Source organism: Emydura macquarii, unplaced genomic scaffold (assembly GCF_026122565.2).
Source record: "Emydura macquarii macquarii isolate MOO-44397 ecotype Brisbane River unplaced genomic scaffold, CSIRO-AGI_Emac_v2 contig_75, whole genome shotgun sequence".
NCBI lineage: Eukaryota > Metazoa > Chordata > Testudines > Chelidae > Emydura > Emydura macquarii.
The window spans coordinates 4,791,798-4,863,886 of record NW_027130212.1 but is presented as its reverse complement, the minus strand read 5'-3'; positions in this window follow the sequence as shown (position 1 = coordinate 4,863,886).

Here is a 72,089-nt window from a genome sequence, read left to right as displayed (position 1 = left end):
AGCTCTGGGCATGCAGAGAGCAGCGTCTGCATGACTGATATTTCCTTTGCAAGGAAGTAGGGGTACAGGGTCTATGCCTTCCCTTATGTCCTAGAGAGTAGAGCTGGTGCTGTTTTCTTTTTAAAGGGGGGTAGCAAATTACTCCCCCTGCTTAACACAAGATGGTGGCTCTAAAGGATTTGTAACTCTGTGAAGTGTCTGTGAAGCGTAATGCATCCCCGGGAAATTCCTCAGTACAATAAACTGCATGGAGCTTGGTGGAAAGAGCACAGGTGGAAGGATAAAGGAATCTGGAGTTGATTCCAGGGTGTCAGTTCATGTGCAGCTGCAGCATCTCTGTAAATAGTTCTCTGAATGAAGAGTCTGTTTAGTTTTAGAAACATGAAGTTCTTTCATGTTATTACTCAGTACATGGTATGTGCCACACCTGGGGTAATGCAGTTTATGCACCACCCCTCACTCAGAGCTGTGATTGAAAGCACAATCTAGCCATTGGGAGGATGTAAAGCATGACGCTTATGATGAGGGAAAGAATTCCCTTGAAATACACAGCCTGGCGTGTCTTTTGCCAGTAAAAAACAAAGTCATAAAAAGAACAAATGAAAATGTCAGACCCAGTCATTTATCACTTTATTTACAGAACTAAATAATTGATTGCTAACCAGCAGGCTCCGTGTTCTTCTAAAGTTCTTAAACATTTTTCCTACAAATTATACTTGTCTTCTAAACCTCTTTTTAATATTCCTTTTTTACATAGTCCTGGTGCTTATATTCCCCATGGTTTAGCTATTGTTTTCTGGAATTCTATTTATTCAAGCTTCCAGTGTTTTTAAGAAGGATACTTCTATTTGGATTCTACTAGATACTACAAAAAAAAAACAACAACAACAACAAAAAAAAAACCCTGTAATACTGTTATTTATTATATCACAGTTTCATCTTTTGTTTCTTGTAACATGGCTTTGTTTTAAGACTAAAAGTACTCCACTCTCAAGGATAAACTTGAAATTAAAGCAAAGGTTATGAGAAGCAGAACTGTGTGTTTTCAGTTTTTACTCTTGTGTTGCCTTTTTAAATCACTTGTTACGCATGCCCCCAAATATATTTTAACTATTATAATGACGCTGTGGTTTTTTTGTCTCTTCATGTTCTAGCACAATGTTTTAGTTTTCTGTATATGTAGTATGGCCAGTTTGCAAGGCATTTTTGGAATTATATGGAAATATAAGCCAGATATTGGTACATCATTCCATTATTTTGTACATAGGCTGATGTGTATTACAGTTAGAGCCTACATTTTCAAAGCTAACCAATGATTTTGGTACCTGGATTTTGTGTCTGTCATGGGAGGTTGGCCATCTGAGGCAAGCTGGTCTTAGCCTTGCCTGTAACTTTGCAGCTATCCCTCAGCCTCACAGATGAGCTGGCAATGCAAGGGCTAGTGAGCCCAGCTGAGTGTAATGGGGCTTAATTAGAAAGACTGACCCCAGCTGTGGTGGTGAAGCAGGGCAAGCAGTGCTTCAGTTGCCCTGGGAACTCAGCGGGGGGGGGGAAAGGCCCTGGAGGGAGGGCCAAGTGGAGTGATTCTCTGAGAAGAGCCTGAAGATGTCAGGCTGAGTCACTCACACGGAGAACGGTAGGCTCTGTGTGAGCCCCGAGTTACGAGAAAGAGATCCAAAGGGAGCAGAGTAGGCTTCTTTGAGAGAGGAGGGGTTTGCCCTGAGATGAGACCTAAAAGGAGCAGCAAGATCTCCAGAGGTGAATTTCTGGAGTCCCTGGTGAAAGGAAGTAGGGGAATGCTACTGGGGAAGAAGCTCTGCAGGGGCCAGGAGAAAGGGTCAAGAAGCAGAGGACTTCATTGACGCCTGAGAGGAAGAACTATTAGTTCTGTCACTTGATTTGGACTTTAAGTTCGATCTTCAGTTACCCCAGAAGGGGAGTGAACTGTTACATGATTTGGTTGGAGGGCTGAGACGTATCAGACTCAGAGTGGGGACTGGGAAAAGATGCTGGCTGAGCCTGCCTTTTACACCATCCCTTTGGTGGCCACTTACTTGGATCAGCAATGGACAAAGTCCCTGAAGTGTTGTGTCCAGGCACAAGGGAGTGTCTCAGAGGTGAGGACACACCATTACATTGTCCCACATGCTGTTCTTCAACAGGATGTGTTTTTCAGAGGATGGGTGCTTAGTACTTCTGAAAATCAGGCCTCTTTCAGATGTCTCAGTTTGGGCACTCAGAATCACTAGTCACACTTGAAAACATATATATAATGTGCACACGGAGACAAGAGACCTGAACTACTGAAAATTATTAGTCAGACAACATAGTTGCTTGGATGATGGATTCTGTTCTATTTGGTATTTGTCAATTGGAGGGTTATAAATGTAAACCCCTATTTTTTCAGTATAAAATACCACAGAGAAAACACTTGGGCCAAAATTCTCTAAAGTAGTCCTCCCTGTTAGTGCCTTGAGTTGAGAACCAGAAAAGCTCAGCACCCAAAATCAACATCTGCTTTTTAGAATTTTGGCCTCAATGTTTGCTGAGTCTGTATGTAAAGCCAGATTAAAAATATCTGGTGCTGAGAAGTATGAATTGTCTCTGCCCTTTTTTGGGGTTTCCACGGGTGAGGCAGGTTTAATTCCTGACACCAGTAAGCACTGGATCAATGCACTCCTAGCAGTCTTGGACACTTCTTTTTGACCATTACTGCCTGGTTTTCATCTGCTGACCTTTTATGGCTTCCTCTGCATAAAGGAGGCTGCAGCTGCTTTGTGCTACCACAACTGCATCTCTGGTGTAAATTAGTGAATGGGAGCCCCTAAATCCCACGTTACAATAACCTTTTCTTACTCCAGTTCCTTTGACTCTTTTCAATAGACTTTTATATGTTATATGAAACAGCATCTGATTTTTATTATGCATGAATGATTGGGCAAGTGATCAGCAACAGTCAAAGACATTAAAGGAATCAAGCTTGATAAATGTAACTGATATCAATGACTTGGTTCAAGGGGTCGGGACCGCGTGGTGTACAGAGAGATAGCCCTGTTAATAAACTAACATATTGGCACACATTAGATAGAAACAGGATCCAACAAAGTATGAGAACATTTTCTGGCATGGTGAGAATCTGGATGATCCAAATTGACCAAGTACTACCACTTGGAAAGACTAAATTAATCCATTACTATGAAAGCATAAAAAGTTCCTGAACAGGATAGGAAGCCCACCGTGCAAAGCACTATACAAAAGCACATAGGAAGACTCCATTTCTTTAAAATTTAAATTAGAAATAATTCACATATTTTTAATTGTGAGAGTGATTAACTCTTGGAACAAACTCCCAAGGGGGTTCTTCATCTCTTATCTTCAGATCAGGACTGGAAGCCTTGCTGGAAGATATTCTTTAGTCAAACACAAATTACTGGCCTCATTTCAGGGGTAACTTGGTGAAATTCCATGGCCGGCAATATAAAAAAGGTCAGACTAGATGATCTAATGGTCCCTTGTGACCTTTGATGCTATGAATTTGAGTAAAGTCCTCTGAAGTCAATGGAAAAACTCTCTTTGACTTCAATTGACTTTGATGCAAACCCTAAATAAGTGTAACAATAGGAGGGCGAGTGAATGTAACAGCAATAAGATTTCATGGTTACATAGGCCAAATATGCACCACTTAATGTTTTTTAATATTTTTAAAATCTCCAGTCAAGCCTCCTGTATTCCCTTAACACTTGCCGCCTCTTACTCCCTCACCCCGAAGGGAAAAGGTGACCCTGGGCCTGCAGCCTACTATTTTTATATTCTTCCTTTTTTTTTTTAAATGTTTTTCTAATAGCCTAGCCCTAAGATTCTCTCTATCTAGGATTAATAGGTATATTTTGTTTTTTAAATATAAACCATCACTTTCTCAGGTGATGGGGACCCCACTTTCTACATCCCTCCCCCTTGTGGTACCTGTCCCATTTCATCCTGAGAGGTCACCAGTGGCTTCTCTTGCTCACTGTTCTAATGGCTTTTTTGAAGGCCTGGACAGGAAATGACTTTTCCATCCTGTGGGAATCGTCAGTGTCAAAGTTTTAATATTTTAGTTCGGGATGAAAAATGTTCATGAAGTGACAAACCAAAGAAAATTTTAGTACAAGTCAGTTGAACCACCTTTTTTGATATTTTTGAAATGTTTAATTTCTATTTTGACCTATTTTAATCTTTTTAAACCATAAATTATTTCAAAATAAAAATTCAATTTGAACTGAAAAATGACTTTTCATTTTGAAAATGGGACTTTTTGACAACTTCAAAACTCTTTTTCAACTTCTTCTGAGTTAGAAAATTCATCTAAACTGACTTTCTCACAAACAATTTTGGTTTTGATGAATTGGCATATTTTGGCAAAAAATTCCTGACCATGTCTACTCTGGAGGTGTCAGATGCAAAAAGGCAGAAGGCCCATTGACCATTTATGAAGTGCACATTTTTGTATCCACGTGATCTGAGGATGTGAAGGTGCTACCAGCGCCTGTCCATTACACTATTTAGTTACTTTCCTTCCTCAAACTCCCTTTACCGAACCTCCTGTACCCAATAGTGACTCTTACGCCTCCATAACCCAGTTCACAGATTCTGGAAATGCTGACATCACTAGGACTCCTGAGTCTGTGAAGGTGCTATCCCTTTTGTCTGCATGAACCAAGTATCTCCCAAGTCCTTGCTGTGTTGGAGGAGCGGTCAGATAGTTCCTCTAATGCTGTTGAGGCTGAATGCCCCTGAACTTTGGCTCAGTGGGGACTAAGAGGACTCAGCCTCCTATCTTGTTCCCTGGCGCTGCTTCCTGGCACATGCTGGGACCTTCTCAAAAGATAATTCCATGGAGGGCTCCAGCCCACAAGATGCTGTATTGAGATGGGGATGCTGGAGTCATGTACCCCCTAATGACCTCATTCCATCATAGAAAAGGTAAGAAGTGGGAATTTTAGCTGGCTCCCTGTTGCTTATGGCATTGGCTGATGCTGCTGAATCTGGTTATAGAGCATGCTGGGCTTTCTTAAAAGGACTCTCCACAGCATTTTTACCAGATTCAGAAATGAAAGAGAGATTGTCCTGGCATGGTCACCTAACCAATGACAATGTTGGCCAGAGTGATGATAAAACAGCAGAGCAACCAAGCCAGATCAAGAGATATAAAATGTCTTGCCTGCACCCTGGTTGCACAGGAATGAAAAATGAGGGAATGGAGAGCTACATGCAATATAGATGAATACTGTCCATTTCTGCACCATGCCATGCTGCCCGTTGGCAAATGGAACCAAGGTGGTGCACTCTGCTTGTTTGGATTGCCACTGTAATATATTTGAAATGCTCTTTCTTGTAGATAAACAAATGAAAATAAAGCATTGGCAAATTCAATCCAGTTGATGCTGCCTTAGTTATAATACTGGGAGTTCTCCATTGTAACCACCATATAATGTAGAAATTCTTGAAAATTTATTTATTTCTGTTCCAATATTTTCTCATTTTCATGTTACTGCTCTTTTCCTATTGATGTATGTATATTTAATTTCCTTTTATAGTTTAAAAGTTACTTTTATAAATATTTGCTTCCTTTGATGTTATACACTTGAGAGTTTAATAGCCTCGAATTATTTAATGGTCTCATATCTTTTTAGAACATCTCACCAGATGTAATTGAATCTATTAGATATATTATAGTCTTGAGACTTTGTATGAACATGTAATACAGAGGAATTGGTTTGCATTAATTGTCTGCAAGCTTAGGCACCAGTGAGTTAAACTGATTTCTTTTTCCACCCAGAGAGCTGAATTGTTGATGAATGCCAGAGGAATATAGAGAGAGACAGAACTGTCCCACTTCACAATGGGACTTTACTGGACATAATGGGCCAGATTCCCAAATGCAATCCAGTTCACTTTGTGCTGGTCAGGCAACACAATGGGACTAGATTTTTCAACATAACTGGCCAGCTGAGGATTCCCCCAGTAGGGGAAAACTGTCATCTTCATTATGCCAACCCTCCACTGGGTCTATATACCAGTGGAGTAAGATAGAGCACCCCCATAGATCCTCTGACTCACATGAAGCCAGAACAAAGAGGCCCCTGAAATCAGGTAGCTGCTTGCCATCACAGAAGAGAAGCTGGCCTTGCTATCTTAGTATAGGTGTATAATATAAAGCCTTAAGGCTAAATCCTGAGGTCTTGTATTTGGGGTTAAATTGTGCCATTGAGGCACTGTCCATAGTAAATGGTAATGCAGAGGTGAACTGGCCCACGGCAAGCACCAGCATTCTGCTTTGAGCAGATATGGTGATTCCTGGAGATCTTGGATGTGTACAGGCTACATGCTATTGCCAGAAGACTTTCTGGAACTTTGTCTCCACCCTACAAAGTTCTGTTTACTGATATGTAATTGGGATAGAGACCTGATCTTCTGCTTGCACCTCTATGCCTCCTTTGGGGCACTGTGCTCCCCACTGGACTAGAGGTGGAATGCCTCTTACACTTCCTAGACAGCAGACTGTAATTCTGCCTGGCCCATAAGGGCACTGCACAAGGGGAGAGGAGGGAAAAGTTTCTTAGGCCAGGGAGAAATTGGCTGTCGCATTTTAATTTAGGAAAATTCCCCTGCTACCATGTGGGGAGGAGGCGATCAATGCCAGGAGAGTCACTCTGCCCATGGATCCAAGAGACACGACTGGTATCACAGGGAGCAAACATTCTAAATAAAACATTTCAGTTATATTTCTTAGCACCAGAGAATAAGGAGGATGTACCTATGGATAAACTCGTTTTCTGACATCTAGCAGTGCTTTATTTTTACCTGACATGCAGTGTTTGGATCCAGATCCAAATGTTTCCAAAGTTTGGGGGTGGGGTTGGGATCTGTAGTCCATTTCTATCTCTCTGATTCACACACAAAATGTAGTTTTATTATTCAGACTGTTGGTGGGCAATGGAAAGAATAAATGAGGTCTGTCTGGATATGTCAATTCTAAGGAAGTCCAACTACCACTTTTAAAACTTTTTAATTCTTTAGGAGAAAGCTTAATCAATATTTTGTTGTATCTTCTCACATTAGGCAAAATCCTTCTTACTCTGGTACGAATGCAAAGTAACACGACAGCATACACTGCAGATTTTCACGGGTGTAATTGAGTGTAGGATTTGGCTCAACATATGAAGTTAAGGATAGAGATCTTTTACACTTTCCATTTTGATACATTACAGAGCTTATCTGAAACCAAAGTCCCCAATCTCTCTCTTCCTCCCCCACGACTTGCATGCTATAAACAGTGATCTAAAATCTAAATTTGAATAGGTTTTATAATAATATGCATTATAGAATTTGACTGATTGCTCCCATTCTGTGAATTCCTGTGTGTGACTATCTGACTGGCACATCCAGTGCAAATAAGCTAGTCACATGGTAATAGTTTTTCAGCATTGTGCCAGACTGAAAGAGCTAGAGCTGTGATCACCATATTTCTCACCATTTAATAAGATTTCTAAGCCTGCTAAACATCCATCACAGTCCAGTTTAATTTAACACTGAATACCCCTGTACTGATAGTCAGATTCAGAGACTAGGTAATTAAAATGACATGTTGATTAACTTTCAACAGACCAAAGGTTGCTACATATTGAATGATATAATGGAAGACCTAAAAAAGGAAATCTTTACAACTGGAGATTTGGGGCTAAATGCTCCTTTATGCCAAAGTGTCTGCTAGATAAACTACACTACAAGTAGAAAACAAGATTAGGACAATATTTAGATGTAGAAAATATTAACAGATGATAGTGTAGACTCACTTCTTAGCTTACAGAAAGATGCTTTATAATTTGCTCTGTAAAGTTCTGATTCAGGAAAGCCCAGAAACATGCTTAACTCCTTTGAAGTCAGTGGGACTTTAGCACCTGCTTAAAGTGAGTAGTGCTTACGTGCTTTTCTCAATTGGTGTCTGACGGCTGAACTTCTGAATTCTGTAATTTAAAGTATAAAAAAAGATACTTTATTTCCATATCAATTCTTATCTTTTCATCTACTAAATATTTACATGATGTTGTGAATTTGAAACTAAGAAAACATTTTTCTGATTGGGTGACTGATTCAGACAACAGCTTCCAAAATGCCACCATTATAGATGTCACTTCCATAAAATTTGTGGCCAAATTTTTAACCCTTTTGTGCCTAAAATTTGATGCCTAATGACAGATTTTGGCACTTTTATATAAGTGGCCTGATTTTTCAATCCCATTTAAAACCAGCTTCTTATTTTATAAATATCCTGCTTCTTTTACTGTAGCTTAATAAAATACAATAATTCACTTTATATATTTGAGAATGTAGTATTTGGTCATTTCATGCAAGTCTTTCAAACCTGTTTGTAAATTATAACTAAGGCTACGATTTAGTCATAGAGGTTTACAGATTCTGTGACTTTAAGGAACCTCTGTGATTTCTTTGGCTTCAGCCCCCACTGTGGGGGATGGGGTAGGGCTAAAGCTGTTAGTCTTCATGGCTGTGGCAGGGGCTGGAGCCCCTCCCCACTGCTGCAGGGCTCAGGCTGTCAATCCCCTTTGGCAGTTTTATCCCTCCCCCACTCGTGTTGCTTTTAGTAAAAGTCAGAAACAGGTTGCAGGCTTCCGTGACTTTTTGATTGACTGTGACCTGTCCATGCCTTTTAATAAAAATAACTATGACAAAAATCTTAACCTTAATTATAACTAATATGAGAAACTACACATTTGTCTTGAAGATACTATGTATACAAAACATAATTTTTTGTCTTGATCAGTCACTATAAATGCAGCATAGGTACATGGAGAAACAAGGTCAGATGAAGGAAAAAGTGTGGTTTATGGCAACTATTAAGAGCCTAAATAAAAGTATATTCCAAAACAAAAGTCTAGGTTAAAAGAACGTTATTTAGGTTGCAAAGTCAAGCACTCAATAGTTAGGAAATTTCAGAATTAAGGTTGGCTGTGCAACTTTAATTCTGTCCCCTTGTGTGCATGCCTTATGATATAGTCTTTAATTACATGGTCTCATACCAGTTTTTCCAGAGGACCCCTGCCTCATTCAGTGCACCACAAGAGGAGTGCTCAGGGAATGAGGCAGCTATTCAAATTATTTTTCATCTTCATCATTCAATATGTAGCTACTTTCTCTTACACTTTCCAGTTAGTTGCTGTCCCTGCTGCATTTCCCTTCTGCCCACATAGCTTGTAAGTTATTCATTTTACACATGGTAAAGTAACTGCATTCTGCTGGTGCAATTTACCCATATTTTCTGATCAATTTACACCCAACACATAGTACCATCATTTGTGTCAGTGATGAACTGATCTTGGAGTGTTCAATGGGAGCTGCTTCTGTTTATTTCTGGGTGCATATGCCTAAATTTGGCTTATAATATTGAAAAAAGCTTAAGAAAGAGAGAGGGAGGGAGAGCTGATGTACTAATAGCACAATACTGTGACTTATAAATTTGGTAACAAAACTGACTTTCAAAGCCACTAGATTCCATTGATAGATGAGTAGCCAATCTCTCAGTATATCTGACATGATATACTGGGAAACTCAGGGAACGAGAGAACTTAGCATTTATTTATTGGAATTTCACTGGGAGTTGAGGGCACTGAGCGCTTCTTCGGACTAGGCTTGATACCAGAGCACCAGGATGAACAGAAATAGACTTTTCCTGTTTAACCGTGTAGACATCTTTTTGAACCAGCTTCTGTAAAATTATGTACAGAAGCTGACCCTGTTCCCACTGAAGTCAACAAGAGTTTTTCATTTAACAATAATGGGAGCAGGATTGGGCCAATAAATATGGCACTATACAGCTATACGTTCACACCATATTGAACATTATATTTAAATGGAAGGCTCTAACCTTGGTTGACACTTTCATTCTTAGTGTACACATGTTAACATACCCAATTTCAATTCTCCAGGTTGTCTCCTCCCTGCATAGTTTCATTCATTTCATTACTTCTCTACTCATTCCAGCGTGATGTGGGTTTTTAGTTTGTAAAGTCAGTGTTCTGCTCCTTGCCACTTCTAGTTTTCCATCCCTATTAAAAATGAGATTGTTAAACCTTTGTCTCTTTTGCCTTCTGAGGATGAGGTTGTTGCTGCCACACAAGGGGAAAAAAAACATAAATAGGCAATCCAATTTGTACTTTCTTATTAATATTGTATCTGTGCTATCATTTGTCACTTTCTTTGTTGCCGTAAGTGCTGAGCAGCATCTCGTTAGTGGTCATACTTTCTGGTTTCTGTCCTGTGTTTTAAATCTGTTTCTTATTTCCTGGCTCCTAGTTTTTGCTTTAGGGTTATTTTAATGTATGATATTGTCATTCCGACTCTCGTTTGCGGTGTGAGATGATGCTCTGGGTGCATTTCCAAGAGTCCTCTTAGTTCTCCACATTCATGCAATTCTTTTAAGGACTCCGAAGTTCACATTACTTAGCTTAATATCACTGGTCTGGATATATCTTATTGTTTCCCTAGGCAGGCAACTTTGGGCATCATCAGTAAAAATAAATGTCATCTGATTTATGGATTTCTTTAGGGGGTTGTGTTTTAAAGGTAATTTTAGACATTTTGGCTTTTTGCATGCATAAGTGATTAAACAGCTGTCCAAGCTTTATTGACAATCTTCTGAGGACACCCCCTTCTCTACAGAAAAATATTAGAGTAGAGGATCAGCACCAATATGGCTGGGAAGCTAAAGAATGGAACACCAGTGACTTCAGTGAGCGCAAGATTGAGCCACAGAGTGACAGCACTCTATTGGAGAAAGCAGAAGAGGTGGTGACATTACATTACATTAAATTAATATTTCAAGACCTTAAACCAAAAGTCAGCCTTTTTCTAGCTTCATTTTAATTTGAGATTATAATTGGGTACAAACCATGTTTGATTTTTATGACAGGAAAAAATACTTCAGTATTGTCAGGCCCCTGTGATGGTCATCACACGTGGGAAGAATTGCCTAGTGGTCAGGGGCTTAGGGCTGGCCCTTCGACCTGCAGAGAGGTTTTTGGTATGGGAGCCTGGGTCCTCCCATTCCAGCAGGCTCCAGCCCATGCTCTGTGAGGGTGACAAAAGAGTTTGACACCCAGGATTGCCTTAAGGCTGCCCTCCCAGTGCCACTTCCTACCACCCTGCTATTGTCCACAGTTCATATTCTGCACAGAAAAGCATTGAAGGGGGTCAGCTCACTGCTTGACACTTCTTTGTGGCAAGGAAACTCTCTCCCTCTTGGAACAGAGGCTGCCTCCTCTTCTGCCTTGACCTTCCATCCAGGTTAATTCCAAGTCTCTCCCCTTCATGGGTAGTCCATAAACCAAACACAGGGAATCAATACAAACAAATTGGGTTAGTATGTGAGGCCTGGTCTACACTAGCCATGGATTTCGGCAGCAGTCGATGGGAGATACCTAACCTTGTGTACCAGTAACTTGTGTATCTCCCATCAACTTCCTAATGTCTACTTACTGTGGCGTTTCCACTGCACTGACGGGAAATGCCCTCCCATCGACGCAGTGCTACACTTCTTGCCAGGATTTACAGAGTCAACTTCCAGGTTCAATTGAGCAAGTCTTCACTGTCACTTGATGAAACCCACAAAATCGATCCTGCACGGCCGGCGGTGCTGCCGGCAGTGTAGACATAGCTTGAGAGGAGGAAATGCCTCCCTTTTAGGGTGTATCAGAAGCCAACCCTTCAGGCAGTTGTTGAAGGAGAAATCCTGTCTTCCCTCAACCCTTTCCTCAGGAACTGCACGACAAAAATCCTTTCTCTTCCCTGGCTTGCCCACCAGTGAGCTGTTCTGCCCATTTTAACTCCTCCTCCAGACTGTACATCTCTTGCAGGGGTGGTGGGGCACTGGCTGATCCCAGAACAGTTCCTTTATCCCTTGTTGCTATAAGTGGGGTTTGTATACCTGTTCACATCCCCCAAAAATCATGAGATTGTCTTAATGATCGTAAGATATTTTTATTTTTTTTTTAAATAATGGATGTTGGGCTCTTCGTATTGACCTCCTTGTTTTTGAATCTTTAGGGTGCACATTTTAAAGCTTTTTTTCCCTACAACTACAAGGGCTACAGACTTTTAAAAATTGTTGATAACATGACTCCAAGAGCTGAGGCTTTAAAAAGAGCATGAAATATTGTGAGACCTGCGATAAAATGCTGGAGTTGGCAACACTCTTCCTTGGTTAAAAGGTTCAGTTATAGAAGGCTGCTCTATGGAAGTCTTGTTTTATTCTATTGGAGGGTGTACAGGGTGCAGTTTAATGGACATGTGCCAGAAATGTTGTACTTAGTGCATGTCAGTTGCCAGGGAACTTTCGGGATTCACATCCCAGATGTTTCTCTGAAGAATATGTCACTTGTGCAGTCCAGGTGACTACTTTGATTGCAGTGAAAGTAAAATGCCCAGTTTATTTGGTTCATGGCTGAAGGGATGAGTATTTAGACAATATTTTTTAAATTGGGTGCCTAGAATTAGGCTCCTGTATCCATATTTAGGCACTTGAATTAAAGTGACTTTATGTTCAGAGGTATTGTGCACCCATAATTCTCAGTGGCAACTGTCCCTGCTCCAAAGCATGGGGGCTCCAGAGCTTCTCAAAGAAAAGGTCTCAAGAATGTTTTCACATGGAAAAAACAACGTATTTCCCCTTAGCTATGTTCTTGGAAATGGCAGAAATGTTTTTTCTGAAATTAAAAATAATAATAAACCTGAGGCAGACACCTGGCATGGAAATTTTCAGTCCAAATGGTTAAAGTTTGGCAAAGTTATTAACAACTGAAAAAAGGTCTTATGAGAAATGTGCAGTAATCTTAATAATAGGCACACTACTCTGCCTATAACTGATTGTCAGTTTTTCTCCACCTGATTCATAGATTCCAAGGCTAAAAGGAATCACTGTGATCATCGAGACTGATAGCTTGTATAACATAGGCCATAGAACTTCCCCAAAAAAATTCCTAGAGCACATCTTTCTTTAGAAAAACATCCAATCTTGATTTAAAAATTGTCAATGATGGAGAATCCACCCTTGGTAAATTGTTTCAATGGTTAATTACTCTCAAATTTCAATTATCGTTGAAATCTACTCTATTTCCAGTCTGAATTTGTCTAGCTTTAACTTCCAGCAATTGGATGATGTGATAGCTTTCTCTGCTAGGTTGAAGAGCCTATTAATAAATTGTTGCTCCCCATGTAAATCTGTAATCAAGTGTCCCCTTAACCTTCTCTGATGAAGAGTCTAGGTGATGTCAGTGGGTCCAGGATTTCAATGGAATTTTTGCCATTGACTGCAGTGGGCCAAGATTTCACCCTTTGTTTAAAATATATTAACATTAATCATTGTGACCGGTTTCCCTAGGATGCAGCCTGAAAACTGTGGGACTGTTATGCTCCCTTTACTCTATAGCCTGGGCTGGCTCTCAACAATGCCTGCTAGTGACAAGTAGCAGACCCCTCTGGGCATTATCTCCTAGCAAAACAGCAGGTGAAGCTCCACACCCAGCTAGATTACATTAATCCCTTCCACAAGATGCTCACGAACCAACAATAGAGAAAGACACTAGTCAATCTCTCCACATCCCTTCAGCACTGCATCCCAGAACTTTTCCATCGTGCACTGATCAGAAGCCTGACTTGTGTAAGTTCATTAACCAGTTCACCCCTCCCTCCGTGTGAAGAGGATATATACCAGCCTTTGTAACTGAGCTGAGATTTTGCAAACACTTCAACCAAAACACACTGTAAAATGTAAAATTATAACAGGTAAAACTATAAAACAGATTTATTAACTACAGAAACATAGATTTTAAGTGATTGTAAGTGATAGGCGTGAAAAATCAGAGTTGGTTACTTGAGAAACAAAAATAAAATTGCAGTCTAATTTCTTATAAACTGTAAACAGGATTTGACTCAAGAAAGGTCACACCCTAACAGATCATACAAGCAGGCTACAGACCCTTAATTCACAGGATGGACCCCTCCTCCAGCCCAGGACTCCCTCTCCACTTCAAAAGTCTTTGTCTTCCAGATGTTCTTCCAGCTTGCTAGAAAGATCATTTGCAGGTGACGTGGGATTTGCCACCATTGGTCAAGCAATGTTCATTGTCTATGTGCTCCCTTTGAGAAGGCTCCATTGTATACAATACCTGGGATAAGTGAGTTCTCTTCTTTGTTGGCTGATGGTGAACCATTAATGCTGTCTGGCTACCCTATTGTTATACTGAAAGGCTGACTGTGAGTGTTTCCCACCTCACAACACATTTTAGTAACATATACAGAAATACTTCTTAACTTTACATATAATGGTAGCGCCTGCAATCCAAAAGGATATTAATGTTCAACAGATTCAGACTTTTAAAATGATACCTCACAAAGCATACTTGGTACAGAACATATCATAATTACATGACAGTGGTGAATACGGGGTTCCAGGATGCTGCTTTAAGACAGTGTCACAGTCTGACACAAAAATAGGGAAGAGTGTCTTATATGACTGCCTTCAGAACACACACACTCATTATTAGGGATGTATAGGAAGATGCCCTTAGTTGTGGTACATGTAAGCACTAATGACAAATGTTAATTTTGTGGTAGCAAATTCTAATTTATTTTCCCCCTCAGTGGAAAAGAACGACCAAATTCCATGAATGAATGGAATTTGGTTGACTAACCTGAACTGTGGCTGACTCATCTCATCACAGGTCACCAGATCAAAGGTGCATCTTCTCAAACAGAAACTAAATATGAACTAGCTGGTCTTCTATTACAATATATATCCCACCATGGGCATCTGCCTGATGCTGAGCCCCCTGAATTCCTGTTGGTATCCATGATAATTGAGTATGTTCAGAATCTCATATGTTCAGGCCCAAAGTTAGTAACCTAATCTATGGAGTTTTTTATTTGCATTAACCAGAGTATTTTTTCAGCCATAAATCAAGAAGGGAAAAGCTGAAATAGTGCCAGAGAAAACTAAGTATTTTGAAAATATGGGAATTAGGTAATCAAAGAGGAATCAGAACTGAGATCCAGTTTCATTTCTGACTGGGTCAGCTATATGAACAAATGCAGGAGCTTTTTAAGGATGTAAATTCTAAGACTGAAACTGTCTCTCGTTACGTTCTATGCAGCTAACAAGATTTGCTGATGAAGATGGCAGTCCACAATAGTGAAACTGACTAATCAGCAGTATAGGAGGCACTAAGCACTACTCATGTCTTTGACTGTCTAATAACAGGTATTAGGGCTTTCCAGGGGCAGGTTAGCTCCAGTAGTCACTAAGGAATCTCAGTGAGTGACATAGTTATTGACCAAAGAAAATGTTTAATTTCTGCTCTTTTGGGGCTGGTGTCCCATTCCTGTATAAAAATTTTCTTGTAGATATCTGGCAACACAGGTAATGACAGTCAAATAGTACTAAAGGGAATTAGTATAAAAGAAATTGTAAACTAAAATTCTTGATGTAGGCTATGAATTAAACGTGTTTAAAAGCGAAAATATTCCCAGGCAACACTGAATTTAAAGTCTATAAAATAAACTCTGATGTTAAATTTTATCCAAAGGAATTCAGATATCAGTAATTAGTACTCTAAAAGTATGGATAGTGTCTCTGAAAATCAGACTGAATGCTTACATCTCCCACTGGACTTCAACTGGAATTGTGGGTGCTCAGCACTATTAATAACCAGGGTTCTGACAGATTATAAAATGGTAAAATAGAGCCTGATCATACAGGAGTTCCTTATCTGATTCCTACTGAAGTCTATGGGTCTCTGCATAGAAACATGTATCCTAACTGAATGGGTTATGGAAAGTAAGACAGAGAGAAGACAGGTAGGAAAATGTACACTCTAGAGTCCAAACTTGTAATTATCATTTGACCACAATTTTGGCTTCTATAGACTGGAAAAAATGAATAAAATCAATTATTAAATTTGTCCATGGTTACTTTGAATCCATAATTTCTTTATAACACATGAACATTTAACTAATCCATTTAGTCACTGTCGTTACATATTAATTCACTATTTTGCCAGACCTGAGGCAGCTACCATATTAGGGTCGTTTTAAACACTGTTTTCATTAATGATTATTCTGTCTCGTCCTGCAATGTATGCAAATGAAGGTTAGCATGAATTTGTCAGAATTATCTTAACTTTATTCCATTTGTCAGGCATAGCAGGTTCTTATCTGGCTCATTTTTTTGAGAAAGCCTTTCTACAATTGTCTTTCATTTCATTTTTTGCATGCAAGTCCAGTGGCTTCTGCACTAAATGCACCACATTTTCTCAAGGTTTCTTTGTTTTGGTTTTTTTTGCTCTCAAAATGGTATCTGCTTATAAAACTGCATTTTAAGGCTTGGGTGTGTATCTCATTACTTGTCATTATGTCTGACCCAAATCTGAGTCATATGCTACTGAGTCATTTTAAGTGGATAATGCAATTTGTTGCACTGGTCAGCTTTATGGACAAATTTCCTTTCTTCCCGTGTTGACAGTTTGTGCAAAAAGCAGAGTTAACATAAGGTTGAGCAGATCTCTGTGGGCTTCTTTACTCCAGTTTATATAGATACAAGATCGAGAGAAAAATGTTACTTATGACAGAATGGCTGATGCTCACAGCTACATCAAAGGTGTTACACAACAAATCACAAGATCATGTTTATATGGAAACAAGTAGCTGGCTGACTTGATGAATTGAACATAAAAAGCATATCATAGTGATATTCAATCCATGGTACTTGAGCTATGTGTGGCTCTTCAGTTCTGCTTCTTGCTCTGTTCATGGATTGAATTAAAGCAATGGTTTTCAACCTTTTTTTATTTGTGGACCCCTAAAAGATTTCATATGCAGGTGTGGACCCCTTTGGAAAGCTTAAACATAGTCTGCAGACCCACAGGGGTCCATGGACCACAGGCTGAAAACCGCTGGATTAAAGTATTGCATGATGTCCTGGTTATCATGTTCCAGTTTGCCTTAGGGAAAAATGGCAGTTTAATACAAAAGCAGGCAGATAATTGGGGGGGGGGGGGCATTGCATTGATAGATCAAACATCTTGAAATTGGATGCCAGAATTCAAATACCAAATTTTTCTTTCATACTTTTCTAACTCCATTAACTTAACGGAAGTTGTTCCTACATTATACCGATGTTAAGGGTACATCTACACTGTAGCTGGCAGGTGTCATTGCCAGTTCCTGTAGATGCGCACTCATTGACTTTGATGGCTCAAGCACGCTTAAACTAGAAGTCTGGTCACCAAGGCGTGAGTGGTGGAAGGAGCTAGCCACCTGAGCAAGTACCTGAATCCCAGGCAGAACTGTAAGCGGGGCAGCTAGCTGCTCCTGCTGCTGGCACTGCCACTACACTACACTCTTTAGTGCACTAACTAGACCAAAGCTAGCACCTATATGTCTACTGGAATTGGCAATTACACCTCTCAGGTGCAGGGCAGATGTACCCTAAATGAGCAGAACTAAGCCCCTTTCCTTACTCTCCAGTGGGAGTGGGAGACAGCAAAAAGGAGACTAGAAAAACAGAGAGAAGCAACAGATGGTAAAGAGAGGAGTGTGTTTGCGTATGTAATATCCTGCAACTCATTCAGTCGTTGGCTTGTCTGATGATGCTACCTGGCAGGGTGTTGATTTGTGATGATAATCACTGGGTGTCTAGAATGTTTTGGTCAACACCAAACTCAGTGAATCAGTAGTGAGAGTCTATATTTATGCTAATGGACTAGGTCACATAGAAGCTTTATGCACTGGGACAAAATCAAAGTGCCTCTAGTGTACTGTCCCATAAAAGAATTATTTTCCTACCTCTACAACATCATATATAAAGATAATTACTAGCAAAAAATACACATTTTCTTTCTTCAGTGCTACTTGTATGATGACTAATCCCAAAATTATACAGACTCCAAAGAAATGACTTCACTAGAGAGTGGCTACTTAAGTTGTTGCAGTGAACTTCTGTGTATTTCAAAAATTAAGCTATTTTGATCTTTCTGTACTTGGAGGTTTGAAAATCCCGTTAGCAGTGCTACAAAGAGCCCTCCAGGCATAGCCCTACAGGTACATGAGTGACAGGGATCTGTGTTTGTGCAGCACTTACTACAATGAGGTCTCGGTCCATTGCTTAGCTCCTAGGCACTATCACAATATAAATAATACATATAATACTGTTGTAAGGCATCCCCTTTTCTCCTGTTTTCCTCCATGCACACTGTCTGCTTGGAGACTTTCTGCTTGTAAACATCACGTATGGTCTATTTATGGTGTCCCCCCATTGCCTTTATAGCATTGTGCAACAGCTTAGCTACAATAATATATATTTCCTCAGTACCTTAGACCAATGAGAGGAGAGCTCTCTTGGCTCTCTTGGCCCTCAAAGAGCTCTCTTGGCTCTGGCTCTCAAAGCCTGCCTCTCTCTCTCCCTCTCTTCTCTTTTCACTTCCTGTGTCATCTTTTATTCCCTGACCAAATAAGCTAATTAGCATTTTAACTCTCTCCAAACCATTCTAATCTGTCAATTAGGCACAACTGTGCATATCATATTTACTCCAGGACAAATGAAATGACTAGAGCGCTGGTACAGTTACTGTTGCCCAGCACTCTATTACATACTATCCCATCTTACCTGATAAAGATTTTTCTTATTGCATGGTCTCCCTTCCTTACCAGAGGTGTTTCCTTGCAGGATCCTTCCTTTGTTTCCAGGGTGATCATCCAGGACCTCCTTATAGAGTATGCCTATTCTCCACCTGCAGAAATCACACTTAGTGCATGCAGATTGCCCCCCCATCCCCTGCAATTCCATTTTGTCCCATGGGTAGGATAACTAGGTGTCCCAATTTTATAGGGACAGTCCCAATATTTGGGGCTTTGTCCTACATAGACGTCTATTACCTGCCACTTTCTGTCCTGATTTTCCACATGTGCTATCTGGTTATCCTATTCATGGGTCCTCACACCATGGCATTCCGGAGGGGCCACTTACCCTACTCTCACCTCTTCTTTCTTGTGATGGGACCTGTGGTCTCCCTCATGCTCCTGATTACTCAAGTTTTCTGGTTCTCCTAACCCTCCAAACTGCACCTGAGCTTTTTCCTCTTGGTGCACTGGTGTGAGGGAGAGGGGGTGTTCCAAAAACCACCTGACCCTCATTAATGAACTCATGTTATCTTTATCCATCATGCCTACTTCCCTATTTTCCTTCTTCTCCCCCTCAGTCTTCCAGGGAGCTCTCTTGTTCTTTTCATGTTGACTGATCTCTTCTTGTCTAGAGACATCTAGCTCTGGTTCATCCTTTCCCTTCCTCTTGGGTATCACTTTCATCAACCATGGTTGTATTTTCTCCACTTGGGGCCCCCATCACCAACTTGTCTTCCCAATGGGAAAGGCCTCTAATTGGTGCCCAGTGCAATAGAGTAGGGTAACTTATCCACCACCCCCACCCATTTCCAAGTAAGCCTCCCCCAGACCTCCAGGGGTACTTCTGCCATAGAGCAGTGCTTTTTATCCCCATTAACACACTAATTTAACTTGCTCCTGGAATCATCTAGTGAGGTTTTAACAACTTCTGCTGGACCATAGAGCCAAGCTGAAGCTAAGTCTACCAGGGCCCTTTGGTGCTTCCTCCCCAACGTCACAGAAACGGTAGGCAGTTTTTCTTACCCCCTACTCATGAGTTCCATTGCAGCCCCAGCGTTCAGTAAATCCACACTCTGTGTTTGGGCAGTCTCTGTTCACTTGTCCCTGAGCATGCACTGGTAACAGCTAAGGGTATGAGCCCCTGTTGGAGCTTCTCTAGGTCTTCCCTCTTCTTCTTTGCCCTTCCCAGTGGTGAGTTCCCTGGACTTCTTTCCCTGATTTGATCCTCTAAATGGTCAACCCTTTTTCCAGGTAGGTCTACCTCTGCAAACTCCTCAGTCAGTTTAACTGCTGCATCTAAGGTATCTGGTTGATATCTCCTGACCCATATCCATATGTTCTCAGGGTTGCTCTGGAGGAACTGCTCCAAAATCAGAGCATCCATAATCTCCCACATCAGTTTGGGTGAATGCCTAGAGCCACAAACTCCCAGTCCATCTTGCAGCTCAGAACTTTTGTTGATACTTCTTAGTAGACAGGACCAGTTGATCCAGGATGGCCACCGTAACCACCTCATCATTTCTGGCCTACATATCATTTAGAGTCAGGTAGGCTGCTTGGGCTTTCCCCTCTCAAAGAGAGGTTAGCATCATAATCCAGGTTCCCCTGTCCCAGCCTACACCCATAGCCACCCTTTTGAAGGCGTCCAGGAATTCATCAGGATCATCCACTGCCAGTGCCCATTTGCCATTCTATGCCATGGGTCTCACCAACCTTTGTAGTAACTGGTGCTGCATATTTGCTTGCTCTCATATAAAGTCCTGTAAATTATCTTGCTGTTTCTCCTACCAGGAGAGCAGTGGCATGACTGCTGAAAGCTTTGCAGTGTCTCTTGCATTTCCTCTGGTTGTTCCACTAGCCATTTCAGGATCTCCTCCGTTGTCCAGGAAGCCAAACTTTCACACTGGTGCCCTCTCCAGGAGTTTCTCAGTCTGCACAGATCAAAGCAAGATCTTGGATGAGCCCTCACGTGTAACATGGCACCTCCTCCGCTTGTCTTCCTCTGTGTACACTGTCTGCTTGGAGACTTTCTGCTTGTAAACATCACGTGGTCTATTTACAGTGTTCCCCCATCATCTTTTACAGCATTATGCGGCACCTTAACTATAATAATATATAATTCCTCAGCCTCTTTGACCAAGGACAGGAGAAGGAAGAGATCTCTCCCTCAGACAGCTCTCTTGCCTTTGGCTCTGGCTCTAAAAGCCGCCTTGCCTTGCTTCGCTACACCTCACCTCACCTCTGCCCCCTTCCCATTTCCGTTCTGTGTCGTCTTCTGTTCCCTGAGCCAATGGGCCAATTAGCACTTTAACTCTCCCCAGACCATTCTAATCTGTCAATTAGATACAACTTTGCCTGTCAGATTTACTCCAGGGCAATTTAATTAGAGATACAGTGATCAGAGTGCTGATACAGCTGCTGTTGCCCAATGCTCTGTCACAACTATTAATAACAACTCATTAAGCCTGATGTTGATCTCACTTATGCCAGATCTATCCCAATTTGTAACTCCAATGACTTTGAGATCAGAAGCCCCAATTTATAGGGGCACATGGTTCATTTTAGGCGTGGTTATGAGTAAGTCCAGGTTTTTTGAAGGATCAAGGCATAGAGAGACAGAACCATATTTTTGTGAAAACATTTTCGTTTTTCTTTTTGTCTGAAGGACTATTGCATAGATTTACAGGAAAACAATTAAATGAACAAGAGACTTAAAAGGAAAAATGAGAGCAAAAAACTAACATAATTACTAGAAATCAGTACCATCATGACTTGATAAATTGCTACATCTTTCTATTTTAGAATTTCTGTAAAATATGATTTTTTTCCCCTTCTAAAGCCAGTTCATCCATATCAGAATAATTATTAACATCTGGAATTAGTCTTTTTACAAATGAATGCATGTGTGTCCAGACATCTCTGCATAATTATAATCAGAAAATAAACCTTTATTGCTTTGATAGATAATCCGCAATTTGCTGAATATAAAATAGCCAACCACTTTAATGTGGCAAAATTCAGATTTCGGTCTGGCAATCTTTTGGTGATGTGATTGAGTTAATTTGGCTAAATCATAAAGCAAATGTTTCCTCTTTATTCTTAACAGGATTGTTTAGGGTTGTTTTTAATTGCTCAAGAAGAATTTAAAAAAATAATTAAAGTAGATATGTTATTGCTTCCATCCTGATTAGGGCATTTCAGCAATTGGTATGTGTTTTTTGTTTTTTCTTAATTTAAAAAAAATTAGGGGAGGTTTACAAAAGTACTAATGGTAGAGATGTATCTAACGTCCATTGAAGTTAATAATCCCTTTAATAATCCTCTTCCCCAAACGTTTCCTTCTTATTTTAGAGGCAGAAGGGTTTGTCCAGAATTCAAGACACCAGCAAAAATATAACAATGTAATAAACCTCCCCATCAAAATCACCACCAGTGTCCCATTCTGACCTCATCCAACTCCCTAATGGCAAGGGAAAAAAGATGGACATACCAATTATGTGCTCAAAGTTAACAGCAGATTCCAAAAGCTCAGGTCCTAATGGAGGGCACAGTCCTACCAGTCCTGTGTCTGATTTTAAGAACAAAGATTTTAGAGAAAAAGTCCTTCCTACGAAATACAAATCCAGATCTCTGGGAGAAGAAGATTTGAGTGAAAATGTTACTTATAGTAATGAGATCACATGGTAAATCAGTTTTGATCTGTGTTCATCTTGAGATTCTGATGCTTACATGTAACTTATAGTTGAAATGGATTTTAAAAATATTTCACTTGTAGACAATGTGGCAGAGTGAATTTCAAGCTGGAATTCTTCAGGGACTCGAACATTTTAATAGTGTGGACCACATCTTTACAGAGAGACTGTCATGTGGACACCTCTCTTCCCATTTATGATCATGCAGACAACTTCTCCTCCCATTTGCCACTGTGCAAACGCACCACCCATTCATGATCATGTGACATCCTTGCAGCAGCTACATCAACTGTTCATGTGGAAAGGTTATATTAGGAACATGTGTATTTTTTGCTGTCATTTAATGCTAATTATGATATGGAAATGTGGGAACCAGCACTCTGTGTTCACCCAGCTCTCTGCAGAACACCATTAAGCGCTTCTGGGCAAACAACTGTCCATAAGTCACAGCTTCAGAACCTCTGCCTGACTCCATGTTGCAACTTCTTATGGCAAAGAACAATCTATTTTCTCCCACAGGTATCATAGAAACAGTTACATTTGATGCTTTACATTAGTTCCAAGAGGTGAGTCAATGATATACATTACTCATTTGCTCCTGCACTGTAATGTATAGAACCTCTTTCAGCTCTTCTATGTCAGAATCAATTTTATTTTCCATTTTCTGAATAGATGTCACTATAGTTTTTTACACAAGATTATTTGGAACGTTATCTCCCTCCACCCACCCAATCAAGTTATCCTCAATGGCTTTTTGTCATGACTCTTAGGAGTGTTTTGAAGTTCTGAGTTATGATGTCTTTAATACTCTACAGTTTCATATTTGGAGATTTATGGGGCCCGCACATGATGGTAAAGACTGATCCTGCAACAGAATTATCCTACACAAGCAAGTGCTATAGGACTGTGCCCCAAATTGATGAACAAGCTTCATGAAAAGCTGCAAAGTTAAACCCTGGGAGGCAAGGGCACCTAATGGAGGGGGGGGAAGGGGAAGCAGAGCAGCTGACTCTCAGTGAGAATTTCATTTACCTGAAGAGGTCATAATAAATCTTTCACCTCCCTTTAGTTTTAAAGAAAGACAGGTTGGCCCAAACTGAGTTTACAAAGGTCAGTTCTTGTAGAGCAAAGCTGGCTATGTTCAGCACCATTTTAATTTTCTCATCATGACTTTTAGGCTTTACTATATTTCTGTGACTCTCTTCCCTTTTCACCATAACCCATTAAAAAAGACTTTGCCTAAAAATTGCCAAGACAAATTTGCAGCCCTACGAATTGAGCAGAGTTGGGTGATTGACACTACTGGTTTTCCTTTGTCATTTTTCTCTTTCTAAAGGAGCCAGTCCCCATGCAAAACACAGGTTTTGCTTCACCTTCATCTTTCTTGATACTTTTTTCTTTTCATTTTCTCCTCTTCCTCCTGGTATGATATTTTAAAACAGCACCAAAGAAAGAGAAAATTCCAAAAATCAAGCAAGCTACAAGCACGCTTAATGCAAAGAATGGAGGTGAAAAACTCTAAAAGTGACCCTTCTCTATAGCACTAAAACAGGAAGGATAAGAAAGTGCAAGTGAATTTGAAACATTTATGTTGGCTCCCATCTAAGGCCCCAATTCTGCTAATTCTTATGCCTATGCTTAACTTTACTTAAAATACTGTACTAGTAAGAAGAGGGATAGGAGAAATTAGTTCAATAAGACTACTGCCATGAATAAATGAAGCATAAGTGCTTGTAGGATCAGGGCATAAACTACTCCTTTTGATATCACATCAACCAGCAGAACCTGAGAGTGGTCCTCTGTCTGTCATCTTTGATTATATCCCAGTAGTGCATTATCATTCCACAAACTACTCAAATACTTTTCATTTCATTTTAAAATGCTAGCTTGCGCAAGCAGCACGTGCTATAGGATAAATTCCAGCTTCCATTCCAAGATACTGTCTTCAGTTCCTCATAGATTTGAGAAAATTATTTCGTTAGGTTGAAACTTTCCATGCAAAGTTTTAGCGAAACTGAGCCAGCCGTTTCTGACAGTGATTTCCCCACATATGTTCTGACTAGAAATTTTGAACTCAGATAATTTAAAAACAATGCTAGAAAGTTAAAACTTGGTTTGATTTGTACTTGGGAATGCAATCTAAGTTGTTTTAGTTCCGGAGATTTAAAATGAACTGATTTCATGCATGTTCAGTTGGATTTTTCTGTTTTCTTTTTGTGTGATAGGAGGTATTTGCTGAATTTAAATGTTCATAATTTAAAGATACTGATTTGATTTTTTTTTTTCAAATATAATTCAGGTTTTTTATCTCAATATGATATTTACTAACCAAGACACATTTTAAACTATTCAGAAATATATTGGGTTGTGTAGGTCACACACTTAGATTGTTTACACTACAAATTACTTCGATATAATCTGTCGACCAGAGGTGTGAACACCCCTGAGTGACGTAAATTACACCAACCTAAGCATCAGTGCACACAGTGCTACATCAATGGGAGATCTTCTGCCGACATCACTACTACCTCTTGTGGAGGCAGGCTCTCTTCCGTCGTCTTAGAACATCTTCACCAGATGCGCTACAGTGGCTCCGCTGCATCGATGCATCTGTACCGCTGTAAATGATGTAATGTAGACATAACCTAAGTCAGGAAAAGAAGTGCCTTCAAAGGGAGCCATGTACAAAGGACCTGGCCTGGCCCAGAGAAATTGCTTCACCTGCAGACTGGAAAAAAGGATCCCCAATTGAGCTTTTTAGGGTAGATCTATAAACATGAAGGGGTGGTTTTGTAGAGTTCTTTGAGTGGAGAACGAAGGGCTATTTTTCTCTTGTAGTATAAAAAGGGAATAAACCTAGGAGATTCTCAAGCTAAGTTCTGACTTAAAGCATGGAGAAACTGCAGAGCCAGTGCAAAAGTTTTAGGTGAACCTTCACACTTGTGCCCCCACCCATACACAATTAACTTATGAAAATTAATATTGTGCATTAGTATGAATAAAAATTCTACATTTATAATTAAGAGATTTATTTTACATGAAAAAGAGAGAATATTATGATACTGATTGTACATTCTGATTGATCTTTCATTCTCACTGCTGAAGCCTGTTTGGTTACTTATATAGTTTCATGAATAGTTCATTCCGTTTTTTTGCCACGCCTCCAAATTTTGCCACTGTCGGTGACCACATAATTTCTCTAGTGGTCGCACCGGCCCTGAGAAATTCCAAAGCTAATTGCTTTATTGGCCTTGTCTTCATGACAAAGAAAAGAAAAAAGAATGTCTTTTAACTCAAGTTAACTTACTAAGGGTGAAATCCTAGTGGAGACAAGACCGTTTGTTGTTTTTCATATGAGTTAGCTGGTTAAGTTTAAAGTTAGTCTCCCCCATACCACTTGTTTGGTGTTAAAGACTGAATACCTTCCCACCCACCTTTATTTTTTTTTTAAAAGGGAAACCCATTTATGTGGACAAATACTCATTGGATCCTATATTGTATTTATCATATTTATAGAAATATTAGTCATCTTTTCAGACAACAGATGTTTGTAAATCAGCACTAACTTGACTTAATATTTATCAAGCTGAGGGTTTGTTCATTGTTTAGTTGATGTTCTTTATATTAGGAATTTTCCACTCTTTTACAAATGCAGACTTGCTTTCTAGTGTATCTTCTGTGCTCTAATGCTTCACCCAGTGGTCATGCAGATTTATCACAACAGTACATTTCTCTGAGACTTTCCTTTCTTACTGTTTATAATGTTTCTAGTATCAAAGTCTCTGCATTTAGAGCAAACTATTCATATTTTTGAGCTCAGCTTTTAATGTGGACAAATTTGGGGCTACTTAAATGCATAAAAATAACCTATACTAGTTGAAAATGGGAGTGAGAGAGCAATCTGCAAGTTTTGTATAGGCACAAGTGTGTTGTTGTAGTACAAGGATGCATGAAGACTTTTATTTAGAACAGATTTTTATTGTCACACAATGTAAAGAGAGAAAGTTTTTAAGCAAATTGGTAACAGTTCAATCCCTTCTGACCCATTAATTTACTGTAGTTTAGGTAAATTTTCCTTTTAATGAGAGAGAAGTTCAAGCTGCAAAGATTGGATCAAGAACAAGACTTGTAATAGGCTAAAGATCTAAGGCATTCAGTTCTGGGATTGTGGTTTGGTCTTCTAGAGAGAGAGGCCATTTTTAAAACTTGGATCTATTATTAATCCCCTCTTTCCTTTGCCCAAAATTCAGAGACAGTTTTTCTAGTGAGTTAAAAATCTACTGGAGGCCTTAGATATGACTCCATCCCTATTTTACAGGGTTCCAGGAAATATAACTACTGTATAGTAGCTTATAAGCAAAACATTTAGAAGCATTATTAAGGGCATTTAGGTCTGGCTGATTTGTCCCTTCACCTACATTACACTTCCATGCACTATTGCCTTGCACCATTACTCTCCAAGCAGAGATTATCCACCTCCCCTTAAAACTGGAGCCTTTCAGAATCATTTAGATCTCTTTAAAATTCTGTGATTGTCCAGTCCCCGATTGCTTTGTTGGGTCCATTGCATCCAATGCCACACAGTATCTGGCTGGCAGCAGAGCTGTCCAGAAAGGTATTTAATACAATTCCAGGCTCCAACCAGCTTTGTGGTGTGATACAGAAGAAACATATCCCACCGATTGCTGAGTATTGTAACAAACTCCATCCCTGATGGAAAAATCAATATATAAAGCTTAACCTGTGTTCAAAAATGCAAGATATTTTATAAGCCAAAGCAAAGTGCAGTACTGGGAAAGGTTAAAATCATAAATACAAAAGTCCATTTGAAAGTTCTCCATGTTCCACTCCAATTTGCATAACAATCTTTCTTAAAATAGCCTCCATTGTTAATCCAATTTGCTGCACTTTTTCATTGTGATCTCTACACAAATACAAGCATGCTCTGCACTTTGCCTGGATCCAGCCAAGGATTTCCAGATGTTCATTCTTAAAAACTGTTTCTTCCCAATCTTTCTCTTTAGCTGAGTGGAACCCATGCCATCTGAGATCTGAGTATGTTTCTTTCTGCACATGACCATCACTTCTCAAAACCCTCCACTCTAGCCTAAAGCCCAGGCATGTCCATGAGATACACTTTAGCAAGAGACCCAACATCATTCTAAAATCCCATGTTTCCCATTCTGCAGTGCACAATAGACTAGCTGTATCCCTGGTGTAACCCCATTGGAGTTATCTGACCAGTTGCCAACTCTAGTGATATTTGATACTTTGTTTAAAGCCCCAGCTGCTGGAGACAAGTGATTACATGAAAATCTGTTTTCATTTTATTTTTTTTAAGTTTAAGTTTCTAGCCCTCATGGTTGCAGAGCAATGTTTGGAGGTGTGATGCACATGTACTCAAAAAGAACAAGAGAAAAAGAACCCCAAATGTTTTATATATAAAATCTCATAGTTTTTAAGCCACTCTTTTGATATTTGGGGCCTGACTCGTGATTTTTGAATGACTGGTGTTGACAATATTGCACCAGGAATGAACTTGATCACTGAGTTTATTTCATTTGGATGAAATGAATCCTGGTGTGGAAGTCTGGTGCTAAGCACGTCACACCCTTTAAGCACTTGTGTAGGGTCTGGGGATAGAGTTTGGGGAAAGAGCTGCTATCTGAATGGGCTTTGTGTCAGCTCCACATAGGTGAGAGTCAGAGGGAAAAGATCAATGGGCTGTTTGGAAGTAGCTTGGAGTGGGAAGGACCACAAGGACCACAAGGGTGAGGACCACCAGGGGGAGAGAGTAGGTTGAATTCCTTCTCTTTGCCAGTTAGAGCGTTATGTGCACAAAATCACATGGCTGTGGCTTTATGTGAGGATGCATTAGGAAGTGACTTTCACCCTTACTAATGAGATTTTAGTTGGACTTTTATAACCACGTATAATTTGAACTCAATTCCCTACACCTGCTGTACTGGAAGAAGGATCAAACCAGTGAAGGCATCTAAATGAAATATTTGTTTCTTGAGGTTTATTCTGATGTACATTTGTGTATTTTATGGATGATTACAACAGATACAGTAAATATTTAAACATGATAGTGTCACGATCTCATTTAGGCTACATTATGTGGTAAAAGTACAAGTATGTGGCACAGTATGGCAGCACAGTTTATAGCACTAAAAATAATTATATATATATTGCTTTGGTTCATGACCCTACCTCTTGCTGAGAAATCCTTCCCTCTTGTGGCTTGAACTTTCTCGGCATTTTCTTCTTTAGCTACCTACTTTTTGTATCTACTGAGTAAAGCTGCTGTGCTGTTAGCATTTTCATTCCTGGCTCAATGTAATAAAATCTTTGTGTAAATACAGGATTAACCTATTTGCTTTTCGGAGCATTACATTTGTTTTTATCTTGTGGTCTGTTTTTCTAATTGTCTTCTTTATGGTGTTAAAGGGTAAAGAAGAATTTACAAGAGAAGGAGTAACTTGTGGCATACATAGGTCCAAATTGAAATCTTCCTATCTGGTAGGTTTTTGGGTGTGTGGGTTTTTGGGTTTTTTGTAACAAACATTGCTCCTTCCTTTTTCAGTCCCCTGTACTTGGGTCAGAAGGTCAAACTGTTTGTGACAACTCAATTCCCATGTGTTAGTTCAATGGATTTTTTTATCCTTCTCATGTGAAGTATTCCAGGACAGTTCCAATGATGAGAGGGCATCCTTACTCTTAGCGGGAAGCTTCTCTTTAAAATATTATTCCTGAAAATGTAAATGAAGTATGCTTTAGCTGACTACTGCTGATTGACAACAATAGAAATTGATGAGGTGGAACCATAAAATTGTTTAGAAAAACTAGATATATATGTGATGTTGCTTTTTCCAGAAAACGTTCCATAAACAGTATCTTCTCTATAGTACCAGGCTCTTAATTAGCAAAATAGTAGATGTGAAGTTGGATAAACATGACAAGACGCAGTACATATATCCTACCAGAAAATTTTGTTAGCGAATCCTTGTAAGCTACTGGGCTAGGATTTGTTTTTTGATTTAGTGAACTTGAAGCTAATGCTAAAAGATAGAAATAAGTAATAAAGAAAATGTATCCATTAATTGGGGGGGAGGGGAGTCACTCGCCTTTGATGGCAATTTGAGAGGAAAACAAATCTGACTCCTGTGATATGAAGTGGACATTAACCCTGCTTGTGTTCTGAGTTATTTTTCCCTCTTTATCCTTTTTTATTGATGGTCCCAGTAGATACCTTTTGATATGAACCAAAGTTGGCTTTCTTGGGCTCCATCCTTTAATGTGGGTGCATCTTTGCATGGCATCATTTGTGGCTGGAAAATAAGTTTAATATTTTCAGGACACATGGATAAGGAAAAGTGATGGCATTATCTGTCCAGGTGTGCTACTAGGAATTAAAAACTGGAGAGGACAAACCTCCATTCTCTGAAGACATCTTTTTCAAAGAGAAGTGATTGGAGATCACATGGAAACATTCCAAAGTGCACTTTTTTAAAGTGTATGTTGGAAGTGGGGGGAGGGGAAAAGAGCATGGCAATTCCAAACAGTCATAAGATGTGGAGTTTTGAAACAGCAAACATTTTAAACACTCACAGTAGGGAAATAAAGCAATGGTAGTCCATTTTGGAGGCGATATTAGCAATGTCCAGTCCTTCAGTTAATCAGTATATGAAAATGCAGTGGATGTTCACATTTAAAAATATATATACACTGTAATTCATTCAGCTCTGATGTCATTTCATTACAGCTTCTGTACATTTTATCTAAAAGTATTGGGCCACACCTGCAAAGGGTTTAAGTCAGAATAGCTCTATTGACTTCAAGAGATTTGTGCTAATTTATGCTAGTTGAGGGTTTGACCTACAGTCTTATTTCTGCTGGGTCCTGAGTACTTTAAAAAATATGACCTGTTCTGAAGCAGTTTCCTGAAAACATATTTTTAAAAATCAAAATCAGTTTTTAAAATGAAGGTTTCTGACTTTGCTAAGTCAGCCTCAGTAGTGTAAGCACTAACATTTGAGAGAGTTACAGCTCTCCTTAGGACTGCTGTGCTACACATTGTTTGAAAAGATAATGCAGTCTTTAAAATGTGCTCAACTTGTTTTATTGCATTTTTATTTTAGAAGAGGTAATGCAGATGAAAAGAAGGGTGGGGGAGAAGCGGGGAGGAGGGCGGGGGCGGGCGAGAGAGAGAGATCGTGCAAAGTTACAAGGTGCTTGGATTTCCCATGATCTTGGGAAACTTAGTGAAGCTGGCTAAGAGTTTTAAATTGAGTTGCAGGTAACTAGTTTCCTGTGGCGACCCACAACTTTAGAAAAAGGTTGAAACTTGACCAAATTTGCAGGGGAGGGGGACCTTGGGGCTGTGTTTATCTTTATTTATTTTTAGGTCTAGCCCAGCAGGCCTGCTCTACAGCTTTACACATTAAAGACCTGGTGAATATTTTATTAATACTTTCTTGTTATGAGGGGAACAGCTGTAAAAACCTGCTCAAGGGATGGAAAAGTTACTGAGATGAAGAGAGGAGGCTGAGTCATGGACTTCAGGTGCAGATTCAAATCTGAATCCAAACTGTGCCAAATTTTCAGGAAGTTCTGTTTCAGTCAGTTATTAGGATCCAGCAAGAAAGGGGAAATGGGGGGAGAGGTAGAGAGAAACTTGATCCAGTGTTCTGTTACAGCCTGATCTCTACTGAGCTATTACTTTATTACTATAATCCCAGAGTTGTCAACTTTTGTCATTTATTTCTCATTCTAAATAGCTTTTCTATCCTCTCTGCCAAGAGCAATATTTGGCCATCTATTGCTTGAAGGACCAGGCAATATTTTTCCATTATATTTTTTTCTAAATTTTTTAAAAGTAGGTTAATGTTGTTTCTCCATGTGTCATGCCTACTGTCTCGGATACTGGAAGCCTGGTGTGTCTAGGTGAGTGCTGAGTACTTGTCCCTTCTTTGTTTTAAATTATTGCTCCATCTAATTTTTCCCAGACACTAATATAAAACTATTTTAGGTCACATGATGTTTGAATTGATCAGTATTTTACAAAAAATCCAAAAAGCTTGAAAATACATATACTAATTGGAGATGAAAGCAATAATGAAAAAAAGATTACCTTTCTTAGACCTTCTCTACATTACAGGTTACTTCAGCATAAATTACATTGCTCAGTGGTGTGAATAATCCACACTCCCGAGCAATATAAATTAAACTGACCTAAACATCGGTGTAGACAGTGCTATGTTGGTGGGAGAGCTTCTCCTGCTGACATAGCTTATTGCCTGTTACAGAGGCAAGAGGTAGGCCATTGTCTCCACCACAAGTGCTATAGCTGTAAATACTGTAGTGTAGATTTAGCCTTAGTTATCAAGTGATAAATTGGGATATAAATCTGACCCATCTATGTTCAATTTACAATAACTTTCCATGAAGATAACTTTAAGAGGATGTACTAGCCCTTACAGATTTGGTAAGGAATCCTCCTTGACCAGCATTACCCCATTTCCAATTTTACCTTTTTTAAAACAACAGGGGGAGGAAGTGGTCTCTGGAAGGCAGGCTAGGGTTTATAATGTTCTGTTCTAAAGGCCAAAGACTGGAGCCTGAAACACAAGGTTGACCTCAGTGGTGAGAGACAAATTTTGTTCAAGGTAGTTCCCAATTGGGCTATCATTGGGCACAAGGAAACTGGTTACTGGTAAATGTAGTTTCCTTTGGCAGTAATGTGTGAGTCTTGGGTTGTGACAAAACAAGCTAGGAAATAAGGGCCTAGTTAAACCCTTCCTTTTTCCCAGATGGACAGAGACCAAGAGGAAGGCAGGCCCTGTAAAATCTCTCTTGAAAGCTCTGAACCAAGTGAACTCACCATTGTTTTGTTTTTCTTTTTAATGGTTTTGAAGCAGAACCCTCAGAGGAGGATCTGAACCAATTTCTATGGAGGTAGTACATATTCTGGGGCTGCCTTTTTGACAAGATGAACTAAAGCCTCTGGTAAAGAGTGAAATTATAATTGATATATGAAAAATGAAGGTAGATTAAACTGATTGGATGAAGAAAAACATTGTTAGCTGAATTCTGCAAGAAGATAACTAGCAGCTGTTCATTAACCTATCACAAAAATTAAAGATGGAAAAGATCTGTTAAATCATTTAGTCCACTCCTCCACCCCGCTCCAGTGAGGATTGTTCTCCAGTATACATTCTCCACTACTTTGTCCAGACAATATTGTACATTATGCAAGCAATGGTGTTTCCACTCCTTCCCTTGGGAGATATTTCCACAGACAGATCTCACCATTAGGAAATTTTACTAAATGTTCCTTCAATCAGTTTAATCCCATTACCTCTGGGTGTCCTATTGTACCATTCTAAATAAATCGTCTCTTTTGCTGGTACTTCCCATTTCCAAATACTTGTAGACAGTTACCAAAGCACTCTCCTTCCCCACTTAGTCATCATTTGGCCAAATTATTGTTATAGCTTTATTTTTTTCATAAGTCACTCTCTCCAATCATTTTTATTGCTCCTTTCTGAATTCCTGCCAATTTGTTGATGTTTTTCTCTTGTTGATTCCTTGTCAGATTATAGCACACGGTCTTCTGTTCTTTTCTCTCCCACTTTGTCTGTTTGTCTCATTTTGCTTTAAAGGAAACAGAATCGGACTTCAATGTCAACAACCACTTCAGACCATCTAAATTAACATGTTCTTTTTTTTTCTCTCAAAAGGATAGTTACAAACATCTTTAATACCATTTTAAAAGACTGTGAAGCTGGAGTTTCCATTACAAAAAACGTTTTTACAGCTGAAGGGAATATGGGATATTGTTACAATGAAAACTTGATTTAATATTTGACATTTCAAATGTTTTACCTATTTAATGTTGTAACAGCAAACAAGGGTCTTTTTAATATCTTATATCTTGTTGTGTCAGGCTCAACAGGTTTATTGACTCGACAATAATTTCTCACTCATTTCTATTCTACTTCCAAAATCCCCATATTTGGTTCCTCCCATGACCTCGGTCACCCTGAGGGGATAGGACAGACCCTAATCACATACCCTGTTTTGGTTCTTCTCTTTTCTTGTAACATTCTCCAGTCTAAATCCTCAAATAACTAATCCAGGGGTTGCCCCTTGATGCGTTGTTCAGCTTTTATTGGACAGCTGTCCTTTTTAAGAGGGGCTTAAACTCCTCTCCTTGGGCCTATGACAGGGTTGCCTATACAAGTGCTTTTCTTCCAGTTATCTCAATGAGTAGCAGTCAGTTTAGGCTGTCATCATTACTCATTATAGAGAGCCTGGAAGACTGAATCTCTGAAAAAGGCTTCTCTTGGGTTCCTCTTTAGTGGCACTTTAGACTATGCTCCCTTTAAAAACCAGATATGTGTAGAGTCTCCTTACAGTTCTCTTTATCCCTTAGCATGTCTTTCAGTCACTATAGCAGAGTCTGTGTTCCTTCATGCTGACTGGTTGGTGTATGCTGGCTGGTTCCTCAGTGCCTGCTTCCCTGCCACCCTGCAGCAGACACTTGGTTTCTCTGCAGAGACCCTGTGAAAACAGAATTAATCAGAGGTTCCATTAAATTGTGTTAATTAAAAACAAAAAACAAAAATCTTGAGGTTTCATTGAATACTCAACTAACAAAATTCCTAAAACTTTTCGGCCTTATGCATAGTGAAGGGTGATCAACTCCAACATAGAATGTTTTCTCTCTTGACCAAAGTCAGAATGTTTTTGACCTTCTTAGAAAAGACAGTGTTAAATCTCACGTTCTGCACTTCATGTATTTTAACAGCAAATGTACCATGCTGGAATTAAGTATTGAAAAACTTCTAACCTCATACAAAGCTTGGGTGTGAGAGTTACATTAGCCAGCTATCAGAAGGGAAGAAGACTCATGTGCACTAATTTTTGTTGCTGTAGTCTGACCAATCATCCCTCAATCATCTTTTTAAGAGATACATTTTGTGATGGACTAAAAATTGGTTAGTATGCATAATTTTATTCAAAGCCACTTACATGACCTAGGAACCTCAGGGTAATTTCAAAATGCTTAAGTGACTTAGGAACCTCTGGATAAAAAAATTTGAAGTGACTTAGATAATTAGGAATCTAAATTGCATTGATATTCAATTAGATGTAGGTTCCTAACTGACAGTTACTTTTGAAAATGAGACTTAGAAGCCTGAGGAGGAGACATTCATAGGCACAAATAGCAGTTAGGATCCTAAGTCTCAATGAAAGTCAATGGGAATTAGGCATCTAACTGCCATTTGTGCTTTTGAAAGTCTTCTCCTAACTCACTCAGGATATGTCCACACTTGAGTTGGAGGTATAAATTCCAATTTGGGTAGACATATGTCAGTTCTGATCAACTTAGTGCACTAAAAATAGAAATGTTGCCACAGCAGAATGAGGGGCTAGCCACCTAAGTACTGTGGGATTGTACTTGGGGTGGCAAGCTCATCCCACCAGCCATCCTGCTGTGGCTTCACTTCTATTTTTATTCCTCTATCTTGATCAAAGCTAGCACATGTTTATCTATCTGAGCTGGAAATTACACCTCCAAGGTGAGTGTAATCATTTCCTTGGGTATTTTTGACACTTTCTCCTCTGATGACAGGTGTGTCACTTCCATAAATATATAGCAGAAGTAGATTGAGGAAGGTTCTAAGAAGAAGCTTTACAGTGAAGCAGAGAGGGACATACTAACTTTAGGGATAGTATTGTTTTCTTTAGACTTAAAAAGTTCCTTGACAGGACTAGACAACAGCAACTCTTTCTAGAGGTCATATCAGTTGCCAGAAAACAAAAGAAATCATTGCACTCCAAAAGATAGACCTTGCAGATGGGATCACTGAGGCCTGGTCTACACTGACTGGAAAATTCAGTGGCAGTCGACTGGAGATACTCAAGATACTCTATGTAGCTTGCATATCTCCTGTTGACTTCCTAACTTCTACTTATCGCGGCATCTTCACTTTATTGCACCAACGGGAAATGCTCTCCTGTCGGAGCAGCATTACTCTTTTCTTCTGGAGGTGGATTTATTAAATCGACTTCTGTATCAACTGAGTGGGCCTTCAGTTCCATTCAATTGATCCCAAAAAATCGATATGACAGTGGCAAATTTGAGAAGGTTAGTCTGGTTGTTTGCTGCTCATTCATTTAATTAAACATTTTTCACAAGTACAAAGGTGCTGTACAGAATAATGCAGCATAAACATTAACAAAGTACTAAAAATAACGTTAGGTTTGGGGAACACAACATTTTTAAACAAACCTTTAAAACAGAAAAAATTTCATAACTGAATTAAGAGATTTCCACAGTCTTTCACGTAATACTTTGACAGTATTCAACATGATTATTCTTAATACTCATAGAATCATAACAAATACAGATGGAAAACACCCGCTAAATTACTGTGACGTACCCAGAATACAATCTGAATTGATGAACAGCTGTGTCACTTCAACTCTCTAACCTGGGGTATTTTTTTACACTGCTTCGCTGTGGGAGCTACCACTTCTGGTCTGCTCACACACAGCCTCCAGCATGTAAATTACTCCCAGTTATATTGTGTAAGTGCTGCAACCAGCCACTCTGGTATTACACTGCAGAGTAACACCAGAAAACTCCCAATCCAGCTATCTCCAGAAATGTATGTCTTGTACTGCCCAGCTCTCCCCTGGAAAATACAAGTTCATATAAAGTCTATCATTTTATTAATAGAAAATGGTATGCACAAATCCTGCTATCCCAAATGGAGTTTCCCAAACACTTCAATCCAAACACACTGGTTTAGATAAAACAAATGTATTAACTAGAAAAGGATAGATTTTAAGTTAATATAAGTAACATAAGTAAGACATAAAAGTCAGAATTAGTTACAAGGAAAATGAAAGTAAAACGTAACTAATGCCTAACTTAAACTAGAGTGAATTCAAAGCAAAGTCTCTCTTACCACGTTTCTGCAGTCCTACTGGCTGAACTTCTTTCAGTCAGGATCCCTCCTCAGTCCAATGTTGCTTCCTTTGTTCTTTAGATGTCATGGATGCCGTAGGTAGAGAGAAAGGGAGGAATGATTTGGAGTGTCTGCCCTCCCTTCTTATAGCTCTTTCCCTTCTTCAAGAAGCATCTCCAGCTATGGTTCAAGAGACACAAAGTCTATGTGGATGGGAAGCCCAAACTGTTTCTTTTTCAGCTGTAGATCTTTCGCCCATGTCCCTTTTCCTGCCAATGAATAGCCACTTGCCGGGTAATGGCCCCTTTGGCCTGTTTGCACCTGGCTGGGGTGTTAGCTTGTCTTTTGTTTCTGAAGAATTGGTTTGACCACTCCCTAGATTTTGAGTATGGCTTAGTGACACCACACAGTGAACTCTTTTACAACTTTATATACTACGTTGCTACAGACATTTTATCAGCACAATATTGACCAGTGAGTTATGAGTTTTCCAATGAAATCTCACAAGACCTACTTATACAAAGTTCATGATAATAGTGTGCAAAGGTGGGGGAGGGGTACAGGCCGTCAAGTCACCTAGTTGTCAAACAGTGGTCTTTGGTCCACAGAGACCTGATTGATCACATAGTTCTGTCTCTTCTCCTTGTTTTTGGCTGCTAAATATGATAAAATGACAGATAAAGATGCATTACTTTCCTAATATAACTTTGAATAGGTGATGTGAACCACACTATGAAAATGTGTGAAACCCATGGTCTGTGCTCTGCCAGTGAAGAGTGGGCATCTACAATGTATTTTTGAGTACACAGTGTAGTCTTAGTGACATGTCGTAAATATTACAAACTGAAAGGAAATACTAGTGCCACATAAGTAGTTTTTCACAGCTGTCAGTTTCAAGAGCAGGATCGCTGACAAAGCCACTAAAGAGGTGTCAAGAGAAGAATAAGTGAAAAATAGCTTTTGTCTCATAATCTCTGACAAGGTACTCAGCTAAGCAGGGTACAAAGATAAAGGCAATTTCCATTACTATGTTGTTGCTGTTTATTGTGATCACTCTTAAAGGCCTCAAAGCAGATCAAGGTCCCATTTTGTTAAGCATTGTACGAACACATAAGAAGATATAGCTTCTACTCTCCACTTAGACGGCATACTCAATAAGTGAGTGAAATAAACAGCAGGTGAAAGAAATAGGGGAACAGCAATAAGATTATATGATTACATAGGTAAGCCAGTGTGCACAACTTGATGATTAGGAATCATTTAAACTCAATATTTACCTTTTAAAAAATCTACCACAATATAACCCTCAGGACTTCTGTAGCTTTTGCTTCTACCCCTTTCCTTATCTGTGAAAAAAAGTTATGCTGGCCTTCCTGCCTAATTTTATGTGTGATAGGGTATGTCAACACAACAGCCACACAGCTATGGAGCTGCAATTGTGCTACTGTAATGCTGTAGCATAGATGTTTCCTACATCAATGAAAGGGGTTTTCAATAGTGCTCAGGTACAAAATTTTCACACCCCTGAAACATGTAGACCAGGGCTTTAGTATTGATGTAGACCAGGCCTTAGTATTTTTTCTTTTTCTTTTTGCCTTCTCTAATATTGTCCCCAGCTGGCATGTGTACCTGCTATGTGATCATGATAGATAAGCACCTGAAAGAAGAATCTTTATTCTCTGGCCCCAGTCAGCTGACTTAAAGCACCACCACCAGCCTGGGAAATTCCACAAAGTGCTCCAGCCCATGGGATGCTCCAGGGAAGAGGCCTACTGATGAGACACGCATCCCCCAAAATGTTTTAACATGTGGTTGGAATGTAATTGTCTGTGTTGGGAGGGGAGAGTAATCTTTGGATCTGAAACTTGGTGAACTTGCTAGCTTGTTGGCCATTTATGAATGACAAAAAAGGGTCAGTTTATTTTACATTACTGTAGAAATAAACAAGGTTTTAACTTCAATCTCATTCTCTCTAGATCATAATGAAAAGAAAGATATTCTTACCTGATGTCTGGAGTTTTTAAAATTACTTTTCTCATCTGTTTGAGCTTTTTTTCTTTTAATTTCAGCATTAGAGTCAGATTACAATTACTGGCACAAATCGATTTCTTACAGCCCAGCTCAGCCTTCAGAAATACAGGCACAGCTCCCAGTGAAGGCAATGGGAGTAACATTTGCATATCCAAGAGGAGATTTGGACCCTTTGGTCTTAACACTAGCATATATGCTATGCATTATTTTAAAACAATATTAACTGAGAAATTTCATTTCCCTAATGTGGGCCATTCTATTTGTTTTATGTCAATCACTTATTTTTTCATTAAATACTTCCAAATGAAGCCACGTCTGGTGGCTGATTAGTTGAGTTATATGAAAGATAACTGACTTGGAATTAGGTAGCAGAGGCAAAAATGCCATTGGAATTCAATCAAATTGAATTTCATATGTGCAGTGCAATTTAGTTTAAAATTTGTGGTACTTGCAATAAACAAACTTACATTTTCAAAGACTTATTTGTTTAGCAAGAGTTTTAAATGAGGGCTAATCTACCTCTTCCTGTATTGCTAAAAAAATTATATCCTCTCTTGCTCATATTACCTGGACTCAATGACCTTTGGATGAACCTTCCCAAACCACAAATGACCTGGTACTGTACAAAAATTCATTGTGCACACAGCTCAGCAGTCAGTTGCACAAGTGCCTGAATGAATCTTTTGTAGATGTAATTACAGACAATATTACATTTAATTTGACTACAACAGATGTTTCCTAGAAAAACATGATATTTTGCTCATTCTAATAGAAATCTTTAATTTCATCATTCTCTGTTGGTAACAGAATTAAAGTTTTATAAAACTGATCTTTTTTAATATATATTTTGGGCTTGTTTCTGATCCCCACCGGTGTAACTTGATTGGTGTCCAGGATTTACACTGCTGTCCTGTGAGCAGAATTGGGCCCTATTTGTCCTTATTGGCTTTACAACAATGATACGCAACTATGCACAAAAATAAATCTTTGGATAAGCAAATACTTTAGCAGTCCAGGATATTAATTTTGTTTTCAGGGATTTATGTACTTCTTCCTTGTACATTTTATTCCTTTAGATAAATTAAACTCCTCTAATATTGCATGAGATTCTTCAAGGAGATGCTAACGTGAAGTATTTTGTTCTGTGCCAATGCACCGTTTTTGAAAGTCTAGGATATTCATAACCACTTTCTCTCCAGAACCAAGGCAGCAGCAGCTTATTGTTTTAGAGGTTTTGCAGTCTTACATATTGATGAAAAATCCTGAAGCAGATATGAAACAAACCACATGGTAGCCTCTTGTTGCTTTGCTGATGACTACTGGGATGGGGAAATGTTTTTATTGGAATCTTAAAACTGATTGCATTTCTGAAGATCTGTTCAAAATAGTATAAGTGATTCCTATTTTACTCAAGTACATATAACTTAGGCATTGTAAATCTAGTTACATTTGGAACATCAATTACATTTGCCGTATTTTCATGGTTTTTTTATTGAGATTACAAGTTTGGTTGATAAAGGTAATAGAGTTGGTGTAATATACTTAGACTTCTGGAAGGCATTTGACTTGGTGCCACATGACATTTTGATTGAAAAACAGGAGCAATATAAAATTAATGTAGCACACATTAAATGGATTAAAAACTGGCTAACTGATAGGTCTCAAAATGCAACTGTAAATGTGGAATTGTCATCAAGTGGGTCTGTTTCCCCTAAAGTTCTGCAGGGATCAGTTCTAGATCCTACAATATTTAACATTTTTATCAATGACCTGGATAAAAACACAAAATCATCACTAATAAAGTTGACACAAAAATTAGGGAGTGGTAAATAACAAAGAGGAAAGATCACTAATTCAGAGCAATCTGGATCACTTAATAAACTGGGTGTAAGGAAACAATATGCATTTAAATACATTTAAATGTAAATGTATACATCTGGGAACAAAGACTATAGCCATATTTACAGGATGGGGGACTCTACTTCCCATGACAGTGATTCTGAACAAGATTTGAGGGTTGTGGTGGTTAGTCAATTGAGCATGAGCTCCCAGTGTGATGCTGTGGCCATAAGAGCTAGTGTCATCCTGGGATGCATAAAAAGGGAAATATGGAGTACGAGTAGAGAGGTTATTTTGCCTCTATATGTGGCATGGGTGTGACCGCTGCTGGAATACAGTGTCCAGTTCCGATTCCCACAGTTCAAGAAGGATGTTGATAAACTGAAGAGGGTTCAGAGAAAAGCCATAAGAATGATAAAAGTATTAGAAAACATGCCTTATAGTGATAGACTCAAAGAGCTCAATCTTTTTAGTTTAACAAAGAGGAGGTAAAGAGGTGATTTGATTATAGTCTATAAGTATCTACATAGGGAACAAATATTTAATAATGGGATCTACAATATAGCAGAAAAAGGTATAACAGGATCCAATGGCTGGAAGTTGAAAAAGACAAATTCAGACTGGAAATAAGGTTTTAAATTTTAAGTGAGAAGTAATCGATCATTGGAACAATTTACTAAGGGTCATGGTGGATTGTCCATCAGAGACAATTTTTAAATTAAGATTGGATGTTTTTCTAAAAGATATGCTCTAGGGAATTATTTTGGGGAAGTTCTCTGGCCTGTGTTTATACAGGAGGTCAGACTAGATGATCATAATGGTCCCTTCTGGCCTTAGAATCTATGAATCTATGTAACAGACACAGGCAAATGGAGTAGAATGTATGGAGGAGCCAAAATAGAAATTAACTCAAAAAGAAAGCACCTATGGTCCTACCTGCCCACACCATTTTGGGATGCTAACTAGAGTTCTCTCCATTACCTATGATTCTGTCACCTCTGATTAGGATTTGTTCTTCTCCTGATATTGTGTATGCACTTCCTTTTTAAAATGACTGGATAAGAAATACAGAAGCTTAAGGTCTTATTCATGCCTCAGAAACAAGACAGCCAGGAATTCTACTTGCTTCTGGAATCTGAATGGCTACTTGGAGAATTTTGCTGTATTTGAAAAGGCTCAAGTCACTCGGTGAGTGACCCATCAAGTTTGTCCTATATGGAGGGCGATATAAAGCCTTGTACTCAGGGTAACAGTGCAACAGGGTACAGAGAGTTATTTACTCTCAGTAGTTATCATGTTCTTTGTTTTCAGGGAGAAAATAACTGTAGGTTGACTACCACACAAGACTTAATAATACGTGTTTCAATCTAGCATTAGGAAGATGCAGCTAAAAAGGGCTTGGATATTCCTTGCAAATCACAGTACATGCTTAACTTTATTTTCACAAATGGTGATTATAATCAAAGGATAGTAAATTGAATAAAATAATCAATTTTGTGATGACTTTCCATTTTGACAGGTTATAACCATATCTCCCAGATCATAACATACTAAGAGACACAAAGGTGTGGTTTGTGGATGAGATCTTTATAAATGTGGTTGCGTCTCCAGGAAGTTATGCTAAACTTCTGAAAGCACAGTATCTAATTTCTAAAGCCATGGTCAAATCAAATAACTCTTTGAAGACCCTGGTTAGGAAGTAGTTTTTTCAGAATATTCATTCTATTCTAGTTTAATGTAAATGGTTTAGTTAATGCACTGTAAAATATACATGGTAGCAGTCAAGCAAGTAGTCAATTTGTCGTTTGTCTGAAGTTGCAATCCACTTTTTGCTTATGTGCCACAAGACACTCAGACAATGCCCTTCAAGGACAGGTTCCACCTGTGGTTACTCTTGGCTAAGATTTCCAAACATGGAGGGTGAGATTTTTCAAAATCGTTCAGTGTTGGCCTGACTTTGCTCCCATTGAGGTCAATGAAAGTTTTACCATTGACTTCAATCGGATCAGAGTGAGATCACTGAGCACTTCTGAAAACCCCACCCTGGGTGTCTGAAGTTAGGCTCCTATGACCATGTTTAGACACCTAAAAAGTGGCCTTTTTTGCAGAAGTGCTAAGCACCAAGCAGCTTTTATAGACTTCAGGGAGTTTTGGATTAGGCCCATATAGAGAACTTTGGGTTTTGAAATTGTCAATCAAGCACCTTTCCTGACCACAAAAGAACCCCTATGTGATGGGCCATTACAAATATCACATTCCAAGTACTACACTCACTGGGGTTCTGGACAGCTTGATGGCTGTGCAGTTGACTTGTCTGTCACGACAGCTGTTGAAATGCTATATATCCCTTGATCTTAAACTGATGGAATTACTTTGGCATTCATTGAAGGACTGTCTGCTAGGAGGTGAAGTCCTGTAGGAAAAATGAACTAGTGGTTACAATAAGTACATTATTACCAGCACCCCTATTGATGAAAGGCTGTATTGGGATACTGACTGACTTCAGAAAATGACCCCCAATTGTTGCTTTGATTACCATTGGCCTTTAAAATGAGAATGTATGCTCTGTTGGATTGTAATAACTCTTAGGAACATACTAGCCCACAAACTAAGCACATTGTAAAACTGTTTTTTTCACATTTTTCCAATAAAACTCCAGGATACTGTAAATCTGTTTTTATTCTACTTTTAATGGCAGAAATGTGTTTTTCATAAAAAGAACTCCTCTGTCAAAATACAGGATGTATGATAGTGCTGTAATTCATCCATTTTGATACCATGGGTTGCATGACCCCTTGTCAGAACAATAAATTACAATACACTGTTTACAATATTTTTACTTATGAAATGCTTCATAAAATTCAAAGTGTACTCAGTTCTGCACTGTCGCTGCAGTTCGTGGCAAGGGTAATCAAAAACATATGAGTAGTCAAATGGCAGAAAGTCTGGTGTTGCACAAGAACCTGAAGTATTTACATTTGATTGATTTGTTTTGACCTAGTGCAGTTCAACCTGAGTTATCAAAAACTTCCTGAACAGCCATGTACCCTGATTAGATTTAAATTGCCTCAGTTTCCATACAAGGGTATGTATGAAACCAGAATTGTACATCAGAATTGTGCATCATAACATATTTGATGCATATAATATTCAATACTCAAGTATAACAATCAGGAAAAGAAAGCTACAAAAACAGCATGCAACATTATAAAAATTAACATTATTTTATGAAATATCATAAGTGGACAGTGGAACTCAGAGGTCAGACACAATATAATAGCCACAATTTAACAAGTTAGCATTTTCCCACACTTGCTGTAGCACACAGTTTACCTGAGATGCCACAATGTTTTCCTTTGGTTGGAATACTGTAATTGTGATACTGTTAGATAATTATGGGTAAAAGCTAAATTATTAATGGCAACCATGGTAACTATAATGAAATGACCTTAAATATTTGTAAATTTCAGTCTGTATCTCAATGTGATTTTTTGTGTGCTTAGCTTCTAAGATGGGAGGAGACTGTTTCAGGCCTTTCACTTAGGGAAAGAGTGAGGAGGCCCTTTGTAATAGTCATCTACCAGTTTACACTTAAGGCTTGTTAAAAGACAATGCCCCAGCAAGTAGCCTTAGTGGCCTCTGCATGTTCTTGTGGGGAGCACCCAAACCAGATTGAATTAGGGTGGGTCTGACTGAGAGAAGCACATTGAGACTCTGATAGTCACAGGAGGATTTGGGCTGGCAAAAGGAATGTTAATTACTGTCCCATAACTGAAGAGGAAAGATTATCTATCTTAACTTGTAATCAAGCATAAGATTTACACGAGACTAAATATGCATCTAGGCTGTTCATTGTTTTAAAAGCCCTTTTCTCTGGTGCTTTGTTCCAACTGCTAAATGCATACATTTTGTATCAAGAAGGCTGTTGGTCAATATCACTGGGCAGAGATTCTGAAATGAAGAAATACACATGCTTGAAACCCAGTCAGGATGATAAGCAGTTGGTACCCCTACGGTAGCATTCTTGGGTTCTGGTCTAAGAGTGGAAACATCATGAGATTCCACCCCAATATAGGGAAGGCAAAGAGAGGCCAAACACTTGAGAGGGGAGCACTAAGAGATCAGAAAGAGCAAACCTACGAAATGTGACCGCTGCCCCCTCAAGTATTGCCTCTTCACAAGCAGTTAGGTAACTATTAGAAAAGGCACCTCCTTCTTTCCCTAGATGAAAGGGCTGCATCCCAAATTAAGTCAAGTACATAAATCACCTTTTGGGATACAGACACAGATATATATGATCACATGGTGTCACAGTAACTATATCTGAAATAATCTGAATTCCTAAAACTTATTGGGCCAGGTCTTCAGCTGATGTAAATCTGCATAGCCCCATTGACTTTAATGCAGCTGTAACAATTTACACATGTTGAAGATCTTGAGGGTTGGATAAATATGCATAGGCAATTGAAATGGAGATTATGCACTGATCAATACTGGAAAGGGAAAACAATTTCCAGTCAGGCAAGGTCAATCATTTGGCAATAGTGGTAGCTTTATGAAATAACGTCTGTTTCCAGAGAGTGAGGATGGACAAAAAAGGTCTTATCGACATCGATTACCTCTCTGAATCTCCAACGAAACCAAAATGTTAATTCTAAGCATAGTTCTAATATATGTCCATTGAGCATTTATCAGTTTTGACCTCAAGAGGTCATCAAGTCGAACCTCCTGCAGTGAGGCAGGACCAAATAAACCTAAATCATCCCAGACAGGTGTTTGTCCAACCTGTTCTTAAAAAAATCCTATGATGGGGATTCCACAACCTCCCTTGGAAGCTTAGTCCAGAATTTAACTACTCGCATAGTTAGAACGTGTCTCCAAATATCTAACCTAAATCTTCCTTCATGCAGAGCTCAAGAGTTCCTTTTAAAAGTTCAGGAGAAGGTGTAATTTAATCCTAGAGGAAATGGAAGGAGAGTGTACTAAGCGTCTAGGGAGGCCTGAAAAATCTTTGGACAAAGTGAGAATCATTTGTTAATGTAGCACTTCAGAATTTGCCATGGAATTGACCGATGGCTGAAGAACTGTGGTCCAAAATCTAAGCCCTCATTTGAAAAAAAAATGTTTCTAGTCCTTGTGATTGTGTAAATAACCTTAAAAACATTTTAAATTGGTACGTAAGCCCATATTTTTGTACCAAAATAAGTGGCCTGATTTTCAAAAGTGCTGAACATCCAGCATTACCCAGTAAAGCCAATTGGAGCTGCTTGTGCTTAGCAGTTTTGACAATTAGGCCACTGCTTGGTGCCAAAATATGAAGTTTGGGTGCCTAACATTAAGCTTCTTTTAAAAAAAAAAATCTTGGGCAAAAATATATACATTGCTTATACATACAGAACTTGAAAAATCCAAAAAAGCTCAATTACCTTCTCAGTTGGAGAATTTTACCAGCCTCCACCTTCTTTCCACAAAGTATTGCAACAGTGGGACTCCTATATGGTGGCTCAGCAAGAAGGGGGATGATGGTACATTATGGGAGTCAGAGTTAAACCATGGAGCTGGACCCATAGAGGAGAATGGGGGTATATGTCTCCCAAACTAAAGCTCCCAAGAAGTTCTGTAACTGCATTTCCAAATCTGGATGTTTTGGTTTTCAAAGGAAAACTTTCACCTTTTGATTTTTTTGCCAAAAAGTTGACATTCTGAGGTGATTTTTGAAGATTTTTTTTTTAATTTCACTGACATTTTCTGTGGGCAAAAAAAATCATTTTCCAACCAGCTGTAGTTGGTAGTGAAACTGAAATGAATCAGGTCAGTTTTACACTGTCATATCGAGGCAATGGTATGGTCAATATCAGAAGCAAGTGCTGGAACTGTCCATTCAATAGAAGAGTCTGGGGCAGGGAGGAGGAAATAGGGCTGGTTGGTGAGTGGGGTTTCAAATCCATCGTTTGCTAGCTGGAGGTCATGAGAAAGATGAAGATCTCTTCATTGTTGAGAGACAGCACAATGATAGTAATCCTAACGTGGCAGAGTGTGTAATATTAATACTTACATGTTGACGGTGACAGAAAAAGGGTGAGGACTTAGTAAATAACACAAGTACAGTAGCTCTGTCTTAGCCATGTTGAGTCTAGTATACTGCAGGACTTCCAGGTGGCAGTGTTAGAGAGAGAGGCTGAGATTGGTCAGTGGAGAGACAGATTTGTGAGTTATCAGAGTAAAGATACTAGTTGAAGCCATATAAGAGAATTTAGGTGGCTTATAACTCTGTTTTAAATCTGTCAACCCCTTTACCTGACGCACTGAGTGTCTAATTGGAAATGAGTAAGCTTGGAAATTTTCTGTATTTGTTCTTTCGACACAACTAGTCTCAACTAAGATCAATTGGAGATTTAAACATGCTAATGCTTTCTCTAAACTGTTCATTGTTCTCGTTCCTCTCACTCTGTGTTTCCCAGTCACTTGAAACCTGAGCCTCTCCAGAAAAATAAAATGTAAAACAATTTGCACCCCACGCCTCAAACCCACCATATGTTAAAGGCCTCCTATCTATCTTCATTTGTACATCTTCTGTGCCCTACCAGTTAGTCCCTCAGCACTAGGATAGCCTTGTGTACATCTTCATAATGTGTTACTTCTGCTCTTTTCTTACATAGTCTGAACAGTGAAATAGTTAGCAAGGTGTTGAAATTTAAAGCATCAGCATTTGCACCATTTTAAGTGAATAGGGCAGTTTCCTCTTCAGAACAATAGGTTGAGGCTCTCCAGGCAGACTGCTCTGTGTCAAGTACATTTGGTTCATATTTTGAAGGTTTTCTTTGCAATTATAACAGCTAAAGATTTCTTTTAAAGAAAGCTGAGAAAGTGGAGAGCAACTGAGACATCTGTCCATACTCCTCTGCCTAGCTACTTCTTAATTATGTTTCCTCAAGGAGGCAAACACCACCACTTGGGAAACACTGGCCTAACATAACATCTGTCTACCCTTATGTGGAGTCACTCGTAGCGAGGACTTTCCATTCTTGTTTTTCTGAAAGCATCTAGCACATCATGGGTGCTACTATTGTGAACTATTTAGGGCAGGGGACAGTCTGTTTATTGTGTGTGTTTGCCCAGCACTTAGCACAGTGGGGTTCTGGTCCATGAGTGGGTATTCTAGATACTACCACAATACAAATAATTATACATAAAGTGTTCTCCTGTTAAAAGCATAAACTATACCACTTCTACCAAAAGATGATTTGTCCATCATTCACACCAGCTAAATTAAGAGTAACACCATTGAAACCCTTAGAGTTGCACAAGGGTAAAATTGATGAAAGTGAGAGGAGAATCAATCTCATAGCTTTTACACCTGTTTTAAATACATGGGTGTTATTGCTTAGTTATAGACTTCCTTAATTCCTCTATGGTGTGACTGTTGCTTTATACTTAGACTCAATCCCACCCCCAGATATAATTCCTTATAACTCTTAATAAACCACTATAGTTATATATAATAAAGGGAGTCTACACTTATCCTTGAATAATGTATGATAAACAGATGGGTTGTGGCAGCATCAATAGTTAGTTACCCACTAGAATGAATTTAAACAATTGTTCTGTTCTGTTCTGGTTGGAAAGAACCAGCTGTGACAAATTTTGGAAGCAGGAATAGCTGGGTTTAAAAAAAAAATTCCCCAAAGGGATTTTCAGAACAAGGGATCACTGACAGAAGGGAGGGAATTTTACCCAAAGAAGGTACCCTAGTCAAAAAGGATTTAAAAATATGATTAAACTAACCAAATTGAAACTCAAAGTTCAACATTCTGATAAAGCAAAGGGCCATTGGTGTTCTATTTTTTAACTGGGGAAGTGAGCCACTACCCACTGATGTCGGTCAGTGAGGAAGCCATGCTAATTACCATAAGGCGGGAAGTGGGCAGCGATGTATCAAACGGCACACTATCCGCCATGAAGCTGATAGCAGGCTGTCGCGTACACCATGGTGTAATTCTCTCAAAAATCACTCTCCATGGTAGAACCAGTAGGGGGCAGTGAGAGTACTCCTTGAACTTTAATAAAACCCTGCTGAACCGTTGGACAGTGCTTCAGATGACCCAGACACCAACTGTCCCTGATAGCCCATCGAAGCCTGTCAGAACCTGCTGATGCAGCAGTGCTAATTTGCGGTGATCGGGTGAGTCGTCTCTAGATGCGGTTGTTGCTCCCCTGTTCCCTAATAAAATTAGTTTTGCATAAGCCTTGCCTGTCGGATCTCATCTTTCGGACCACAGGAAGGAAAAGCTACTAGGAGACTGTGGTTAGCAGAAGGTTGTCTTTGAAATATCTAGCCTTAAGAGTTAGGTATTTAGAAAGTAAATACTAAAGTATCACTTGGTGGACTGTAAAGACAAGATACTAGTTGTATGGTAGGGGAGATGTAAAAATTCTGAGGGAGGGAGGAGAATCTGAAACTGAACAGTCTGAGCATTGCACTACAACTTTACAGAGCTGCTCATTCCACCAATAAACCATGCAGAGTAAAAAGGTTTGACTATGGCAAAAGAGAGTTGAATCCATTTATGGATTCAAGAAACCAAAGTAAAATATAATTGACTTCTCAAGTTATCACTTTTGAGACACTGTGCTGCATCTTCAGTACCTCTACGAGCGATGTACCTCTGTTGGCTGGTGCTAGCTAATCCCAAATCCTTGTCATCACAGTAGCCTTGGAACTACCTGCTTTCTCAAATTCTTTTCCAAATTAAACATTTTAATATGCAAAATCGATAGTTTAATCCTCTATTTTGTTTAGATTTTATTCAAAAAGTGCCTATTGATACAACTAGGTACTTAAGTATTTTTCCATGTGCTTTTATAACAATAAATAAGCCCCACAGAAGACCTCCTAAGCCAATATAATGAAAACTTCTTCCTTAAACTTCCTCATGCTGAGGATTGAAATAACGTATTAAAACCATCAGAATAGGCAATTTATATATAGTGAAAACTATGAAAAATATCTTTTGGCATATAAACACTTACTAGTCATTAATACCAAATAATAGTCAATAGCTTAAATCAGCTCACAATAGTTTAAATAGACTGAGGCTGAAGGCTCTTCTGCGCCATGTGTACCCAAACAGTTATGAACCTATCTCCATCTCCCCTGCCTAATCATCACCCTTCCATTCTTGAATGATCTCAGGGGAATGTTGCATAGCTTAAATAAGTCACCTTTCTGCAAAGTTTATTCACCCTTCAATATTTTCCCATACAAGATCTCTCAAAGCTGAAGGAACAGGAGTCCTCTTTTTAGCTTTGTAAGCCTTTCTGCCCCCGCTGAGTTGGGATAGTCATTTGACAATTTATTTCAGACTCCTATAGATGATTATTTTTGATAGACAAATTTAGGAACAAAAATGACTTTGGAATTGACATGTCTAAATTCCTTGGGATGACCTTTTAAGGTTCCCCATCACATAGCTAGAACTCTAGGGTGAAATCCTGACCCCATTGAAGTCAATGGCACTCCCATTATAAAAAGTAACTTTGAGAAAGAATATGAGGTTTGTTTTTTTTTTAAATAAAGAGGAGGAAGTCTACATTCCAGAGAGAAGTACTACAGTGGTTAAATATGTTCAGGGCACTGCAGAAACTGTGCAACTTGCTTCTTTGTGACTGCCAGAGTTTGAAGTAGCTCTTTGTATTGTTCCTTACACATTAGGTTATCTTACCTACCTGTGCAACATATAATTCACCTACTTTATTACTCCTGAATTTCCTCCCACCTTCCTCCCCACATAACCATTCCTCTGCTAAATCACCAATAATGTAAAGAATTTTTTAAGTGTGGGAAAAAAATCCTTGTAATATTTTACTGAGAAAATAAAGATTCCCTGGAAGGAGTTAGGAATCACTAGGCTAATTCTGCTGTGAGATGGGAGATGTAAATATTTCAGCGGGTTTAAAAAAATCTTGTTTTCATTTCATTTTTCAAGGCACAGGTGAAAGTAAAAATAATTAAATGGTGGTGCTGTTCTGAGTGATTCCTGGCCACACCCCAAACTCTACCCACTTGTTATGCCAAAATGAGATTCCACTCAGCTAGGTTGTTCATATATTAAAAGCATTCTTCTTTCCTGTTTGCTTTTTTCAACAGTGAAATTATTTTAGATTCAAATGATCATCACTGGATTGCAGAGTTAACATCCCTTTGAGGTGAATGGGGCAATTGAAATCTTTTCAAGCTATTGTTTCATGATGGCTACAGACTCAGATAGCAATCAGAGCATCACTTTCCACTAGAATTACTGAAAGAATATGACCAGAGCTAATCAAATTCCACCTGTACATATCCAGGTAGAATGTAGGTGATGAGAAACATCTTGGAAAATTGAAACTCTGTCAGGTCTAATTTTCTTTATTATAATGCAAAATGAGCAATCACAAAAAACAACTGATAGATGTGGAAATTGCTCAGGGATTACAAGTATCTCGCAATAAGCCTCATGAGAGAGTGGTTTAAGCACTAACCTGAGATTCAGGAGCTTCTGAATTCTAATCCTGGCACTGCTAGTTTTTGCTGTGAATCTAGCCATGGTCTTGTGAAAGTAAGTCACTTAACTTCCCTTTGTCTCAGGTTCTTCTTGTATTTAATGGGAATAGTATTTATCTACAATACTTCTCAAGATTCTAGGGATTAATGTGTACAAAGTATGTGAAAAGCACTTTAGACTATAAATGCTAACTATTATTATTCTATTAATAGTGGCCATCCCTATAGCTAGAGAGAACCCCAGATACAAATGCTCCTGAATTTTGTGAGTGTTCAGAATTGAGATCTGAATGCCACAGCTAACCCGCATTTCTCTATTTGGGTGAACCAAAAGCCCAGATCCAAATATACTCCTGAACTTTTTGAGGAGGAGGGTTGTACCAAACCTAAGTCTGGATTTTGTGCTTTGGCTCATTTCCCCTATTTGCCTTTTATTTTAAAGCAGTCACTGTTTTTATAAAGGAAAGACTGGATTGTACCTTTTTTAATTTTGCTGACTGCCTCTTCAGTGATATATTGGAATATGTCTCATGTTATGTTTCAGCCAGCAGTTTTAACTAGATGCTTGAAAGGCTTTTTGAAAGCTTTTTTTCATTCTTTCTCCTTTTCTTTTTTTTTTTTTTTTTTTCTTAAATTATTTTCTACATTGTTTCAGTTTCGTTTTGTGAAACACACAGTACCTAGTAATAAAACAAGATGCAGATATTACAGACACAAGGGAGGCATCATGTAATAAAGTACTGTGTAAGCTTCTATATATGACCTTTCCATGCCAAACTTCTCCACATGAACTGCTGGTGAAATATGTGATTTAAAAATAAACACACAACTGGAGAAATGAACACTCTTTTAGGACCAATTCTGTAGCCTACCTTGACACTGAATAGTATTTATTCAAGTGAGTAATCTCATTTACTTCAATGGGACCATTTGCATGAAAAGTACTAGTCTGCTTAATAAAGGCTGCAGAATCTGGCCCTTATTGTAACTAATTTTATTACTTCTCCCACATCTTCCCTTGTACATGCACAGGGTTGCATTATTTTGCTATCCAGCATAAAACTGGTAATTTTAAAAATAAGTATAGTTCTGGGGAACTTGTACTCTACCACATTTCAGCAAGAGTTGGTCACATAATTCATAACCAATCATTTGAAAAATGTTGCCTTTTTCTTTCCTGTCTCTGAATCGTCACCATTTTCTTAAATGTTTTTATTGCTTGTAATTGTTTGCCAGAAAACTTCTGTGAATAATTCTTGACCTACAGCTTGCTCATAAGTGGTATTTGAAGTTTAAGCTGTTTTGAGTGGACATGTGAGTCACAGGATATTGGATATGTGTAACTCATAAAATCAGGCTTTTGGTATGAATACTTACTATTTCAAATTCAACATTCACTTTCAGTGATCATTCTGCAACGTTCGCTTAAGACTAGGTGCTTTACAAACCTTCCAGCTAGTAAACTCTTGGATATCATATTTGCAGAAAATGGATACAAAAGGTACTAACACAAGTACAGCAAATTAATTTAAACATTCAAATAATTTCTACAAATACTTATCTTTCTGTATTTACCGTGCTCTAATTACAGCCTTATTCTTCTTGGACTAACACATAAAATATGTTCTCTATTCTTTTCTTTGCAACAATAGTTCAGGGGAACAAGAGAGAGTTCAGAAGAGCAAAATTATTTTTGCTTGAAAAGGATGAGAAAATGTGTCAAAATATGACAACTATAGCTATTACTCACATATGTCACTGGGGAAAGATTATGCAGCTTGTGCAGTAATAAGTATATAAAAACTGACCATTTCAGGTCTGTAATGAGGCGTGGTCATCCCTCTCTGTTGGCCTCTGGGGAAGGCCATGCCATTTCATTGTCCAAGTGGTAGGGGAAGGTTCCAGAGACAAAAGCAGGGGAATTAGCAGCAGTCTATGCACCCGGCCCTTCTGGTAGGGTGTGGACAACACACAGTGAAGGCTCTGGCCTGTGACCATGCAGTCCCACAATAATCTACAAGCTTGGACCTTCTGGCAGGGTGGGGCAGCAAACAGTTAGAGCTCTCAGGCCAGGGTGAGCACCAACACAGTCAAGGGGCTCAGACAGGGTTGAGTCTGTCACACCATGGGTGGGTGGCAGGGGTGGGTAGGGGGACTTGACACCACCCCACTCCACCAGGTCCCAGTCCAGGGCCCTAACAGCAGCGGAGTGTTGTGCCATTGGTTCAGCGGGGTTCCAGCTGAAGCGCGCCAACTGGTGCTTAGGCTATCCCTGGAATACTTCCTACACCCCCTTTGTGATGTACCTGCAGCTTGCAGTTGTTCTCCATCTCCCCTGGGAGTACTGTGAGTGGCAGTCTTAGTAGCTCCTCAGTGTCTGTGTTGTCAGGCAACTCCAACGGGTCAAGCCAGTATATGGTGCAACAGGAGTATACTTTGGCTTCCCATTCTCACAGCGGGTGAGAGACGTTCTCCTCCGGTGGTTCTCTCCTGACTGAGATACCTCCCCTTCCTGTCTTTTACTTCTGGCAGGCAGGTCGTGACATATCTGGTTCTGCCGACAAAGTGGCATGTGTCATTCCCTTGGAACCTGACCCTGGGGAAGGCTATGCCTCCCCGTTACAAGTTCTATGCTCCATTTAACTATTTTCTACTTGAACCAGCCTTGAAAGACAACACAAATGTGAAAATTCCTAAGAGGACATGGTCATTCATTGATTCTGCTGTTTCTCCCCCATTTTGTTCATTTCCTCATAACTCTCTGCCCTCTTTTTGGTTCAGTGTCCCATAGCTTTCACTTTTCTCTTTGTGTCTTTTGGTGGGCACCACTTGAGTTACATGAGAAATTAGAATTAAGGAGGGTTAACTTTATGATATATTGCTTTCTGCAAGATCTTACTTATTTCATTATTGTTCAGTGAATTTAGTTCTGGTGAAAGATGCTGATTGATTGACCATGGCAACAGAATCCTTTCACCAATAAAGTCAGGGGATTGGCTGTACAAGCTCTACACCACTAGTATACTTGACTTGGAGTGATCATTTATAGAAGTGAAAATATAGTTCAGTGTTAAGGCCCTGGGACTAGAAAAGACCTCATGGGTCATAGGGTATGTCTATACTGCAATTAGTCTGTTCCATCTGACTTGGGCTTACAGGGTTCGGGCTAAGGGGCTGTTTAATTGCAATGTAGAGCTTCGGGCTTGGGCTGCAGCCTGGCCTCTGGGACCCTGCCACCTGCAATTAAACAGTCCTGTAGCCCGAGGCCTGAGAGCCTGAGTCAGCTGGCATGGGCCAGCTGCAGGTTTTTAATTGCAGTTTAGACATATCCATAGATCCCAGCCTCCTGCTATCTCAGGCAACCCCATCATGCAATCCGGTTCATGTTTATCAAGCTCCATCTTAAAACTAATTATGTTGTTTGCCCCCAGAGCCTCACTCTGATAGTTGGAAACTTTCTTCTAATTTCCAGCCTAAATGTATTAGTTGATTGGAAGATGAAAACTATTTGGAGAGGAGGAAAGGGGAATTTGAGGTTGTTTATATTTTGAAAGGTTCAAAACACCTATTTTAAAAAGTCTTTTTTAATATTTGTTTTAAATTTTCTCTCAGATTGTATCAAAATGGTTATCAAAATTTGCCATTCACCAAATAATTTTGATAACCACTTAGGTAATGTTTTTGGCCAGTTTTTTTTATGGAAAAATGCAATTTGATATATTTTTTAACAATACAGACAATTAGGAGGAAAATTTGTTTTCAAAAAAGATACTTTTTCAACAACAACAAAAATCTTCAAATGTCAAATGGCTCTGTTCAGTACCTATTTTAGAGAAGTGTTTTAGTTCAGGTTTAATTTATATCCTATGCTAGCCAGACATGCAATGCATGAATCACGTTTTTACTATTATTTGTGTTACAATAGCACCTAGGGGTCCTAACTGAGAACAGGTTTCCAGTGTCATAGGTGCTGTATGTACACATAGCAAGAGACAGTTCCTGCCCCACTGAACTTTCATAGAGAAGACCGACAAAGGAAGTATTTTTATTCCTATTTTATAGATGGGGAACTGAGGCACATTGAGATTAAATGACTTGCTCAAAATCACACAGGAAGGGTATTGACCCAAATCTCCTGAGCCCCAATTTGGTGCTTTATCCACATTTCCACAGCTATGGAACAAATGCAAATTTTAATTTTGTCAGGAAACTATTTTGATTTATTTACTTAGAAATCTGAAAGGAGAATAGTCTTTGAGAATCACTACTTTGCAACCTAGCAGTTCTAGTCTTGCATCTCAAAAGGAATTCATCCCATCATTACTGGCAGGCTTTAAAAGCCCTTTTGTTTTTGTTCACTGATTAGGTAACAATATATTTCGAAAGATATGGAGGCTGATATGTGATATCATGTATTTGTTTCAGTACTAGATCTTTTGCAGTGAAATGTATGACACTTTTAAATAGTCTCAATTGAAGGCTCTGATGTCAAAGATAAACTATTAGGATTATAAATACAGTTTCTATAAACTTTTGTCAGTCCTGTAATCAGTAACAGAATGTCTCATCATTTGCTTGTCTCCCTTGAAGTTCTGAAGATTTTTTCTTTAAAAAACACGGATATATATATATCATCAGCAGGTATGAACAGTTCAGTCAAACATGTAAAATGAATTAATTGTATAATGTATATTGCAAAAGCAAAATTTCCAGTTAACTCCACAGGTTAGCACTTTATGGGTTAAGCTAATATGCCACTTGGCCGTCTCTCTTTTTTTCTGCAGTTCACATCAATCTTCTGGAAAATTGGCCTTAGCACCAGTGACCAGCTGCTAAACTTAAGAGATCTCCAGAATGTCCTACCAGATTTCATTCTTTTGTTGTAGAATTGTTTCCATCTGGTGCTTAAATATAAACCTGGAAAATTTTATGGTTCTCCCCTCTCACCCTGCCTGACTTCCAAACATCGGTAAATAACCTTCCTGGTCAATGAACTATAACATGGATTAAAACATGGGACTAATTTATGCAGCTGTGGGAATTAGATGTACACTATAGAAAGTGTAATTCTATGGCCAACATTTGGAAAAATAAATATGCACTTTAACTCAAACTAAAATGCACATTGAGCTAATAGTTAGAATATTAGTGTCAGGAAATATGTATTACCACATTGGGACAGGTCTTCTGTGTTAAAAGCACACATTTGGTTGCGCTTAATTTAAGTGCAAAATCCCAATATGCGTGCACAGAATGTGTTTATAGGTGCCCATGGCCATTTACCTGCTATAAATTAGGTGCTCACAAATGCATGAAAATCTGGCTCATCATATCAAATGCAGGTACTGTATACAGTATCACCAATCCCCAAGAAACCCAAATTTTCTCCTAATTTGAAAACTCACTATTTTTAAACATGATTCTGGAGGGCCTGACTCATGGTTTTTTAATGCTTGAGGCTGACAATACTGTAGAGGGAAAATGGAGGGAGATGGATCCACCAGTTAATGTCTCCCAAATAACCAGAAGGGGAAGCAGACCTGACTGTCAGTCATCTCAGAGTCCGGCTCTTGGTAATGGACTTGCCACGTGACTTCCTAGAAAAAGAGCAGCTATCTGACTGGCGGCAGAAGTGAAGTGGGAAAGGAGAGAAGGACAATAGGCCACTACACTCCATACTTCTTCAAGAACCTCTAGGCAGGTGATTGTCAAGACTTGACATGGGAGAATGCTGGTGGCAGGAAGAGATGTTGTGGAAGGCTGGTGAGTGAGGGTCTTTGAAATACCTGGTTCTGACCAAAATATCATATTAGAAGTCGTTCTTGTATTACCTACTGATCAGAACTGGGACTCTTGTAAAAGAGTCTGCTTTGAGAAGTTGAGTTGATTGATTTTTGCCCTATTTGTGTATCAACTTGCCACTGTAGGAAAGAGAGGAGAGGTGTTTCTGTTAATAGCTTTTGCTTTGCTTTAGTTATGCAGCCTGAGAGGGGCCTGAGAGACTCAGTGCTGAAGCAACTCATTGAGGGAGGGAGAGAAGCTGTTTTGTTCCTCAGTAACAAAGGCTGTTTAAGGTGCCTAACCCTTCCATCCTCTCCACCCACTTTATAGCCAATTAGCATATATTAGATACACTATGTGCAAATATATGTACACTCTAGATTGCAATAGGGTGTCCCATTCGTGTATCATCTGGAGATAAAATGGAGCTCAGGTGAAGAAGAGGTAAAATGAAAAGCATCTGAAGCTGAGCAACAGGAACGTAAAGGCCTTTGGCAGAAGGGTTCACTTTTTCGTCAGCCTGAAGAATTGTTATGATGTGGCGGTATATGTCAAGCAAAAGTAGCAGATGATGTTAATAAGGAGCTCAAGTTTAGGTTTCCTAAACATTAGACAATAAAAGACTGACATAAACATCACAGATAATGAAAACACCAGATTTTGTTTATACTGTCTCAGGGTATGTTACATCTAACAAGTTGGGAATTTACCCCTTTTTTACTGGTATTAACTAGTGCTATTGGGTTTTTATCTTAGTAGTCACCACTAAATCTTCTATTTTGGGTTCAGCCTCTTGTAGGACAAGGGTTCATCTGGTATCTAGCCCTGTAAATCAGTGACAAACAATCATCTGTAGGCCTCAAATGGCCTTTGCTATGGCAGCTGCAGCTTCCCCTCCCTTCTTTCCAGCTAGTGATAGTGACAGAATGACAATATCCTGAACAAACTTTAAAGAATTAAATTAAATCTGATTAAATTAGAGTCAATAACTTTAGGGCTCATTGTATTAAAAATGCAACTGTGCATGTGTTGTTCTCGTCTTGTATGTACCTTCTTTAGTGAAGAGGGAGATGCAAATGTACTTTCTCCATTATCAACCCTTTGAAGCCACCTTCCTGGAGAGATGGACATATACTTGTTCAAACTGGATTCTCCAGGGACCAATAGACAAAGAAAGAGATTTTGGATAAATAACCATGTTTTTAATTGACTCAGGGCCTTCTTCATGATCCAGAAAATGGATAGACCCCTGGTCCCAGAGGTCCCCCATTCTTAGGATAGGGTTGGAGGGACTGAGTGCTTGCTCTCAGCTGGAACTGTGATGAACTTGTGACCACAAAGGAATCCCCTTGGGTTGGGGGTTGAAGGACTGCTTCTGCCAGAATCCATGTTAGGGTGGATTCTGGTAGTTTGTTAGCATGTGTGTTGTTTTTGTTATTTTTGTTGTTTTTAATATGTATTCTCTGTAATACTTTTTACCTTAAGAATAAAGTAGGCTTGCACAGGAATTGCTGTGTGGTACATCCATAACTGTAGCAATTACACTTGCTAACCATCTCTGAAGAGAAAGCAAGCAGCTGTCCTTGGGCAACCTATCTGTGCTGGGAATAACACAGTGAAGGCAGGGAACTGTGCAGCCTAGAAATTCTCTGCTCAGAAAAGGAGAGACATGGGTCTCCACCCAGGAAGGCAATGGCTGAGAGCAGGTGCCCTTGTTGGACCACTGAGGGGAAATACAGATGCAGTTGCCCTGAACCATGACAGTAAATATAGCTCCTGTTATATTTTAGCTCCTGGTATTCACTTTACTTTTTTAGTGGTCAACCCCCAATAATAATACTAATTCATTAATTAATTAATATACAAGTCCAAAAATTGTAATCTAAAACTCAGAAATGAAACTGAGTTAAAGACCTCTTAAAATGCCAGTGTGAAACCTGACAATGACAGCACACAAGATGATACATCATTATGGGAAATGCCTGAGCCTTAGTTTAGTATGACTATTTTAGACTGCAAGGAATATTTAAAGGTTTTACAGAGTCTTGGAAAATTGTAGCAGGGAACAAAGTCTTAGGAGTTCTTGCAAATCAATGTCCAGTTTTTAGTGTTCCAAGTTACTTTTTTTTATAAGTTGTCATGTTACATTCTTCTAATTGGCTCAGAAGAAGCATCATGTATTTGTCAGGCTCAGCTGAAGATATAATGCTTTAGCCATTCAGATTTACTCATGGTTTGACAGGAATTTTTCTCCATAGGACTATCAGAAAAATACTTTCAGCAGAAATGTCCCTTTGTGATGTTTCTGCTCAGTGATCAATCTTTTTGTAGTGCTAGCCACTCGGCAGACCCTAATCCAGGGACCATTTTTGGCACCACTAGCCACAAGCAAGGGTCACGTTTTGTGAGAGCAGAGGATTGCTGGTGAGTACTTGTTCTACTCCAGGATGATGATTCTGTGGATGACCAGCTATCTGACAAATAAGCACTCCACATTTAATCTTTTTAGTTATACCAGCCATTGAATATCTTTGGCAGAATACCTTCAGTGCCAGTGGTCTCCAATTGCAGCTGTACTAGGATGGTATGTGTATCAGATTCTATGGTCTGCTGGCCATTTTGCCCCACTCAGGGAGTACAAAGTGGCTGTACTGTAGCCAGAAATGGCAAGAGTTAAATTTCTGTTGCATAGAGGAACTCTTGCTGGAATAAACCTGGTGGAGACTGTACAGCTGCTTCCTTTGCAAGTCTCCTCTGCCTCCTTCTAGTATAGGCAGAGAGGAGGTGTAACAGAGCTCCTCTGTGTCTACCCTTCACTGGTGTAAAGATCCTCACTGACCTTTTGCCAGTCAGATAAGTTAGCAGGTCCTGCCTCCCTGGTCTGAGTGGAATTCAGCTGCAGGAGAGAATCTACTCTGTCATCTTTAACTAAACAACCTCTAGCAGGGACTAATCCAGCAATGGCATCTGACAGAGATTGCTGCCTGCTTTTCTGATGAAACTTTATCCCCACTGATTTTCGACAGGGTCAGAACTTTGCCTTATAAGTGATTCAGCAAGTTATCAGTAGCACTAGCCTCCTAATAAAGACTGCTCCATAGTCAATGTTTGGTAGCATTGGCCAAAGGCTAGGAGTGTGCTCCACAGATCATCTTTAGATGCACTAAACCATGAACTAGATGTTCGTGGAGCAGTCTTCTATGTTACTGTTAAGACACTTTCCCCAGAGCTGAAATTAGAAACTATGGTTTTATTATACTAGCAGAGGCAGCACCTCTTGAAGAACTACAGTTACTAGTAAGTAACCTTTCTTTCTTATGAACATGTTTCCTGTCATTCCCTGGAAATGTTGCAGTTGCTCCCACTTCCTGAAGTCTTTCTTTTGGGGAAAATGTTCTTTGTGAAAAGACACAGATTTTTAAGTTTAAGAAAAACTGACAATTACACTATATATAATTTATTAGCATGAAACAACACAGTATACATTGTATTGTATTCTATAGAAACTTGAGTGGGTGCACAAACATCTAAGCATCCTGCAATTTAGCCTCACTGTGTGTTTTTTAATTCTTTTAAAACATTTGTCCTTATAGTCTCCAGGTGCATTTTCACTTTAAAAGTTCAAGCTAACAATATATCCACACTGGCTATAATAGCCAAGAATTTACATGTCATCCTATAATAGCATCACTGCTCATTCTTTATATATAATCTTAAAGAAACAAATCTCTCCTCCAACCCAATCTCTCTCCACACAGAGCTCAGTAAACAAATGGGCCTTATGCCACTGCCTGAAGATCAACATATTTGGATTCTGTTGCAAAAGTATAGAGAAATGAGTTCCAGGTACTGCTGGCAGAATTGCTTCAGCTTATCTCAACCACTGTGGTAGGGCTCAGTGTGAGGAGGTCTGTAAGGTAGCCAACAAATATCCACCACAACATTCTTTTGAACTTCATTAGTTGAAAATAATGAGGTTTTACAAGCATGTTATTTTTAGATACTTGGAATGTTCAAACTATACAATTTTTCAATTTCACTTGGGATCTAACATATATGGAATGCAGAACACACATGCTAACAACCAGTCCTTTTATCTATTTATGTTCCCCTTTTTAAAAGTGGTAGATAGGACTATAAATGAAAACTACTATTTTTTTCATTATTATCCTCTGCACTGCATAAACAAATATTTTCTTTAATGTACTTTTCATTAAGAAACTGATTTGAGGAGAAATTATGCCTGGTCCAGAGAGTCCTGTCCAAACTTGTATATATATTTTTTTCATTATCATTCCCAAGGAGCAAGATTTTAACAATACACATAATGCAGTAATACTGAACAGAAGTATGAAAAAATGAAGTCTAATGGCCAAAATTTTCAAAAACTCCTAGGTCCCATTTTCCAAAGTGACTTAGGCACATAAGAGTGACTTTCAATGAGTCTTAATCTTCTAAATGCCTAAATCACTTCTGAAAATGGACATGAGACTTTGAAAATGAAATGAGAGCTTTGAAAAATGTAACCAGTATTTTCAGCGCAAGAGTATAAGGAAGAACCAGGGAACCACTTATACAGTTAAGTTACTAGTCACTTCAATAAGGATCCTGAATCAGAATTAGGAGGATAAATGAGTCAATACATCAAAGTTTACTTGCACTTGTTATCGACCACAACATGTTCAATCTGGGGAATCATTGACTTGTAGCAAAGCTATTTAGTTTGCTCCCCATGGAAATGACACAAGCTTGTTCCATGTAGAATGCAAATTGGGGAGTTTATTGAAGACAGCAGCTCAAGTGGTTGGGGGGACACCTCATTGTTGATATTATTTTAAAACTCAACTTAAAAACATGGGAAATTGTAAATTGGGGTGGGTGATCTGGTTTGGGTAAATCTGAACTGACCCAAACCCTTATCCGTACCAGAACTGGAAATAACTTTTCCTGAGGTTTCAGAAAGTTTGTTTAGCATTTTGAATAGCCATTTTTTTCATGCAGTTTTTGGTTCTGGCTAGGAGCAGAAACAGAAGAGCTGAAATACCACAAATTTCATAGTACTTCTTTCAATTTCTGATCAGGTCAGTAGTAGTAATCTTGCAAGACTGTGCCTTCTCATGAAATTCACAGTCCAGTTTGCCAAACCAAATAGATAGATATATATATAAACAGGCATTCCAAAATATAAATGATTACCAGAAGCAAAACTCTAAACATTTTGAAGTTTGTCCACTTTGCTGCTCTCGTTAGCAGTAACTACAAGATACATATACCCATCAACCCATTATAATATGTAAGAGGAAGAATTCAATGAATTTTATTCCATCTCATTCTTTACCAAAGATTGGTCAGAGTTGAAGAAATTGCCATTAACTATGCTATGTATTTTACACGACTAATGGTTGCTTTGCTAATTAGTAAACTATCCTGACAATTATTTCAGGTGTCACAATGTCACAAGATCATTACTGTGTGTCAGAATGTGATGTTTCATTGTAGTGTCGTGTTGCTGTTGCATCATAAAATGTGTCACTATATTATTGCCACATTATATCACAATAGTATGATACAGTGGGCCAAAAGGAGTTGCACCCCTGTATCACCCAGGAAGCCAACCCAGAACACCAGATCTAAGTTTGACTATTTTGAAATTAAGAAGAGTTTTGCCATTGACATCAATGGATTCAGGAGCAGTTCCTAAATTTGTCCTCCAAGACAAATTGTTCAAAGCCTCATCTCTATAGAAAATGTCTGAAATACTCCCAGTGTAGCCCTTCAGAAGCAAGCTCATGCGGTTTTTAACATTTATGTCAGAGCAACAACAGGAATCTTAGTAACAGCAGAAGAAACTCCTGAAGGTGTTAAACTTAATTAAACATATCAAGAGTGGCCATCTACTAAAAACAAGCTAATCTATCTGTTATACTGTATCTGTCCATATGATATTTTAGTGCTAAATACTAAGAATAAACTGTTCTGATTTAATCCAGACTTACAACTCCCTATGTTTGTTTTTGTTTGTAAGAAATAACCCTCCTGGATAAAATATTGCCAGTGTACAGACAGCCATAACTCCCTTATATTGGACCTGATTCTACTGGGAGTTTTGCCATTTGATTTAGTGAGAGCAGAACCGAGCCGATGGTCAAGAAAGCACATGTATTTTGTATTTCAAGTAAACACATGTATGTAGGAAGCACACATATTCAGTTGTGAATGTTAAAGACAATGACCCAGCATTGAACACAGATTTCTTTTCACTAGGAAATCTTAACATGTTTAAATACAGCCGTAAGGAGATGAGTTAGATATAATGCTGACCGTGATTGAATTGTCAGTGTAGACATGGGCGAGTCATGTCTGGCACTGTTCCTGTAATCGTGGGTAAACTTTGGTTGTGGGGACTAGATCCTCAGCTGATGTAAATTGTCTGAGCATCACTGAAGTCAGTTTTCACCACCTGAAGATCTGGCCCAAGATTCCTACTGAAGACAAGGCCTCTAAAAGAAATATTGAAAATGAGAGATTTTTAAAGTATAAAAGTCCTGATTTATTTTGAGCAGCCTGAGGATCCGTACTGTAGGAGTTGGAACAATCCTGGCCACAACCAAAATTTAATTTTCATTTTGGAAGCAGTCAGGTGCATAACTACTACTAAGTGTGAAACAAAAATTATTGTTAAAATCCCCACTAAGTACAAAAATAGTCTAGAAGAATTATCTAAGCATTTCATCTACTGAGCCTGACTTGCCATCGAGAACTGATGGTTCTCCAAGCTGGACTTTAACATAGTGATCATTGAAGCTTGTTGCACTATATGTGCTTTATATTTTGTTGCTTTTGTTCATGTTTAAAACCTTAGAATAAAATAGAACAACAACAAAGACTGAGAACAGTTGCTTATGTGGAAGTCACATTACAGTTTATGGCATGAAAAGCTATAGATAGTGAAGTTCTGATTAAGATTTAAATACAAATTAGATATAGTAATTTAAAAACCGAGCTTTGGTACAGAAATATACAAGAATATTTTCTCATTTCAGTGCACATACAAAGACTATTAAATGCAATAAAAATCGGGGATGAGAAATTTACCTATTCCCAGAAGAAGTAGTAAATTACTTGAATCCAAAATGATCTACAAAATTGTTTATTTTATAATTTAGGACTCTATTCCTGGCAAAATGTCTTAGGCAGTCAGATCACGTTCTGCTTCTGTCGGCAGGGTTGTTGGATTTTCTGGAAGCAGAATCAAGATGCAGTTCAACAAGAAATTGAACAGCTTTTTATTTTGATTCATGGTGATAGAATTCAAGTTTTGTTTGGGCAAGTGCAATTTGCTAAATTTAATCTCGCTCTCTCCATGTACTTACATAGGTTTTTAAATGTTCATTGTAACCATGACATTGGATGACGGGAGGCCTAAAAACTGACCGATTTCCAATTAAAATATTGATAGCAATCGGCCCCGTTGTGGCCCATGCTTAATTTGATCAGGGCATGCAAGAATAAGAGACAGACACAAGTATGGTTTTAGGCAGCAGGCTGCAGCTTTATTAACTTAGCTCTCTTCCCCATCGTTATCTTCCCAACCCCTCTCACATACCAGGCATTCAATTGGGTCCAGTGCAGGTTTAGAGTACTCCCACCATAAAACCAATAACAGTAGAGCCTCTTCACCCTAACTCCTAGGTTTTAGCTCACTTCACTTCACTTAGTGCACATCCCCCCCACCTACTCCCCGTGAGGAGTGTAGAGATTATCAAGGGTACCTCAGTCTGTGAAGACTTCAGATCTCCCCTGTCTCTTAAAAGCAGAAGGTCCACAAGCAAAATTCAGAGTCTCATTTACCTCTGCGAGCTGGCTCTTTTAGCTTTATTTAGCACTGGATGCTGTTTGCAAGTTGCAACAAACTAAACGTTCTAATATTATCTCCTAATCCTACTTCTCATTTTACTTCTTTTAACCTGATTGTTCTTCATTTATGTGAGGAAGGTGAAAACCCACCCCAAATATCTGCCAATTTGACACAATTAGGAAAAATTCCATCCTGATCCCCAAAACAGGTGCTCGGTCAGACCCACGGTATCCTGGATGTACAGCTCAATATACTTCAACTGTAGCATGGAAGGGCAGGGCAGCCATAAAGACAAGATGGCTTCTAAAAGCCCAGTCAGATTTTAAATTTGAGGGGGGCACTCCTCTATCCCCCTCTTCACCAACCAATGAGAGGCAGAGAACCCCTTTCTGCTCTTCCCCCTCCATGCACCCATATAGGAGGAGGAGCCAATTCCAATTGTTCCCTTCCCCATGAAGAAATTTGGAAATCATTCCTTTCAGCCCAAACAAACATTCCCCCGACCCACTGGGTGCATCCCTGCATCAGTGAGTGGTGGGTGAAGGGGTACAATTTTCTGCTCCACTTGTTATTCCTCTAACCCCAAGTGCTCCAGCCCCTCCAAGCAAGCTCCTGAATAGGGGCAGTATTTATCGTCAGTTACCAAGAGTACATTGCCAGCTTCTGGATCAGGTATGTTGGATGCTAGCTGGATGATGGCTAGAATCCCACTCGGGGGACACAGGAATTTTTAGTTCAGTTGGTAATGTCATTCTTAATTTTCTGTTCCCCACACATATAGCACAGAATTAGAAGAGGGGATTGCCCACCCTAACCCAGGCAAAATAGATTTGGGATGTCCCCTCATGATGGGTAAGAGAGTTGGTGAGAAAGTGGGAAGATGTGGATATAAGATGTGGGATGACACTTCCACTTGGCAGGAGATCACTGAGCCCTAGAAGCTGGAGGTATTCCAGGTTGGCCATATAGCTGCAGCACTGCTGCTGTTGGCACACCATGCATGCACATGATACTGTCATAGCAGAGCTGAGACGATGGTCCTAGAGTGTGGATAGTTTTGACTTTTTGATTTGCTCCAAAGTGTTTGCTATTCATTTCAGGAGTAACTCTTGTTCTCAGATTGCAACAGCTTTTTCTTGTATGTGTCAGGGGAGGAAAACATGCTGCCGGACAAGACTGAAGGATTATTGTGGGAATGAAAGGTGTAGTAATGGAGTTGCATAAAGAAGCTTGCATTTCCTATTTGACTATATTAAGTTTTCCTTTAGCGTGTGTTAGGAAGCCTCACTCTGGCTATGATGAGCTCTGAAATGTACGAAACTTTACTTTTATTTATGCTTAATATTTGTAACCAAGCTTCTAGCTGTTGCTGTTATTAATTTGATTTAATTGGGTTAATTCACTGTTTATAATGAGTTGGGAAGCTGAAAAGTGCTATATTGTAGTCAAACAGCACTATTGTGATTTCCTTAGCCTTAATTCCAGTTAACTTTAATCAAAGTTTTGGCTGACTAAGGATGTCAGGAATTGGCCCATTACTATTTTGATGTATTAAAAGGAGAAGAAGTGATAGTGTCAAATGAGACATCAGAATATTGCATTGCATCATGTGCTTATCAACCACAACCTGTAACAAACCATGATCTGTTATACACAGATAAGATATATGACAAGGACATATACACAGACAAGATATAGGACAAGGACATATACACCATGATCTGATATACACAGACAAGGACAGTGAGACAAAAAATTGGATGTCATTCTTTCCGGGGAAATGTGACAGGGTGTATCAACCCCACACTGGCAACACAGTTTAACCAACTGCGTTGGGCCCAAGAGGCCACACCCCCTCACCCTTGCTGAGCGTGCTTCCAGTGGAGGGAACATATGAAAGGAAGCAGCTCAGCTCAGTCTGGGCAGGCTCAGGAGGAGAGCGGAGGTGCACAGTAGGATCCTGGTGAGAAGCTGGCAGGACTCCAGACTGACAAAGCCAAACATCTTGACTATGCTGCGGGATCCCAGTCAGTGCGTGGACCGAAGGGGACCTCAAGCTGCTATCAGTGGGGGAGACATCTGACATGGGACTAAGAGTATGAAGCAACTCAGGGAACTCGGAAACCTGATCACTGCAACAGAGTAACTGGTATCAGAGTTGGAACCCAGTGGAGTAGGGTGGGCCTGGGTTCCCCTATTTTCCATACACATGCCCTTAGGCACTACTGCTCAAGGGAGGACAGCCCCATAGACTCTTGCCATTGGGCGACACTGCTGCTGGAGAAAGGATGGCTCCTTGAACTCGTGCCACTAGGCACTGTGGCTGCTGAAGTCAGTAGCTCCACACTGGACTCTTTTTTCTAAGTGCTACTGCGCCAATGAGAGAGAGAGTGGTGCCTGGGACTCTCATCATTAGGCACTACTACCACCAGAGAGGGGGCAGGCCCTTGGACCCTGCTGACCTGCCTGAAAGAGAAGGAAGGGAGAAAGACGAAACTGCCTAATCTCATCCTATACTTAGATTGCATGCTCTTTGGGGCAGGGATCATCTTTTTGTTGTGTATGCATCGTGCTTAGCACAGTGGGGCCCGGATTCAGACATCCAGGCACTAGAACCATGCAAATAAACAAACAAATAAATAATAAACTGGGCAAATGCAGCAGTAAGAATGAAATGCAGCTGACAGCAGGTATACTGTTGGGATCTACAGCTTTCTCCTCTTACCCCTCTCCCCCCCCCGCTTTCCTTTCCACACACACCCCAAAAATGGTCATTGGTGCCCAACTAAGGGGTAGTTTGGTGATCTGAATAAACAACTTAACTTGGCTGAACCCACAAAATATTCCAATGAGAGCAAATTGTGGCAGTACGGTAATGGAAACGATCCAGAGCATTTTGTGATTTCCTCCCTCCATGCCAGCTGTAATATATACAAACATACGGGAGGGTTTTTTTCATGTTGATCATTTTTGGCATTGTGCGGTTTGTCATTAAAAAGACTCTCGTGATGGTTTTTAATTGGGTATGTATGGTTCTGTGTCAGAGATGCACAGGCCAGGTCCTCAGCAGATATAGATTGGCACAGCCCCATTGACTTAATGAGCTGCATCAGTCTACAGCAGCAGAGGATCAGGCCCAGCATATCAAGTGAGACACCGAAAGGAGTAAATCACACACAGGGGTATAAACCACCTCTTCGTGGTCAGAACATCTGTTTACTCCATGTGTATCATTAAGGTCTTGATCCACAGTCTGCGCTCCCACAACTCTAATTGGCTTCTCTGGGAATTGCAGGTGCAAAACCCAGCTCAGGATCTGGTCCTAACGGCACAGAAATGATAGCAGCATTTTCCTCATGCCTTGTCTTCCCTTTGTGTTAGTAAAATTACCTTTGATTACGGAATGTTTTATGTCAAATCTAATGCAAGATAAACAATAAGTGTTTTTCAGAAGCCTAAGAAATAATCTTTTAATAATACATGCATAGATACATTTAGGGAATATTCCCCCCCACCCCACCCCATTCCAGTCTGTAGACTAAATACTGTGGTATTGTTCTTCGGTATTTGGTTTCCAGTCCAAATGAATGGGCCCAATTTACTGTGGACATTTCTCTGAAGATGATTGTGTGGCTATCTGTAAACAAAGAAAAGGATATCAGGAGAGATTTCTTAGTTTCACAATGGCTCAAAATGAGCTGTGGCTTTATTATATCTTGCCTTGTATTTTTAAAGGGGGGAGACATTGTAATTCCCTCTCAATGCAGAGCAGCCTTTTACTTCTGTAATTAACCATTCCACAGTGGCAGTATTTGACAAAGAGTACTTTGTCCCCAGAAAGTAGCTGCATTCAAATAGTTTCTCAGACCTGAGGGGGGCTTCGTCCTGCCTCTGCTCAAATCAATGGCTAAATTATTTTAAATTTAACGGGATAGGTCCCATTCTATATAAAATACAATGAGATGAATGTAGATGACTGAGGGCCAGATCTTTCCCTAACCTGGGGCCACTTTGCAGTGCTCTGCCTGCCAAATCAGCCTTGAGACTGTGTGGGACTCCCACTCCACAGATTAGCAACAGTGCTACAAAATATGACCCTGCTCCAGAATCTGAGCAGTTGGGGGGGGTGGCCAGAGAGAATAAGATGGCCTCTCCACTCTTTCAAAATGGCTGGCTAGAGAGCTGGCAGGAAATCCCACCCTTACTTCCGTCTTTCTGCCAGCTCTATGATGGAAGGACGGGATTACCATTGGATGGACTGAGCAGGCTGCTGGAAAGGCCACATGCTGCTGCTGAGTGGGACACCATAGGCTGAGTTTTGTAGAGGACGGGGTCTGGGTGACCGCTCTGCACCTGAACTACACATGAGAATTGTGGGACCCCAAAGGGAAAAAGGCCCCCTGAATGGTGACTGAGGGCTGATGCTGGTGGGGCACCTGGGGCTGTTTCTTTGCTGATAAAGGTGAATTTCTGCCTCCCCAAAGGCTGCAGAAAGGTTCTCTACCCCAAGGTAAGGGATGGGAATTTGGGATAACACACACCTGACTTAGGCAGCCCTTGTGGAGGGAGATTCTTGGGTGGCTTAGAGCTGCTGTGACAGTTCCTACATCACACCACCTCCCTGCAGCTGGCATAGGGAGTGTGACTGGACATGGTCAGGGTATCCATGCAATCCCCTGCTCTCTTAATGGCCTCTTAAAACCATAAACTGTCCACATAAATTCTTACCTTTGCCAAGGAACTAGATAGACAATCACCCCTCCTGAGCTATTGACTAGAGCTCGGATACAGAGTCTGTGTCTTTAAGAGGAATGGTCTTGAACTGTGCATGGAGACATGAAAAGAGATGAGGATAGGCCTTCAGGTGTGCAAGGAAATATATAACTTACAAAAGAAGATTTCTTATCATTTGTATTTCAATCGTGCCTAGAGGTCCCAAATAAGATTGGAACCCCATTGTGTTGTGTGTTCAACATACCTGTAGTAAGATACAGTTACTGCCTCAAGGAGTTTAGAATTTAAATAGGCAAGATAGACAAAGGATGTATTTTATCCCCATTATACAGATGAGGAATTGAGGCACAGATTGTTGCTTGACCAAGATCACACAGGAAGTTTTTAGCTGAGATAGGAATTGAATTTAACCAGTTCTCCTGAGTCCTTCCTATGCCTTAACCACAAGATGGTCCTTCTTTGTCTCTCCCCACTGAGATTTTATTTATATTGGCTTATTAGAAAAGGGTTCATTCTTTCAATTTCATTGGAAGCATTTCCAGAACTACCACTGTGACACGCTGTTGCTCATGTATACCCATGCAGTGTGATTTGTGTATCATTCATGTTCACCCTTGTAGTGTAACTACCTATTGTCTAATGCAAAGGATGTCACGTAAGGTGTTTTTGAAATGCTCAAGACATACTGAACATTAGTGTTATGATAGCATGTTTCCTGCAATTGTCATGCATATGTACAGATATGAAACTCTGCTATGGCGTATTCCAAAATGGCTTGAATAGTTGCAGACAAACACAAAGCTGTAGTTCCGTGCCCCACAGAGGCATGCATACAGAGACAATGGACTGGCTTAAGAACCTTTGAGCACTTTGGCTCAAGTGGAAGAAATCATGCCCATTGCTGGACATGGCCGATCACCTGTGTCTCATGGCTCTCACTTGCAATTCATCTTCTAAGCAACATCAAGGACTGACAACTAGCCATGGGGGGAGGAGAGGCTGGTTGCTAGAGGCATCTCAGCCACCTGTGGGTAAGCTAACATCACAGACTGAAAAGCTACTGAAATATTAATCTTAGTTTAGGATACGAATTATCTTTTAGTTGATTGTGACCAACTCCTTGACTCATTCTTAATCTCCTGATTTATATTAATCTGATTTATAGTCACTTAAAATCTTGCTGCAGTCAATACATTTATTTGTTTGTTTTATCTAAAACAGTGCATGTGGATTGTGTGTGTGTAAAGACTTTGCTTGGAGTGATGGAGCTGGTACATATCAATTTCTTTGATAAATTGACTGACAAATGTAAATGAGCTTACAGGGTGCAGTGTACCACACTGAACCCTGTAAGATGGCCATTCCCGGAGCTGCAGCTGGGGCTGGGGGTATTTGCTGAGAGTCAGTCTCATGAGTGACTGGCCAGAAGCGCTCCTTCACTGGGCCAGGGACTGATTACTCACAGGAGACTGGGCATGCGCTGAACCAGGAGTGGGTCATTCACACAGCAAAGCAGAGTAAGTGGAGGTCCAGGAGTGAGGAAGTGGGGGTGACACAGCTACACACCAGTCCAGATTGCAGGGGGTGGGGAGCATCACAACCACCCAGAACGTTTCTTTAACGCAGTGTTGTCAACTTTTACCAGGACTTCGGCTCCTGCTGCAGACAGTCATGTGATGATGCAAAAACCTGCAGCCTTCATATGATTTTTTTTGGAAGGGGGAAGAGACTCCCTCCAGCAACCAGGACCAAAATCATCCTACTCATTATAACTTTGTGAGAGCTGGTAACACTGTAATGGTCACATGCAAATTGAAAGGGGAGGATCATTCAAAATTAGACAACCAACCAGAAGAGATGATGTATTTATTATTTTAATGTTATGATTTGGGGGGCCAATTTTATTATTGGGGGAGGGGTGTTTACATTCTTTCTGAACTTTTGGGGTGGCACTACTTGAATACACCAAAGCATAACTCCCACCTTCATTCCCATTGACTTTTATGTGCAAATATATCTATATATCTATATTTGTATATATATATATCTATATTTGTGTGTGTGTGTGTGTGTGTATATACATATAATCTGATGGACCAGCCTTTAAGAGGTACTGTTGGAACATCTACTGCATAAAATGTATACATCAAAGTAGTTGCCAAAAAAATCTAGATGATCATTTCTTAAAATATTTTAAACTATATATAGGTCATTTAGGAACCTATAAAGACATTTGTGTTTCAAAAAATACACAGATGTAATCTGAAAAATACGGTTGTGTTTCTGATCACTTATTGCATCGACTAACCAGACAAAATATTTTGATGTTGCTTGCATGTAGATAAGTCAGAGATTTATTTTTTCTGATGTCCCAAACTTGCAATTTTGTAATCAAACATATCACAATCAGGATTTTACACTGGAAGGCAAGTTAGCTTCCTAACCCAGTGGGAACTGATTCAATATAATTACAAACTGTTTTGCAGCCTTCCATGAAGTTGAAATACAGTATTGCAGTTTCTAAGCCTTTTGAGTCCCCTTAGCCTCATACAAGTGAACAAGTCAAACATCTAAATTTCTCTATTAAAAGCAGAACTTATTATGAGCCAATTGACTTTATTTCATACAGAACATGTGCAGTCCAAAAGAATAAATTACAAGCTGTATACATTGATCTTTAATACCTTTGCACTGATTATGAAAATAATTAGGAAGTCCCTTGTGTTCCTAAGAGCCCCTCAGTACCCATTGGCAGAAGACCCACTACACTTTAAATCATATCAGGCCTGACACACTCACTACACGTGTTTATCATTGTAGTGAGTGGGTGTCGCCTCCCTCTGAAACTGACAAGGAGGAACAGGCCAGGCCTGCAGGGGCGGAGCCAGAGACTGCCTGTCGGC